This window comes from Taudactylus pleione, unplaced genomic scaffold (assembly GCF_031769625.1).
Source record: "Taudactylus pleione unplaced genomic scaffold, aTauple2 ptg002940l, whole genome shotgun sequence".
In the NCBI taxonomy this organism is placed as follows: Eukaryota; Metazoa; Chordata; class Amphibia; order Anura; family Myobatrachidae; genus Taudactylus; species Taudactylus pleione.
In genome coordinates this window covers 1-65000 of record NW_028287307.1, presented here as the reverse complement: position 1 = coordinate 65000, position 65000 = coordinate 1, and the positions used below count along the sequence as shown (strand labels likewise).

General features: G+C 50.8%; 1 protein-coding gene across 2 annotated transcripts; it reads right to left on the bottom strand.

Moving 5' to 3' along the window:
- Positions 1-7960: 7960 nt before the first annotated feature.
- Positions 7961-62684, bottom strand: LOC148431077 (uncharacterized). 2 transcript variants are annotated; one of them, XM_088466364.1, is made up of 9 exons: positions 62549-62684; positions 56581-56671; positions 56297-56438; positions 56068-56160; positions 39164-39233; positions 32564-32696; positions 32411-32485; positions 17264-17366; positions 7961-8161 (listed from the first exon to the last, which is right to left on the bottom strand). In XM_088466364.1, exons 1-9 carry the CDS (start codon positions 62667-62669, stop codon positions 8081-8083), a joined length of 909 nt encoding a protein of 302 aa, XP_088322490.1. In that variant the 5' UTR covers positions 62670-62684; the 3' UTR covers positions 7961-8080. The 2 variants fall into 2 exon arrangements, with proteins under 2 accessions (XP_088322490.1, XP_088322491.1); XM_088466365.1 differs by having other exon boundaries at positions 32411-32482.
- Positions 62685-65000: the final 2316 nt, after the last annotated feature.

Sequence of the window (65000 nt, the reverse complement as noted above, 5' to 3'; positions counted from 1 at the left end):
TCTGTGATACCTAATACTTGTGTCATTCTCAGAACGTTTGGCCATGGCTGTATATATACTGTATGTATGTCTGTATATATATATATATATATATAACACTGAAGCAGCAGACTCTGTGATACCTAATACTTGTGTCACTCTCAGAACGTTTGGCCATGGCTGTGTATATACTGTATGTATGTCTGTGTATATATATATATATATCACTGAAGCAGCAGACTCTGTGATACCTAATACTTGTGTCATTCTCAGAACGTTTGGCCATGGCTGTATATATATTGTATGTATGTCTGTGTATATATATATATATATATATATATATCACTGAAGCAGCAGACTCTGTGATACCTAATACTTGTGTCATTCTCAGAACGTTTGGCCATGGCTGTACAGCGGGTATTGGGGGGGGTACATTCTAGTTCTATTACTGTATAAATCACATATATAGTTTGATTCTGCGTGGTAGATGTATAAAAGAGGAGGAATGCAATGTATCAGTTCCTGTGAAATGGGAGTTGTATGTAGGTTTTGTGTAGTAGTATTTGAGGTATATATGGGCAGGGTTACAACCTGCTGTATTGTGTTCTCTTACTACATAAAGGGCTGATGTTACCCTGACAGTGTCTATCCTCTGACCATCATGAGAAAAGTAATCTTCTGTAACATCTTGTATGCTGTGGAGTTACTGTCTTTATAAAGACAAATGCTTTGAGCAAAAACATCTACTTGCTTCAAGACACCTGCACCTGTTTATATCCTGTGACCACCAAAATAGCACAAAACGCTATTCCGCTCTCCGGCTGTTCTGGATTGAGCCCAGTGTCTCCAAGCTGAAACCCTCTGCCAGTTAGTCCATGCAGACTGGTCCATGCTGAGGGACCAGTGGGGATTAGCAGTGTGCCCACACATACCCAGAAGTAGGCTATTACAGGTGCAGGATGGTAAGAGCAGTTCCAGGTGCTGGTGTAGGAGCTCAGTGGTGGCAGTGAGTTACCCACCCACTACGGAATTCCTAGGGGTGGTGGAGTAAGCACACTCAGGTTATATAGGGTAACCGTCCCATTTTCTTCTTCAGGTTCCATAGGGATCCACAGGGGATAATGTGATTGGAGTGATCCAGGCTCCAAACAGTTAAATCTTTCAGCTCCCAGGATGCCTCTGGTCCTCCTCCACATATACCCGGCCCCTGGCCACAGGCATTCAGTTTGTTTGTTTGGTGCGGCAGGATTCAGACCTTAGTAACAGGGACTCAGGCAGTCCTTAACTTTTATTTTGTTTTATTTTCTAATTTTCCAGTTAGCAGTGCTGAGCGTCTGAATTAAGTCGCATGCATGGCGACTCAGCCTACCTCTGCCAGGCCGCAATACCAGCGATTTCGGCGGGTCACGGCAGAGCTTGCTAGCAGCGATGCTGGGGACTGGACTGCAACCAGACACACGGAGATGTCAGGTAAGGCGATTCCTTGCTGATGGGGAATTGCGCACGGCAGTCCGTTTCTGGTAACGCACCGGAAGCCGCTGCAGTGAGGGCCCGGAGCGTCCGCTTCCTCACTAGACCACCGGGGCCTTATCGTCAGCAGACATTTCTGCTGCCTTGAGGCCAGTGTACCCGGCCGGTTGATGTAGTTTAGCAGAGGTAGGCTCTCCCCCGGCAGCTCCTCCCCGACCTAGTTCCTTCAGAGGTTTTCGCTTATCTGGGTCGCTCCTCCTACCCGCCTCGTGTATATGAGACTCTCAGTCCACTATCGGTGCGCTGTTGTAGCTGTTGATCTCAGGAGGTTTTGGGTCAGTCTCCCTGTATACCTCTCCCTTGGGCCAAGTATATAGTGCTCTATATCCTACCAAGCATCATATGTTGAGTAGTTGATTCAGAGCCCAGTGCAAATTAATGACATATGCATTGTACGTGACTGTGTGCGAGCTGCGGTGTTTATATACTAACCAGAACAGAAAATGCAGTTCACTGGAAACTGATATCCTGGTGCAAATACGGTGGAGGCTGTTCAATTAATTGCTATTACGCTGACATTGCTGCTAGTTCATATTGCCAGTTACCCCTCTGGTATAAAATTAGCATATACAAAAGAAAAGCTCTTGGACAAGAGCGAAACGCGTCGATCAAGGATACCATCAATTATTTCTTATTCTTTGCTGTATCTATAGACGGACCTTCCCTAACCTGTGCTTTACCGATTCTCATCGGGAGATACTTCCGGTGCAAGGCTCACAGCGCGAGGTACACAGCGAGACCCAATCCAGTGAGCGTAGCGTGCTGGACACACCTCCCCGCCCTCAGTGCTCAGAGGTGAGGAGGGAAGCCAGATGCACAGCAGCCGTAGCAAGGGTCGGAGACACCAAGCTGACACATACGTGGTGCAACTATTCTACTTGCGGTGAGCGGAGACGGAAGGGAAACGAGCACTGTAATACTGGACAATTGGTACAGTGTGCTACATCCCCCACATTGCCGAATATATACAGACAGGTGAGAGACACTGCAGACCTCTCACATAGCGGCATATTTAAGCACACTTGCTGTCACTCCAGGAAAACAGATTGCCTGTGGGAACTCCGTGACATTTGGAAAACCCAAGCCGACGAGCATACCATTCTAACCACCAAAGTAGTATTGAAAGACTATCGTGGAACGAGACATTGTATACTAAACTAATTGCTACAAACCAGCTGGTGAGCAAACAAGTATCAATCTTGTAACTATTACATCTATCACAGTGGTTAGATGCCAAGCTAATCACGAATTGTATTAATACAGCATTTAGAACAATCATTTTAACTGCTACATGTATTTATCAGAAAATTGTGAATAAATTTGTATAATTTTCTATTAAGGAAGCCTTTATCAATCCAACATATTAACAGTATATAATTGTGTATGTACTTTGACATTTGCGCAGTTCACTAGAGGGTTTTTGTAGGTGTTTATATACTGCCTTTTATTTCTGTCAGTTATAACCATCACTGTTTTTCTCCTCATCCCTCTGTGGCAGGTGTGTGGGGGTTTTCTTTATACTTCACATTTATTTGTTATTTGTGAAAGCGGTCACATTACATTGTTACCTTTCTAATAATGTCAATAAGTAAATGGAATCAGGAGGCGGAAGGACCCTGTGCTGGTTTCATGTAAAGCCTGATTGGCTGGCTTGTCCTCTCAGGACTTTATAAAGGATGGTTTGTGTGCAGTCTGTTATAAAGAGACACCTCACCAGTCCCTGTACCAGAGCCATCTTGGGTCTCTTGTCTGGGCTATGAAGCAGTTTGTGGATCGTATGGCTACTCCTTGTATGGGGTGTACACAGCATGCTATGTTTGCACCTCCAATACATCCTTCCTGGATGGATGCTTATGCCCACTCAAGTCAAAGAATGGCTCAGGCAGCTGTTGCAAGCAGACCGGTAGTTACTAAGGCACCTATGCGCAAGTTATCTTTTTATCGGTCTGTTCAGCATATGGATTCAGACGCATCATCAGAGGAATCAGATGATACACAGGGCTCCTCTCCACGGTCTAGCTCGGGGAAGGAGGATCATCCATCCTCAGTGGATGTTCCTTCTTTGGTGAAGGTGGTTAAATCAATCCTAGATATTCAGGATGATGAACCAGCTCCTAGTAAGAAGGCTCCAGTGTTTAATCACCAGAAGGTGGTAAAAGTGGAGCTCCCTAGATTCGAGCAGCTCACTGAACTCGGATAAACGGTTTTATATTACTAAAAGATTAGCATCGTTGTATCCTTTCCCAGCTTCTGTATGTACTAAGTGGGAAATCCCTCCTACTGTGGATGCTTACGTGAAGCACTTAGTCAGGAATGCTACGTTGCCTATTCTGTCAGCATCTTCTCTCAAAGATCCTACAGATAGGAAAATTCAAATGTGTCTTAAGGCAATATTCTCATCATCGGGAGCTGTTACTCGGTCAGCTATGGCTGGAGCCTGGGTAGCCAAAGCAGTTGAAGAATGGATGGGGGCCATTGGTAGACTCTCTACCAGATGCTACCAGAGAACAGATGATGTATATTTCCCACATATGGGAAGCGGCCTCCTATTTTGGAGGAGCTGCAGTAGATGCTGGAATTTTATCTTCTAAAGCATCAGCAGCTTCAGTAGTGGTGCCCAGGGTCCTTTGGTTAAGATCCTGGAAAGCTGATACAGGATCAAAGAAGGCTCTGGATACCTTACCTTTCTCTGGAAATATACTCTTTGGAGCAGAGTTGGATAAAGTAATAGCTACTCTGGCAGCTTCAAAATCAGCAGGTCTGCCATCTACGGCAACTATAAAGTCTAGGCAGCTTTGCTTTCGGTATGTCCGTCCTCAGAGCAAGGGAACAGTCTTCCTCTAGGCCGACTAGTTTTTGCAAGACAACAAGGCGACAAACTAAGAGGTCTGGCCCGGCAAGACATCTAGCTTCTAAACCGGATGACAAATCCTCTGCCTGATGGGGCGGGCCTCCTACTGGGGGATCCCAGGGTGGGAGGTCAACTTCTTCAGTTTGCGGATTATTGGGATCAAATAACAACAGATGCCTGGGTCCGAGAAGTGGTCTCTCAGGGGTATGCCCTCACTTTCAGGAGAAATCCCCGCCAGAAGTTGATTTGCACAGATCCTACATCAGATGCGGTAAAGGCCTTGGCCTTTCAGGAAGCAATTCACTCCCTGCTGCAGGTGGGGCTAATAGTCCCGGTTCCTGTGTCACATCATGGAAAGGGTCATTATTCCAATCTATTTCTGGTTCAGAAACCGAATGGGGCCTATCGCCCTACTGTATACTAAAATCTAAAAACCCTCAACAGGTTTATCCATATACCCAAGTTTCGTATGGAAATTCTATTTAATTATTTTGGGGAATTACATGGTTTCCCTGGACATTCAGGATGCATATCTGCATGTTTCCATTATACCATCCCACCAACAATTTTTACGGTTTGCTGTCCTTCAGCAACATTACCAATTTCAGGCTCTACCCTTTGGCCTATCTATGGCTTCCCGGGAATTTACCAAAATAATGGCAGTCATGACGGCCTCTCTCAGGCGTCAGGGAATCAGAATACTACCATATCTGGATGACCTTCTCATATTGGCAAGGACGCCGGTTGTTTTACACCACCATCTCCAACTGACCATAACCTGCCTACAGAAGCACAGCTAGATCATCAATTGGAAGAAATCGTCACTTTCTCCAACACAGCAGATGGTACATCTGGGGGCACTTCTGGATTCTCAGACACAAACGGTGTTTCTGCCAGAGGACAAGATTGCGGACCTATCATTGCGAGTATGCAAGCGAAGGGTATCCGTTCTATCAGCGATGCAGGTCCTGGGATCAATGGTATCCACCATCAACATGGTGGGGTATGCTCGGTTCCATTTCAGGCCTCTGCAAAAATTCACTCTCTCCAGGGGGAACAGACAGTTTTATCTAATAAGGTCCCAGAGGATCCTCCTCACTCCAGAGGTTCGTCTCTCTCTCTCGTGGTGGCTATAAAAGGATCATCTGGACAAAAATTGCCCATTCTGGATTCCAAATTGGGTGCTTCTCACTACGGACGCCAGTCTTCGTGGATAGGGGGCAGTGAAAGGTCATCACACCTTTCAGGGAAGATGGACAAATCAGGAAAGTCATCTGCCCATAAACAGTCTGGAGCTTTGAGCAGTATACCACAGGTTCTCAAACTCGGCCCTCAGGACCTCAAACAGTACATGTTTTGCAGGTCTCCTCGCAGAAACACAAGTGAAATAATTAGCTCCACCTGTGGATCTTTTAAAATGTGTCAGAGTAATGAATACACCTGTGCCCAGCTAGGTGACCTGGAAAACATGAACTGTGTAGGATCCCGAGGGCTGAGTTTGAGAATGACTGCAGTATACAAAGCACTCATTGTGGCACAGGACCTGCTCCATGGCAGGCCGGTCGAGATCCAGTCCGACAACGCGACCACAGTAGCCTATCTCAATCATCATGGAGGCACGCAAAGTCATGCAGCCATGGGGGAAGTGACAAACGTTCTGATCTAGGCAGACCGTCATCTTCCGGTAATCTCTGCAATTTTCATCCCGGGATTCCTCAATTGGGAGGCGGACTTCCTAAGTCGTCAGGACATACATCCAGAGAGTGGTATCTCCACCCGGGTGTTTTTCAACTCCTGGTGAATAAATGGGGCCTACCAGACAAACCTCATGGCATCACATCAGAACCATAAGGTCCCCAGGTACGGGTCCAGGTCCAGAGACCCATCAGTAGCATTCGTGGACGCACTGGCAGTAACATGGGACTTCAAGCTGGTGTATCTTTTTCCTCAGATTTTTCTCTTCCCGAGGGTCCTCAGGAAATTCTAGCAGGAAGGCGGAACAGTAATACAAGTGGCTCCTGCTTGGCCCAGACGTCATTGGTTCTCCGACATACGGAATCTATACATAGACAGTCCGTATCCTCTTCCTCTATGGCCGGATTTGTTAGCGCGGCGTCCCTGCCTGCATCCGGACTTGCCTCGCCTGTCCAAGGGTTTCCCCAGCTCTGTGATTCAAATGATGCTTAGGGCACAAAAGCCTGCCTCTGCCTGTATCTATTACAGAGTTTGGCATTCTAAGGTGTTTAGTGTTTCCCGGGTACTGGCTTTTCTTCAAGCTGGATTGGACCTTGGTCTCCGCCTGGCCACTTTGAGAGAGCAGGTTTCTGCACTGTCAGTCTGGTTCCAGAGAAAGATCGTTTCTTTACCAGATGTTAGAATTTTTTTCAGGGGGTTCTCAGGGTTCAGCCTCCTTTTTCCCCATAGGTAGCACCGTGGGATTTGTCTTTGGTTCTCAAGTGGCTACAAGCTCCCCCCATTTGAACCTCTGGACTCTGTAGATTTGAAATGGTTGACAGCAAAGACACTTTCTCCTCGCTATCTCTTTTGCACGCAAAGTCTCTGATTTGACAGCGCTTTCTTGTCGCTCCCCATTTTTTATTTTTCACCAGGATAGAGATGTTCTCTGCACAAGGGAGGGTTACCTTCCTAAGGTAGTGTCCCGTTTCCATGTGAATGAAGAGATTGTAGTTCCAGCTTTTCAGCCTTCAGACCTTTCTGTAGGTGAAGCCTCCCTGGATGTAGTTAGTGCTCTCCGTATCTATGTGGAGCGTTCAAACTTTTTTAGAAAATCAGACTCTTTTTGTGCTATATGGTTTTCACAAACGAGGATGGCCAGCTAACAAGCAGGCTCTGGCTAGATGGTTACGTATGACTATCTCTCAGTTGCACACACAGGCTGATCTCCCTGTTCCAATCATGGTGACTACTCGGTCTGTAGGGCCATCTTGGGCATTTAGTCGTGGTGCCTCTGCTGAGCAATTATGCAAGGCAGCCACACTTTTCTCAGGTTTACACCTTTAATACTTTTGCCTCTCAGGATGCTTCCTTTGGGTGACTAGTTCTCCTTTCGGCTCAGGAGATCTCCCACCCTAGGGGAACTGCTTTAGGACATCCCCATGGTATCCCTATGGAACCTGAAGAGGAGTTATGGTAGACTTACCATTGATAACTGTTTTTCTTCGAGGTCCATAGGGTCCACAGGGCACCCACCCTGACGCACCTGGCTTCATTGGGTAATTTTTCTTTCGGTCACAGATTCCCTCATCTTGTGTAAGTGTGTTTCTGGTGTATGATTGTTCTTCCTTCTCCTTTCTTTCTTTCTTTCTCCTGCCTTGGGCTTGTTTAAAAAACTGAAGCCCTGTGGCCAGGGTATATGTGAAGGAGGACCTGAGGCATCCTGGGAGCTGAAAACTTAAATGTTTGGTGCCAGAATCACTCCAACCACATTATCCCCATGGTATCCCTGTAGACCCTATGGACCTCGAAGAAAGAGAGTTATCAATGTTAAGTCTACCAGAACTCTTAATTTCTATCTGTGAAGAAAAACCTGTGATCGCCTGGTGGGGCAATGTCTTCCTATGACAATGACAAACACAGCCATGTCCACAAGATTTTTATTGGAAAATGCTCCATAAATTGACACAAATAACCAATAATACTAAAATTCAAAGACCTCAGCAAAACATTCAAAATGACTTATCAAGTCACAATCTGCCTGGCTCACATCACCCCTACGTTTCCATTCGTGTGTTCTGGGTTCCGTAGTTGTAAAACAAATGTGGTTCCTTCAATGATCAGCCCCTGTCAGGTCAGAGAGAGAACATGGAAATGAGGACAGTACAGGACATTTAGGTATACAGGATCAACAGGATATCTGTAAAAGGTCCACTCAATACATTAATGGACTATAAAATTAGATATATGGTAAGAACTTACCTTTGTTATCTCTCTTTCTTCGAAGTCCATAGGGTCCACAGGAGACCTTGGGGTTTAGGTGATGGCAAGAACATCCGGGCACCGCACAGTTAATTTTTTCTCCCAGGATGCACTGGGCCTCTCCCTTAACCCCGCCCATGGGCCAGAGGTACCTCAGTTCGTAACAAGCCAAAGGCCGAAGGAGGATAAAAGAGTGGGGAACACTCAAGAATCACATTCTCACATATAAGGAGACGGAAAATCGGTGACCAGAGCAAAGCCCATCTGAAGCAAGGAGCGTCAGGTTGGTTGCCCTGTGGTCCCTATGGACTTCAAAGAAAGAGATAAAGGTAAGTTCTTACCCTCTCTCTCATTTTCTTCTTCAGGGTCCATAGGCTCCACAGGGAGACCTTGAGAATGTCCAAAAGCAGTCCTTCAAGGGTGGGGATGCTCCTGAACTGACAGGAGAATCCGGCGCCTGAAGGAAGCATCCCGAGAAGCAAATGTATCAAATGCATAGAACTTTAAAAAGGTCTGGACAGAAGACCACGTGGCCCCTTACAAAGCTGAACAAATGTCCTAAAGCAGTCCGTCAAGGGTGGGGACGCCCCTGAACTGACAGGAGAATCCGGCACCCGAAGGAAGCATCCTGAGTAGCAAATGTATCAAATGCATAGAACTTTAAAAAGGTCTGGACAGAAGACCATGTGGCCGCCTTACAAAGCTGAACAGCAGAGGCGCTATGTTGAGCTGCCCACGATGGACCCATAGACCGAGTAGAATGAGCAGTAACAGAAGGTGGTACAGGAAGGCCCTCTTCAATGTAAGCCTCAGATATCGTCATACGAATCCACCTAGCCAATGTCTGCTTATTGGCTGACCATCCCTTCTTGTGAAAACCGTAGAGGACAAACAAGGAGTCTGATTTCCAAAGGGAACTGGTACGGTCCACATAAGTCCTGAGAGCATGTACCACATCCAATGAGGCCTCACCTGCCGAGAGGTCTGGGGATTGAAAGGCCGGAATAATAATTTCCTTATTAATGTGGAAAGTAGAGACCACCTTAGGAAGAAACATGGGCGAGTCTGAATAACCGCCCTGTCCTGGTGAAAAATCAGAAATGGGGAACGACAGGAAAGAGCTCCTAAATCTGACACCCGTCTGGCCGAAGCAACGGCCAGAAGAAAAATAGTCTTAGCCGTCAACCACTTTAGAGCAACTGAGGCCAGTGGTTCAAATTGAGGGCTCTGGAGAGCCTAAAGGACAACAGCCAAATCCCAAGGAGCCACAGGAGGGACAAAGGGAGGCTGAATCCGCAGGACACCCTGCAGGAAAGTACGAATGTACAGTAAAGGAGCAATCCTACGTTGAAACCAAACTGATAGCCTCACTGAAGGTACATGTTTCGGCTCTAAGCGGAGACCAAGATCCAAACCCGCTTGAAAAAAAGCCAAAACTCTAGGCATCTTAAATACCAGAGGGTCATAACCCCTGGGACGACACCACTGAAAATAAGTATGCCACACTCGGTGATATATACGAGCAGAGGCTGGTTTACGGGTTCTGAGCATGGTACGGACCACAGAGCTGGAAAAACCTTTGGACCTTAAGAGGGAAGTCTGAAGAGCCACGCCGGCAAAGACATATGACCCATGTCCGTGTAAAGGCAAGGACCCTGAGACAACAGGTCCAGACATTGAGGCAACAGCAACAGAGTGCGATGGAGAGACTCCGAAGACCTGAGTACCAATGTCTTCTGGGCCACGCTGGAGTCACCAGCAGGACCATTCCCCCCTCTTGCTTGAACTTTCAAATGACCCGAGGAAGAAGGGAGACTGGAGGAAACAGGTACGCAAACTGGAAGGTCCACTTTACTGACAGAGCATCGACCAGGAGGGTCCCGGCGTCTCTTGTCCTGGACGGTAACTTGGCAGCTTGTGGTTCAGTCTGGAGGCCATGAGGTCCACTTCTGGAAGGCCCCACTTGTCCCACTAGGAGTTGAAACACCTCTTGGTGTAGAGACCATTCCCCTGGATACACGTCGTGATGGCTGAGGAAGTCTGCTTCCCAATTGAGGACCCCCGGAATGAACACTGCCGATATGGCTGGGAGATGGCCTTCCGCCCATGTTAGAATGCGTGATACCTCTGTCATCACCGCCTGACTTAGAGTTCTTGATGTAAGCCACTGTTGTGGCGTTGTCTGACTGAACTTGCATGGGTTTTCCGTGAAGTACGAGTTTGGCTTGCTATAGGGCCCTGAAGACCGCCCGAAACTCCAATATGTTGATTGGTAGAGCAGACTCCTCTGCTGTCCACCATGCCTGAAATAAGTGTGGACCTGTCACTGCGCCCCAACCCCGGAGACTGGCATCCATTGTCAGGAGGACCATTCTGGAATCCAAAAGGGGCGCCCGTTGGTGAGGTGACATATCTGAAGCCACCAGGCAAGGGATAGACGCATCGCTGGAGAGAGCACCATCATTTGTGCCTTTATCCAATGGGGTAATCCATTCCACCTGGAGAGGATCAACTTCTGCAGAGGCCTGGAATGAAACTGGGCATATTCCTCCATGTTGAATGTCGATACCATGGACCCCAGTACTTGCATTGCTGAGTGGATTGACACTCGGCGACTGTGGAGGCATCTGCGTACTCGCGTCTGCAAAGTGGAGATCTTTTCTGCAGTCAGAAAGATTCTCTGCTGTTGCGAATCCAACAGAGCTCCCAGATGGAGCATCCTCTGAGATTGAGTCAGGGAGAACTTTGTCCAATTGATCAACCATCCGTGAGCCTGAAGAACAGACACTGTCAGCCGTAGGTGGTGTTGAAGTACTTCTGGAGACCCTGCCAACAATGAGAGGTCGTCCAGGTAAGGCAACAGTCGAACCCCCTAATGCCGTAGCTGGGCTGTCATGACAGCCATAACCTTGGTAAACAATAGAGGAAGCTGTGGTGAGACCAAACGGCAGCACCCAAAACTGGAAATATTGTTGCTATATAGCAAAACGAAGGAAACGCTAGTGAGATGAAACAATTGGAATATGCAGGTATGCATCCTGAATATTCAGCGATACCATAAAATCCCCAGGTTCCATAGCCAGTGTAATTGAGCGTAGGGTTTCCATCCTGAACCAAGGTACCCTGAATCTGTTCAGGCACTTGAGATTGAGTATAGGCCGATATGATCCGTTTGGTTTCTGGACCAGAAAGAGATTGGAGTAATAACTGGTTCCTGTCAGGGCTCAGCCGGGGATCGGCTCCCGCTTACTGCGCCGCCGGCTTCCCCTGTCATCCTGGGTGGTCGGGCAGCTTGCGCGACGGCGGGGGAGAAGCTGAGTATTCTCCCCGCATGCAGTGGCTTCCTGGTGGGCTGGTATCCGGCATCGCAAGTCCGGACATGGGCGCCGCCATGACAGTCGGCCCATGTGACTGTATCCTTCTCCCTGATAGGTCCGTGATCAGCTGATGCTGTGCACCTGTCTAAGGGTTCCCCTGGGTATAAAACTGTTCCACAGGTTCCAGGAAATTGCCTGAACAACGGTTGTCTCCTAGCGTGCTATAGTGAGTTCCCGGTCCAGGTTCATAACCTTCCTTGTAGCAGCAGTGTTATCATCTCTACCTGTGTGCCTTCCGTCTCTGTAACATCCGTGCAGCAGTGTATACCATCTCCACCTGTGTGCCTCCCGTCTCTGGTGAATACCCGTGCAGCAGTGTTACCACCTTTACCTGTGTGCCTATACGTCTCCAGTGAACATCCGTGCTACAACGTATACCACCTCTACCCGTGTGCCTTCTATCTCTGGTGACGTCTCAAGTAACCGTGAGTTGCTGCCCACTTGAAATCCTTATTGACATTTGATCCTCGTGTCAAGGTGTTTTTCTATACAGTGTTTTAAGGGACTGTTTGGTGCCTTACAGGCATATCCTCGCTGGGCCACGGGTGTAGTGTCTCTATCCCTGCAGGGCTTGGGTACCTGGTCAAAGGACCGCGACCTGCTCACGGGGTGCAGCTAAGCCCATATCCCAATTGGGGGTTTCACTGGCGAACACCATCCTGTGGGTTAGACTCCGCACCTTTGCCCAGGTCTCGCCAACACTCAAGACCTGTGGATGAGGAGAACGTACATCCAGGCTCCTCGTCTCCGCTTCTTTCCCCAACTTAGGCCCACCACGTCCTCTTCTCTAGTCTCAGACGTGACAGTTCCTCTCTGAGGTAACGGGACAGGGACAACTCCTGCTCGAAGCAAGGATTGTATGGCTTTCTGGATTTGTAATGCCTTGTCTTTGTCTGACAGAGGGCTCGTGCAGAAGAATTGCTGGGGAGGCCTTCTACGGAAGGCAAGGGGGTAACTGTGAGAGACCACTTTTCTCACCCAAGTGTCTGTTGTGGTCTGGCACCAGCACTGGGCGAATTGAAGAAGTCGACCTCCCACCTTGGGATCCCCCAAGGGGAGGCCCGTCACGTCAGGCTGGGGACTTGTCATGAGATTTGGCCGCAGGACGTCTTCTACTCCAAGCCTGCTTCTTGGGCTTGGTAGTCTTTTTTTTTTTTTTTTTAGGACTGACTGTCTAGGAAAAGACTGACCCATAGGCTTACCCTGGGGCCGAAAGGACGAGGTCTGAGATCCTGAGGAAGCAGATGCAAAAGGCAGACGCGCAGACTTAGCTGCTGCCAACGTACCCACAATCTTGTCCAGGTCTGGACCAAACAAGATCTTACCATTATAAGGCAAACACTCTAATCCTTTCTTAGAGTCCGCGTCTGCTCTCCAAGAAAGCAGCCATAAGGAATGGCGAGCGGACACCGCAGCAGCCAGAATCCTGGAGGATAAAAGGGTGCCGTCCAAAGCAGCCTCATGGATATATGTAGCCGAATCATGGAGGTTACCCAACCGAGTCACTTGATCAGTGCTAGCATCCGATGAAAAAGACTCCTCTTGACTTTAAACACACCTCTACCTTCCTATCAATGGTATCCTTTGAGGAAGAAATGGACGGCATAGGTAGAGTAGCACTTTTTATTTAAGCGCGTCACACGAGAGTCCACTGCCAGAGGTGATTCGAATTTAGTAAAATGTTCGTCAGGAAAAGTATAGGCATAAGCCCAGTGTCTCTGAGGCTGAAATAGCTTCCCAGGTGATTTCCACGCCAGTTCCATGTGCTCCACTAGCTGGTCAGATAAAGGCAATACAGCAGAAGTAGTCCTTATTTCTTTGACCAGAGCATGTTTGGACCGGGGAGCAGGAGGTTTTGACTCTCGCTGAGAGGGCTCAGAGTCATCCTCCTCTACCATGTCGAAGTCGAATAATTACATGCGACCGCAATTCAACTGTTATCGGACTATTTGGTCGTCTGCTGTCCGATTTATGTTGGTACAATTCACGACGCACCATTGCGTGCGCACGCACCCGGTGTGCGCACGTATCCACACATTTGCACAACACTAAATAGCGAATAAGATAGAACACTGACAAACACAATATTCATGCAGGGTTTAGTTAGTAATGAGAAACAGCTTCTGTATACATGTCTGAGAAAAGTAATTAAAAAAAAAAAATACACCAGGATACTGTGAGTGTTTTACATATACATTGGGAAGCCCCGCATACAGACAAGTGTGGCTGTGGCAATTGAAATATAACCCAGACACTGATATGCACAATTGAATTTGTCTGAATGAGAAGTTAGAAACAATGGAATAGAAGTACTGACAAGTGTTTTCTAAATAGGCAGAGGAAAACCTTTGAATTAGCTATCAGACGAAATGGCAACGGCAGTCAGCTGGTGGTCTCCACCCTGCTTGAAAGTGAACCTCACTGCTTGTAACACCTTGCACTGTAGTTTTAAAATATGCTAGAAAGGGTAATATATATATTAAATCCATCATAAATACACTGAATTGCATAACACACACACATAGACTTACATGCATAAACACTGCACATTACGCACAGTTGCGCTGTTTATCATCAGGACTCTACACAAACGCATATTAGCAACTTTACGCAAGATTCTCTTACACTTACACATACATACATTTCCTAAAAGGTTCCTTAGTATAAAGGCTAATATTAGAAGGTTTATTCGTTATTGTATAATGTTATAAAACGCATGTATTTGATATCTATAGTTTAGTATGTTGTAGCCACATCGTGTTTGGTGCTATTCTAAACCACATTTTATCTGCAGATCTCTGGTTCCATCGGCAAGGAGATCGCAACATGCGTCTGCAAGTTATGGATTATAGAAAATTAGGTGTTAGAATGCATTCTGTATGTAGTGTCTATTGATTAGTTAAAACACACACAAAGAGCCATTGGAGGGCTGAACTACCATTGTACAAACTGACCTATGACAGAAGAACCAAGAGGAAGAACCAATGGGATTATGCCAACTCGTTCCTATTGTATTGCCTGCTCTCTGTAAGGGTATATATTCAGGCGCTCTATATTCAGTAGTCATCATATTCTTTCTGTTGACGGAGGCTTCACCTTTGATGCCGGAAATCTGGATCCAGAGCGCCTGCATAATGTATTGACTGTACCTTGTTTATGTATAATCTTTTGCGCTAATTGTATTTTAGATCAAGGCGTGTAACTATCTGCTTTTTGGTGAATAATATCTTTTTGTGCTTTGGAACCACAATCAAAGTCTGGAAAGCATTTATTTCTTGTGCGATTTATAACGCTAAATAGTGACATTTTGGATATAAAAGTTATTAGGAATTGATAACCACCTCCCCGGTATCAGTGTCATCATCATCATATTGTGTAGATTGTGATGACGGAATGGGCCGTTTGCCCGGTCTAAGGGGTTTATCCCCCGCAGCATAGCCTGGAGGGTAACAGAGGTATCTGTCAGGTTCTGCACTGTAATAGACAGTGCATCCATCCATGGCGGTGGCACAGATTGAACCGGCACGGGGGAAATCTGTAAGGGCTGGCCCCATGAGGACAAAATAGCCCTGCTGTGTGAACCCCATCTGGGGAAACACAGGGGGTGCTGCCCATCGCCCTGCCATGGTCCCAAGGAGGCTCTTGTGTAGTACTTGGGACTACAGAGGGGGCTGGAGGATTATGACATCTGAAACATAATCCTTCGATGGCCAAGGCACCCACACCTAGTTCCACAGTACAAGATTTACATGACTTGAGCAGGACTGGAGTGGAATCGTGAACATCATCCCCACTGTCAGACATAGCCATGATGGAAGTGTACACTTGTTTGCGAAAAACCACACAATAAACATATACATATATATATATATATATATATATATATACACACACACACAAATACACACACACACATATATATATATATATATATATATATATACACACACACACACACACACACACACGTGAGGTATAATAACCACCCTGACAACACTTGCAATTGTAAAGGTTCAGAAAAAGAAAGGTATCGTTATAATGGCTGACAGTTGAAAAATACAGTCAGACAGCGCTAGCATACGGTCACATACAATGCAGAAATAACACCTGCACAATGGCACTACACATCAACTACCCAGACTAGGTGTCTGATAGGCTATAGCGCCACACACGCTGACCAGGAGGAGAGGTATGTAGGGGGACCCAGGCTCCATGTTCCCTGAGAGATCTGCGACTTAGCCAGGGAGAAAATGGCCGCCAGAGACCTCAGAAGGGGTCGTCCTGTGGGAGAAGTGCTGCTGCAGCTCAGCCACGCAGTGGAAAGGCGCGCTGTGCAGCAGGGAGGAGCCGGCTGTAAACAGGGAAGGCTGCCTCCCCTGGCCGGCGATTAACCTTTAGGATGCTGGTAAGTTTTTAGGTTTACTGCGCTCCAGCACAAATGCCCCCCAGGTTATTGTGGAAGCGCAGGTTCCCAGGCCTGGTTCTACTGCCTTCATCCCCCGGATCACTACCTGCGTCTCGGCACCGACGGGGTGTAGAGCGGCAGCATGGACGACCCACTGGACTGTCCGCGCTGTCCACTAGTAAAAACGACAGAAATCTTCAGGGGCTCTTAACACAGCCCCACTGCGCTACAGTGACCAGACTCCGGCCGGTCACCAAACGAACTGAGGTGTCTCTGGCCCAGGAGCGGAGTATAGGGAGACGCCCAGTACATTCTGGGAGAAAAAATTAACTGCGTAGTGCCCGGATGTCCTTGCCATCACCTAAACCCCAAGATCTCCCTGTGGAGCCTATGGACCCTGAAGAAGAAATACACTTTAATCAGCTGCAGGTAGCAGAGGGGAGCTGGGGCAGTGTGGTCAGAGGCGGCAGAGGGGAGCTGGGGCAGAGTGGTCAGAGGCGGCAGAGGGCACCGTGGTCAGAGGCGGCAGAGGGCACCGTGGTCAGAGGCGGCAGAGGGCACCGTGGTCAGAGGCGGCAGAGGGCACCGTGGTCAGAGGCGGCAGAGGGCACCGTGGTCAGAGGCGGCAGAGGGCACCGTGGTCAGAGGCGGCAGAGGGCAGAGGGGTCAGAGGCGGCAGAGGGCAGAGGGGTCAGAGGGGAGCTGGGGCAGAGGGGTCAGAGGGGAGCTGGGGCAGAGGCGGCAGAGGGGAGCTGGGGCAGAGGGGTCAGAGGGTAGCGGGGTGCTGGGGCAGAGGGGTGTTGGGGCAGAGGGGAGCTGGGGCAGAGGCGGCAGAGGGGAGCTGCGGCAGAGGGGTCAGAGGTGGCAGAGGGGAGCTGAGGCAGAGGGGTCAGAGGTGGCAGAGGGGAGCTGGGGCAGACGGGAGTTGGGGCAGAGGGGTCAGAGGTGGCAGAGGGGAGCTGGGGCAGAGGGGTCAGAGGTGGCAGAGGGGAGCTGGGGCAGAGGGGAGCTGGGGCAGAGGTGACAGACGGGAGCTGGGGCAAAGGGGTCAGAGGTGGCAGAGGGGAGCTGGGGCAGAGGGGTCAGAGGTGGCAGAGGGGAGCTGGGGCAGAGGGGAGCTGGGGCAGAGGGGTCGATGGTATTCTAGGGCTGGAAAAGATTATATGATTTTGCAGTTGTAGTTACCTGTAGTGCACGGAAAGCGAACTCTGCAGCGTCTTTACTGGTGTAGTTTATAAAAGCGCAGGTTCTGCTATAGAGAATACGCATTGAATGTATGGGACCAAACCTGTGAAAATGAAGAATTATTTAGTAAAAGGATAAGAAAGAAGAGATAATATGTCGATCGAAAACGATCAGACTGGAGACAGTATTTAGCAGAGGCCTGAGGGACAGAGGACAGAGAGACAGCAGAGGCCTGAGGGGCAGAGGACAGAGAGACAGCAGAGGCCTGAGGGACAGAGGACAGAGAGACAGCAGAGGCCTGAGGGACAGAGGACAGAGAGACAGCAGAGGCCTGAGGGACAGAGGACAGAGAGACAGCAGAGGCCTGAGGGACAGAGGACAGAGAGACAGCAGAGGCCTGAGGGACAGAGGACAGAGAGACAGCAGAGGCCTGAGGGACAGAGGACAGAGAGACAGCAGAGGCCTGAGGGGCAGAGGACAGAGAGACAGCAGAGGCCTGAGGGGCAGAGGACAGAGAGACAGCAGAGGCCTGAGGGGCAGAGGACAGAGAGACAGCAGAGGCCTGAGGGACAGAGGACAGAGAGACAGCAGAGGCCTGAGGGACAGAGGACAGAGAGACAGCAGAGGCCTGAGGGACAGAGGACAGAGAGACAGCAGAGGCCTGAGGGACAGAGGACACAGAGACAGCAGAGGCCTGAGGGACAGAGGACAGAGAGACAGCAGAGGCCTGAGGGGCAGAGGACAGAGAGACAGCAGAGGCCTGAGGGGCAGAGGACAGAGAGACAGCAGAGGCCTGAGGGACAGAGGACAGAGAGACAGCAGAGGCCTGAGGGACAGAGGACAGAGAGACAGCAGAGGCCTGAGGGACAGAGGACAGAGAGACAGCAGAGGCCTGAGGGACAGAGGACAGAGAGACAGCAGAGGCCTGAGGGACAGAGGACAGAGAGACAGCAGAGGCCTGAGGGACAGAGGACAGAGAGACAGCAGAGGCCTGAGGGACAGAGGACAGAGACAGCAGAGGCCTGAGGGGCAGAGGACAGAGAGACAGCAGAGGCCTGAGGGGCAGAGGACAGAGAGACAGCAGAGGCCTGAGGGGCAGAGGACAGAGAGACAGCAGAGGCCTGAGGGACAGAGGACAGAGAGACAGCAGAGGCCTGAGGGACAGAGGACAGAGAGACAGCAGAGGCCTGAGGGACAGAGGACAGAGAGACAGCAGAGGCCTGAGGGACAGAGGACAGAGAGACAGCAGAGGCCTGAGGGACAGAGGACACAGAGACAGCAGAGGCCTGAGGGACAGAGGACAGAGAGACAGCAGAGGCCTGAGGGGCAGAGGACAGAGAGACAGCAGAGGCCTGAGGGGCAGAGGACAGAGAGACAGCAGAGGCCTGAGGGGCAGAGGACAGAGAGACAGCAGAGGCCTGAGGGACAGAGGACAGAGAGACAGCAGAGGCCTGAGGGACAGAGGACAGAGAGACAGCAGAGGCCTGAGGGGCAGAGGACAGAGAGACAGCAGAGGCCTGAGGGGCAGAGGACAGAGAGACAGCAGAGGCCTGAGGGGCAGAGGACAGAGAGACAGAAGAGGCCTGAGGGGCAGAGGACAGAGAGACAGCAGAGGCCTGAGGGGCAGAGGACAGAGAGACAGCAGAGGCCTGAGGGGCAGAGGACAGAGAGACAGCAGAGGCCTGAGGGGCAGAGGACAGAGAGACAGAAGAGGCCTGAGGGGCAGAGGACAGAGAGACAGCAGAGGCCTGAGGGACAGAGGACAGAGAGACAGCAGAGGCCTGAGGGGCAGAGGACAGAGAGACAGCAGAGGCCTGAGGGGCAGAGGACAGAGAGACAGCAGAGGCCTGAGGGGCAGAGGACAGAGAGACAGAAGAGGCCTGAGGGACAGAGGACAGAGAGACAGCAGAGGCCTGAGGGGCAGAGGACAGAGAGACAGCAGAGGCCTGAGGGGCAGAGGACAGAGAGACAGCAGAGGCCTGAGGGGCAGAGGACAGAGAGACAGAAGAGGCCTGAGGGGCAGAGGACAGAGAGACAGCAGAGGCCTGAGGGGCAGAGGACAGAGAGACAGCAGAGGCCTGAGGGGCAGAGAGACAGCAGAGGCCTGAGGGACAGAGAGACAGCAGAGGCCTGAGGGACAGAGAGACAGCAGAGGCCTGAGGGACAGAGAGACAGCAGAGGCCTGAGGGACAGAGAGACAGCAGAGGCCTGAGGGACAGAGAGACAGCAGAGGCCAGAGGGACAGAGAGACAGCAGAGGCCTGAGGGACAGAGAGACAGCAGAGACCTGAGGGACAGAGAGACAGCAGAGGCCTGAGGGACAGAGAGACAGCAGAGGCCTGAGGGACAGAGAGACAGCAAAGGCCTGAGGGACAGAGAGACAGCAGAGGCCTGAGGGACAGAGAGACAGCAGAGGCCTGCGAGAGACTCAGATCCTCAATTACGTTTAAAAATTAACTTATTATGTCAACAATAAACTCTTTAGTTGACAACTTCTAGTATAGTATAAATAATGTATCAGTGAAATAAAGAACACAAAGAAATATCCACCTGATACAAATGATGTTAGGGGAATGTGAATATCATTCAGGGTAAATCCCATTTGTGTTACATGTGCTTTATGTATCAGCAAACACCGTGTATGAGATATGACGTAAGACTGATGAGAGATATGTTGCAGTGCAGGAATCGCTCGGGGAGAGGCTGTTGTAATCTTATCCTGGGATCTCAGACTTTGCCCTGTGTCCAGTGACACCAGTGGAATTTGGCTCTATGATGTTTGCAGGCAGATCTCAGGACACTGTGCATTGGCTTCTGGGGTTCCCCCCAGCGTCAGTGACATTACATAGTACTATTAGAAGGGGCGCCTGCACGGTTGGTGGACCCCTGATATCTGCAGATTCATGCAGGGAGCCTCAGCACACAGGAGCAGAGGCCGAGGGACCTACACTACCCGACATCACGGATCCCCGGGAGCACCACCGGGGCACATAGCTGACACCACCCAGGCCAGTAATACCCTTAGGACCCTCATAATAAGAGGAAGTCTGCAGGAGCAGTACTGTGAGAGGGCCATGATTGGGTTACATCAGACGAGGATAGGATGTGTAGTGTGTGATAATAGGGCTATCAGCAATTAACCGCGTACCATAGCCAAAGGTGACAGACTAAACACTACAAGCTAGCGGTACGTTACACATAGAAATATGAATAAGCACAGGACAGGAGAGCAGTACATGACACCATAGAGATAGGAATAAGCACAGGACAGTACATTACATGACACCATAGAGATAGGAATAAGCACAGGACAGTACATTACATGACACCATAGAGATAGGAATAAGCACAGGACAGTACATTACACCATAGAGATAGGAATAAGCACAGGACAGTACATTACACCATAGAGATATGAATAAGCACAGGACAGTACATTACACCATAGAGATAGGAATAAGCACAGGACAGTACATTACATGACACCATAGAGATAGGAATAAGCACAGGACAGTACATTACATGACACCATAGAGATAGGAATAAGCACAGGACAGTACATTACACCATAGAGATAGGAATAAGCACAGGACAGTACATTACACCATAGAGATATGAATAAGCACAGGACAGTACATTACATGACACCATAGAGATATGAATAAGCACAGGACAGTACGTTACACCATAGAGATAGGAATAAGCACAGGACAGTACATTACACCATAGAGATATGAATAAGCACAGGACAGTACATTACACCATAGAGATATGAATAAGCACAGGACAGTACATTACATTACACCATAGAGATAGGAATAAGCACAGGACAGTACATTACATTACACCATAGAGATATGAATAAGCACAGGACAGTACAATACATTACACCATAGAGATATGAGTAAGCACAGGACAGTACATTACACCATAGAGATATGAATAAGCACAGGACAGTACATTACATTACACCATAGAGATATGAATAAGCACAGGACAGTACAATACATTACACCATAGAGATATGAATAAGCACAGGACAGTACGTTACACCACAGAGATGAATAAGCACAGGACAGTACGTTACACCATAGAGATGAATAAGCACAGGACAGTACGTTACACCATAGAGATATGAATAAGCACAAAACAGTACATTACATTACACCATAGAGATATGAGTAAGCACAGGACAGTACATTACATTACACCATAGAGATATGAGTAAGCACAGGACAGTACGTTACACCATAGAGATGAATAAGCACAGGACAGTACGTTACACCATAGAGATAGGAATAAGCACAGGACAGTACATTACACCATAGAGATAGGAATAAGCACAGGACAGTACATTACACCATAGAGATGAATAAGCACAGGACAGTACATTACACCATAGAGATGAATAAGCACAGGACAGTACATTACATGACACCATAGAGATAGGAATAAGCACAGGACAGTACATTACATGACACCATAGAGATATGAATAAGCACAGGACAATACGTTACACCATAGAGATGAATAAGCACAGCACAGTACGTTACACCATAGAGATGAATAAGCACAGGACAGTACGTTACACCATAGAGATATGAATAAGCACAGGACAGTACATTACATTACACCATAGAGATATGAGTAAGCACAGGACAGTACATTACATTACACCATAGAGATATGAGTAAGCACAGGACAGTACGTTACACCATAGAGATGAATAAGCACAGGACAGTACGTTACACCATAGAGATAGGAATAAGCACAGGACAGTACATTACACCATAGAGATATGAATAAGCACAGGACAGTACATTACACCATAGAGATAGGAATAAGAACAGGACAGTACGTTACACCATAGAGATATGAATAAGCACAGGACAGTACATTACACCAGAGATATGAATAAGCACAGGACAGTACATTACATTACACCATAGAGATATGAGTAAGCACAGGACAGTACGTTACACCATAGAGATAGGAATAAGCACAGGACAGTACATTACATTACACCATAGAGATATGAATAAGCACAGGACAGTACATTACACCATAGAGATATGAATAAGCACAGGACAGTACGTTACACCATAGAGATAGGAATAAGCACAGGACAGTACATTACACCATAGAGATAGGAATAAGCACAGGACAGTACATTACATTACACCATAGAGATATGAATAAGCACAGGACAATACATTACATTACACCATAGAGATGAGTAAGCACAGGACAGTACGTTACACCATAGAGATGAATAAGCACAGGACAGGACAGTACATTACACAATAGAGATATGAATAAGAACAGGACAGTACGTTACACCATAGAGATGAATAAGCACAGGACAGTACGTTACACCATAGAGATGAATAAGCACAGGACAGTACGTTACACCATAGAGATATGAATAAGCACAAGACAGTACATTACATTACACCATAGAGATATGAGTAAGCACAGGACAGTACATTACATTACACCATAAAGATATGAGTAAGCACAGGACAGTACGTTACACCATAGAGATGAATAAGCACAGGACAGTACGTTGCACCATAGAGATAGGAATAAGTACAGGACAGTACATTACACCATAGAGATAGGAATAAGCACAGGACAGTACGTTACACCATAGAGATGAATAAGCACAGGACAGTACATTACACCATAGAGATGAATAAGCACAGGACAGTACATTACATGACACCATAGAGATAGGAATAAGCACAGGACAGTACATTACACCATAGAGATAGGAATAAGCACAGGACATTACATGACACCATAGAGATATGAATAAGCACAGGACAGTACGTTACACCATAGAGATAGGAATAAGCACAGGACAGTACATTACACCATAGAGATATGAATAAGCACAGGACAGTACATTACAGCATAGAGATATGAATAAGCACAGGACAGTACATTACACCATAGAGATATGAGTAAGCACAGGACAGTACATTACACCATAGAGATATGAGTAAGCACAGGACAGTACATTACACCATAGAGCTATGAATAAGCACAGGACAATACATTACATTACACCATAGAGATGAGTAAGCACAGGACAGTACATTACATTACACCATAGAGATATGAATAAGCACAGGACAATACATTACATTACACCATAGAGATGAGTAAGCACAGGACAGTACGTTACACCATAGAGATGAATAAGCACAGGACAGGACAGTACATTACACAATAGAGATATGAATAAGAACAGGACAGTACGTTACACCATAGAGATGAATAAGCACAGGACAGTACGTTACACCATAGAGATGAATAAGCACAGGACAGTACGTTACACCATAGAGATATGAATAAGCACAGGACAGTACATTACATTACACCATAGAGATATGAGTAAGCACAGGACAGTACATTACATTACACCATAGAGATATGAGTAAGCACAGGACAGTACGTTACACCATAGAGATGAATAAGCACAGGACAGTACGTTACACCATAGAGATAGGAATAAGTACAGGACAGTACGTTACACCATAGAGATAGGAATAAGCACAGGACAGTACGTTACACCATAGAGATGAATAAGCACAGGACAGTACATTACACCATAGAGATGAATAAGCACAGGACAGTACATTACATGACACCATAGAGATAGGAATAAGCACAGGACAGTACATTACACCATAGAGATAGGAATAAGCACAGGACATTACATGACACCATAGAGATATGAATAAGCACAGGACAGTACGTTACACCATAGAGATAGGAATAAGCACAGGACAGTACATTACACCATAGAGATATGAATAAGCACAGGACAGTACATTACAGCATAGAGATATGAATAAGCACAGGACAGTACATTACACCATAGAGATATGAGTAAGCACAGGACAGTACATTACACCATAGAGCTATGAATAAGCACAGGACAGTACGTTACACCATAGAGATATGAATAAGCACAGGACAGTACGTTACACCATAGAGATAAATAAGCACAGGACAGTACATTACATTACACCATAGAGATATGAGTAAGCACAGGACAGTACATTACACCATAGAGATAGGAATAAGCACAGGACAGTACATTACATTACACCATAGAGATATGAATAAGCACAGGACAGTACATTACACCATAGAGATATGAATAAGCACAGGACAGTACGTTACACCATAGAGATAGGAATAAGCACAGGACAGTACATTACACCATAGAGATAGGAATAAGCACAGGACAGTACATTACACCATAGAGATATGAATAAGCACAGGACAGTACATTACATTACACCATAGAGATGAGTAAGCACAGGACAGTACGTTACACCATAGAGATGAATAAGCACAGGACAGGACAGTACATTACACCATAGAGATAAGAATAAGCACAGGACAGTACGTTACACCATAGAGATGAATAAGCACAGGACAGTACGTTACACCATAGAGATGAAGAAGCACAGGACAGTACGTTACACCATAGAGATATGAATAAGCACAGGACAGTACATTACATTACACCATAGAGATATGAGTAAGCACAGGACAGTACATTACATTACACCATAGAGATATGAGTAAGCACAGGACAGTACGTTACACCATAGAGATGAATAAGCACAGGACAGTACGTTACACCATAGAGATAGGAATAAGCACAGGACAGTACATTACACCATAGAGATAGGAATAAGCACAGGACAGTACATTACACCATAGAGATGAATAAGCACAGGACAGTACATTACACCATATAGATGAATAAGCACAGGACAGTACATTACATGACACCATAGAGATAGGAATAAGCACAGGACAGTACATTACATGACACCATAGAGATAGGAATAAGCACAGGACAGTACATTACACCATAGAGATAGGAATAAGCACAGGACAGTACATGACACCATAGAGATAGGAATAAGCACAGGACAGTACATTACATGACACCATAGAGATATGAATAAGCACAGGACAGTACGTCACACCATAGAGATAGGAATAAGCACAGGACAGTACATTACACCATAGAGATATGAATAAGCACAGGACAGTACATTACACCATAGAGATATGAATAAGCACAGGACAGTACATTACATTACACCATAGAGATAGGAATAAGCACAGGACAGTACATTACATGACACCATAGAGATAGGAATAAGCACAGGACAGTACATTACACCATAGAGATAGGAATAAGCACAGGACAGTACATTACATTACACCATAGAGATATGAGTAAGCACAGGACAGTACATTACACCATAGAGATATGAATAAGCACAGGACAGTACATTACATTACACCATAGAGATATGAGTAAGCACAGGACAGTACATTATACCATAGAGATATGAATAAGCACAGGACAGTACGTTACACCATAGAGATGAATAAGCACAGGACAGTACATTACACCATAGAGATATGAATAAGCACAGGACAGTACATTACACCATAGAGATAGGAATAAGCACAGGACAGTACGTTACACCATAGAGATATGAATAAGCACAGGACAGTACATTACACCAGAGATATGAATAAGCACAGGACAGTACATTACATTACACCATAGAGATATGAGTAAGCACAGGACAGTACGTTACACCATAGAGATATGAGTAAGCACAGGACAGTACATTACGCCATAGAGATATGAATAAGCACAGGACAGTACTTTACACCATAGAGATATGAATAAGCACAGGACAGTACGTTACACCATAGAGATAAATAAGAACAGGACAGTACATTACATTACACCATAGAGATTGAGTAAGCACAGGACAGTACATTACACCATAGAGATAGGAATAAGCACAGGACAGTACATTACACCATAGAGATATGAATAAGCACAGGACAGTACGTTACACCATAGAGATGAATAAGCACAGGACAGGACAGTACATTACACCATAGAGATATGAATAAGCACAGGACAGTACGTTACACCATAGAGATGAATAAGCACAGGACAGTACGTTACACCATAGAGATGAATAAGCACAGGACAGTACGTTACACCATAGAGATATGAATAAGCACAGGACAGTACATTACACCATAGAGATATGAGTAAGCACAGGACAGTACATTACATTACACCATAGAGATATGAGTAAGCACAGGACAGTACGTTACACCATAGAGATGAATAAGCACAGGACAGTACGTTACACCATAGAGATAGGAATAAGCACAGGACAGTACATTACACCATAGAGATAGGAATAAGCACAGGACAGTACATTACACCATAGAGATGAATAAGCACAGGACAGTACATTACACCATAAGAGATGAATAAGCACAGGACAGTACATTACACCATAGAGATGAATAAGCACAGGACAGTACATTACATTACACCATAGAGATATGAATAAGCACAGGACAGTACATGACACCATAGAGATGAATAAGCACAGGACAGTACATTACACTATAGAGATATGAATAAGCACAGGACAGTACATTACATTACACCATAGAGATATGAATAAGCACAGGACAGTACATGACACCATAGAGATGAATAAGCACAGGACAGTACATTACACTATAGAGATATGAATAAGCACAGGACAGTACATTACATTATAGAGATGAATAAGCACAGGACAGTACATTACATTACACCATAGAGATGAGTAAGCACAGGACAGTACATTACATTACACCATAGAGATATGAATAAGCACAGGACAGTACATTACACCATAGAGATGAATAAGCACAGGACAGTACATTACACTATAGAGATATGAATAAGCACAGGACAGTACATTACATTACACCATAGAGATATGAATAAGCACAGGACAGTACATTACACCATAGAGATGAATAAGCACAGGACAGTACATTACACTATAGAGATATGAATAAGCACAGGACAGTACATTACATTACACCATAGAGATGAATAAGCACAGGTCAGCATCACGTCTATAAAACACCAGCAACTAAGTATAAAGAGCCGGAATAGGGCGTCACAGGATGATAAAAGGTATTACGATAACATGGCCTTCTTCCAAATGCTTCATCATCCCCCCACCATGCTCCATGGACACGTTCTCTCAGTGTCATGTAACAAGCCTCTCACTGCACACGGCCGAGAGACAACCAATGTGGCTAATAATGGCTGACGGGGTTGACCCTCGTGCCACTGCGCCATTTTCAAAAGGGACCAATAGGTGCTAAGCGTCATTTTTGAAATGTGTTGCCTCCGGCTCCCGGCACCCCAGGGAGTGCCGAACGCTGCAGGGCTACGAGTGCCGCACGCTGGGGGGCCGGGAAAGCTGGAAAGGGGATCAGGTGCACCACAGCCCGGACTAAGTTTGGCGGCAGTATGCAGTTTACCCCTGGTGTGTTGCACCAGGGAAGTGTAAGTTGCAGAACGGTCCCTGGCTGCAGGACAGAGTGTCAACTGATGGAGACCGGGGAGCCCCAGCACTGCAGGACAGAGTGCCAACTGATGGAGACGGGGAGCCCCAGCACTGCAGGACTGAGTGCCAACTGATGGAGACGGGGAGCCCCAGCACTGCAGGACTGAGTGCCAACTGATGGAGACCGGGAGCCCCAGCACTGCAGGACTGAGTGCCAACTGATGGAGACCGGGAGCCCCAGCACTGCAGGACTGAGTGCCAACTGATGGAGACGAGGAACCCCAGCACTGCAGGACTGAGTGCCAACTGATGGAGACGGGGAGCCCCAGCACTGCAGGACTGAGTGCCAACTGATGGAGACGGGGAGCCCCAGCACTGCAGGACTGAGTGCCAACTGATGGAGACCAGGGAGCCCCAGCACTGCAGGACTGAGTGCCAACTGATGGAGACGGGGAGCCCCAGCACTGCAGGACTGAGTGCCAACTGATGGAGACGGGGAGCCCCAGCACTGCAGGACTGAGTGCCAACTGATGGAGACGGGGAACCCCAGCACTGCAGGACTGAGTGCCAACTGAGGGAGACGGGGAACCCCAGCACTGCAGGACTGAGTGCCAACTGATGGAGACGGGGAGCCCCAGCACTGCAGGACTGAGTGCCAACTGATGGAGACGGGGAGCCCCCGCACTGCAGTACTGAGTGGCAACTGATGGAGACGGGGAGCCCCCGCACTGCAGTACTGAGTGCCAACTGATGGAGACCGGGAGCCCCAGCACTGCAGGACTGTGCCAACTGATGGAGACCGGGGAGCCCCAGCACTGCAGGACTGTGCCAACTGATGGAGACCAGGGAACCCCAGCACTGCAGGACTGAGTGCCAACTGATGGAAACCGGGGAGCCCCAGCACTGCAGGACTGAGTGCCAACTGATGGAGACGGGGAGCCCCAGCACTGCAGGACTGAATGCCAGCTGATGGAGACCGGGAGCCCCAGCACTGCAGGACTGAGTGCCAACTGATGGAGACCGGGGAGCCCCAGCACTGCAGGACTGAGTGCCAACTGATGGAAGACGGGGAGCCCCCACACTGCAGGACTGAGTGCTAACTGATGGAGACGGGGAGCCCCCGCACTGCAGGACTGAGTGCTAACTGATGGAGACGGGGAGCCCCCGCACTGCAGGACTGAGTGCCAACTGATGAAGACAGGGAGCCCCAGCACTGCAGGACTGAGTGCCAACTGATGGAGACCAGGGAGCCCCAGCACTGCAGGACTGAGTGCCAACTGATGGAGACGGGGAGCCCCAGCACTGCAGGACTGAGTGCCAACTGATGGAGACGGGGAGCCCCAGCACTGCAGGACTGAGTGCCAACTGATGGAGACCGGGAGCCCCAGCACTGCAGGACTGTGCCAACTGATGGAGACCGGGGAGCCCCAGCACTGCAGGACTGTGCCAACTGATGGAGACCAGGGAACCCCAGCACTGCAGGACTGAGTGCCAACTGATGGAGACCGGGGAGCCCCAGCACTGCAGGACTGAGTGCCAACTGATGGAGACGGGGAACCCCAGCACTGCAGGACTGAGTGCCAACTGATGGAGACGGGGAGCCCCAGCACTGCAGGACTGAGTGCCAACTGATGGAGACGGGGAGCCCCAGCACTGCAGGACTGAGTGCCAACTGATGGAGACGGGGAGCCCCAGCACTGCAGGACTGAGTGCCAACTGATGGAGACCGGGGAGCCCCAGCTCTGCAGGACTGAGTGCCAACTGATGGAGACGAGGAACCCCAGCACTGCAGGACTGAGTGCCAACTGATGGAGACGGGGAGCCCCAGCACTGCAGGACTGAGTGCCAACTGATGGAGACGGGGAGCCCCAGCACTGCAGGACTGAGTGCCAACTGATGGAGACCAGGGAGCCCCAGCACTGCAGGACTGAGTGCCAACTGATGGAGACGGGGAGCCCCAGCACTGCAGGACTGAGTGCCAACTGATGGAGACGGGGAGCCCCAGCACTGCAGGACTGAGTGCCAACTGATGGAGACGGGGAACCCCAGCACTGCAGGACTGTGCCAACTGATGGAGACCAGGGAACCCCAGCACTGCAGGACTGAGTGCCAACTGATGGAAACCGGGGAGCCCCAGCACTGCAGGACTGAGTGCCAACTGATGGAGACGGGGAGCCCCAGCACTGCAGGACTGAATGCCAGCTGATGGAGACCGGGAGCCCCAGCACTGCAGGACTGAGTGCCAACTGATGGAGACCGGGGAGCCCCAGCACTGCAGGACTGAGTGCCAACTGATGAAGACGGGGAGCCCCCACACTGCAGGACTGAGTGCTAACTGATGGAGACGGGGAGCCCCCGCACTGCAGGACTGAGTGCTAACTGATGGAGACGGGGAGCCCCCGCACTGCAGGACTGAGTGCCAACTGATGAAGACAGGGAGCCCCAGCACTGCAGGACTGAGTGCCAACTGATGGAGACCAGGGAGCCCCAGCACTGCAGGACTGAGTGCCAACTGATGGAGACGGGGAGCCCCAGCACTGCAGGACTGAGTGCCAACTGATGGAGACGGGGAGCCCCAGCACTGCAGGACTGAGTGCCAACTGATGGAGACCGGGAGCCCCAGCACTGCAGGACTGTGCCAACTGATGGAGACCGGGGAGCCCCAGCACTGCAGGACTGTGCCAACTGATGGAGACCAGGGAACCCCAGCACTGCAGGACTGAGTGCCAACTGATGGAGACCGGGGAGCCCCAGCACTGCAGGACTGAGTGCCAACTGATGGAGACGGGGAACCCCAGCACTGCAGGACTGAGTGCCAACTGATGGAGACGGGGAGCCCCAGCACTGCAGGACTGAGTGCCAACTGATGGAGACGGGGAGCCCCAGCACTGCAGGACTGAGTGCCAACTGATGGAGACCGGGGAGCCCCAGCTCTGCAGGACTGAGTGCCAACTGATGGGAGACGGGGAACCCCAACACTGCAGGACTGAGTGCCAACTGATGGGGACGGGGAACCCCAGCACTGCAGGACTGAGTGCCAACTGAGGGAGACTGGGAGCCCCAGCGTTGCAGGACTGAGTGCCAACTGATGGAGACCGGGGAGCCCCAGCACTGCAGGACTGAGTACCAACTGATGGAGACGGGGAGCCCCAGCACTGCAGGACTGAGTGCCAACTGATGGAGATGGGGAGCCCCCACACTGCAGGAATGAGTGCCAACTGATGGAGACGGGGAACCCCAGCGCTGCAGGACTGAGTGCCAACTGATGGGAGACGGGGAACCCCAGCACTGCAGGACTGAGGAAGAAAAGCCCAGCGCTGAGCAGTGTGTAACACAAAGAAATATATGATACAGGCGCACAGCCAGCCGAGGGGGGCGCACAGCCAGACGAGGGGGGCGCAGAAAGCTGGAAAGCACAACCAGCGAATTACACCCAAAAGCGCTCCCACTCGGGGGCTAGGAGTCTGTTACCTGCTTCTGAAGCCCAAATTCACCCTGAATGATCCCCCCCAAAACAGACTCGCCTGCACCTGGATGGCAGTTATCTGTCCAGGTGGTCTCAGGCACAGAGGAGTGACCACTCCCCACTAGGAGCAATCTGACATGTGTACATGCACAGCACATGCACTTAGCTTAATAGGTCAAGGGACACAGGACGAATTTACCCCCCACCCCCTGCCCTGTGGTATTTTGTGTGGAACAGTATAAAGAGAAGGTCCTGTGTGCCCTGAATCTGTGTCCCCTCTGGAACATGAAGTATTGTACTTCTGAAACATCTGAGTGCTGTGATTGCCCCAAACACCTTCAACAAGGGGGAATAGTCTTTTAAAGATATTCTGAGCAATACAGATCTTACCTTAAGATGCCGCCATCTGCTTGTATCCTGTGACCGCCAGAATAGCGCTAAATGCTATCCCTTTCTCTGGCTGTTCTGGATTGGGCACTGTTAAGTTGTCCCTGGAAATCGTGAATGAACTCGGGGTCACCGCCGAGGATGTGAATGGTAATTACTGGGCCAGATGGGAAATGAAGGATGTTTTGGGAAGGAGGCTCCTAACTTTGTATGTATATTGCAGATGGGGAAGCGTATATACGATCAGGAGCCAAAGAGCTGGTATCTATTACTCTATCTCCCAAAAGAAGGATAGATAGGCAGGATCCATGAGAGACCGCTCATCAGCACGGCTGTGGTCACTATGACATGAACGTACATGACTAGCGATGAGGCGGGATAAGAAGGTGGCGCCAGGAGTCAGTGGCACAAGTGGCATTTGATCAGCTGATCTGACGCTGTAAACATTTAGGGGGGAGATATTTCAGTGATCACAAAACAATTGCGTTCATTTCCCACTATTATCGTGTCCTCACCGGCACTGTACTATGCCGGAACGTATCGATTATTGCTGGGACGTTTCTGGCAGTGTGAACGTATTCTGCGCATGCGTTGGTGGCCACCATCTGAGACGGATCCTCTCCTGGACAATACGCTAACTTGTAGCCAATATCTAACACTTCCCAGAGCTTAGTACATGCGGCAGGACCTCTGGGTACTGAAGTGACGGTAACGGCCGCGGATCATGATCGTACAGAAGACGCTAAAGTGATAAGGATCATGGCAGAAAATGGACATTTCCACGCGGTCACTGAAGCTGGGGCTGCGTCGCGATGCACAGACACCTAAGGGTCACAGGGGTTAAAGCAGGAAGAGACTCAGCACTCACCGTTCAAACTGCGATCTCAAAATATTCTCTGTGATCTTGTTTGTGACGTTCCCAACCCACACAGGATAAAGCCTACTAATGGGGGAGAGAGGGCATTGGTTACTGTGCCATACCCACCACCTCACACTCCCCAATCATCCACAATGTAAGTACCTGTTACTTGTGCCAGGGGGCTGCTTGGCCAAGGGCAGGTTATGAGTGGGCATGGGGGCAGATTTCTTTCCATCAGCTCTTGTATAACCCACATTGCGAGGCACAAATAATTTATTACATCCACCTACAGAATCTAAAACAGATTAGAGAAATATGTCACTAGAACCTCAAAATGTCACCACCCCTCTCAGAGTCCTGTACACTCATCCGAGCCCTCTCCTGCCCATTATCCCACCACAGTCCTGTACACTCATCTGAGCCCTCTCCTGCCCATTATCCCACCACAGTCCTGTACACTCATCTGAGCCCTCTCCTGCCCATTATCCCTCCACAGTCCTGTACACTCATCCGAACCCTCTCCTGTCCATTATCCCACCACAGTCCTGTACACTCATCCGAGCCCTCTCCTGCCCATTATCCCACCACAGTCCTGTACACTCATCCGAGCCCTCTCCTGCCCATTATCCCACCACAGTCCTGTACACTCATCTGAGCCCTCTCCTGCCCATTATCCCTCCACAGTCCTGTACACTCATCCGAGCCCTCTCCTGCTCATTATCCCTCCACAGTCCTGTACACTCATCCGAACCCTCTCCTGCCCATTATCCCTCCACAGTCCTGTACACTCATCCGAGCCCTCTCCTGCTCATTATCCCTCCACAGTCCTGTACACTCATCCGAGCCCTCTCCTGCTCATTATCCCTCCACAGTCCTGTACACTCATCCGAGCCCTCTCCTGCTCATTATCCCTCCACAGTCCTGTACACTCATCCAAGCCCTCTCCTGCCCATTATCCCACCACAGTCCTGTACACTCATCCAAGCCCTCTCCTGCCCATTACCCCACCACAGTCCTGTACACTCATCCGAGCCCTCTCCTGCTCATTATCCCTCCACAGTCCTGTACACTCATCCGAGCCCTCTCCTGCTCATTATCCCTCCACAGTCCTGTACACTCATCCGAGCCCTCTCCTGCCCATTATCCCACCACAGTCCTGTACACTCATCCGAGCCCTCTCCTGCTCATTATCCCTCCACAGTCCTGTACACTCATCCGAGCCCTCTCCTGCCCATTATCCCTCCACAGTCCTGTACACTCATCCGAGCCCTCTCCTGCCCATTATCGCACCACAGTCCTGTACACTCATCCGAGCCCTCTCCTGCCCATTATCCCACCACAGTCCTGTACACTCATCCGAGCCCTCTCCTGCTCATTATCCCACCACAGTCCTGTACACTCATCCGAGCCCTCTCCTGCTCATTATCCCTCCACAGTCCTGTACACTCATCCAAGCCCTCTCCTGCCCATTATCCCACCACAGTCCTGTACACTCATCCGAGCCCTCTCCTGCTCATTATCCCACCACAGTCCTGTACACTCATCCGAGCCCTCTCCTGCTCATTATCCCTCCACAGTCATGTACACTCATCCGAGCCCTCTCCTGCTCATTATCCCTCCACAGTCCTGTACACTCATCCAAGCCCTCTCCTGCCCATTATCCCTCCACAGTCCTGTACACTCATCCGAGCCCTCTCCTGCTCATTATCCCTCCACAGTCCTGTACACTCATCCGAGCCCTCTCCTGCTCATTATCCCTCCACAGTCCTGTACACTCATCCGAACCCTCTCCTGCCCATTATCCCTCCACAGTCCTGTACACTCATCCGAGCCCTCTCCTGCTCATTATCCCTCCACAGTCCTGTACACTCATCCGAGCCCTCTCCTGCTCATTATCCCTCCACAGTCCTGTACACTCATCCGAGCCCTCTCCTGCTCATTATCCCTCCACAGTCCTGTACACTCATCCGAGCCCTCTCCTGCTCATTATCCCTCCACAGTCCTGTACACTCATCCGAGCCCTCTCCTGCCCATTATCCCACCACAGTCCTGTACACTCATCCAAGCCCTCTCCTGCCCATTATCCCTCCACAGTCCTGTACACTCATCCGAGCCCTCTCCTGCCCATTATCCCTCCACAGTCCTGTACACTCATCCGAGCCCTCTCCTGCTCATTATCCCACCACAGTCCTGTACACTCATCCGAGCCCTCTCCTGCTCATTATCCCTCCACAGTCCTGTACACTCATCCGAGCCCTCTCCTGCTCATTATCCCTCCACAGTCCTGTACACTCATCCGAGCCCTCTCCTGCTCATTATCCCACCACAGTCCTGTACACTCATCCAAGCCCTCTCCTGCTCATTATCCCTCCACAGTCCTGTACACTCATCCAAGCCCTCTCCTGCCCATTATCCCTCCACAGTCCTGTACACTCATCCGAGCCCTCTCCTGCCCATTATCCCTCCACAGTCCTGTACACTCATCCGAGCCCTCTCCTGCTCATTATCCCACCACAGTCCTGTACACTCATCCGAGCCCTCTCCTGCTCATTATCCCTCCACAGTCCTGTACACTCATCCGAGCCCTCTCCTGCTCATTATCCCTCCACAGTCCTGTACACTCATCCGAGCCCTCTCCTGCTCATTATCCCACCACAGTCCTGTACACTCATCCAAGCCCTCTCCTGCCCATTATCCCACCACAGTCCTGTACACTCATCCAAGCCCTCTCCTGCTCATTATCCCTCCACAGTCCTGTACACTCATCCAAGCCCTCTCCTGCTCATTATCCCTCCACAGTCCTGTACACTCATCCAAGCCCTCTCCTGCTCATTATCCCTCCACAGTCCTGTACACTCATCCGAGCCCTCTCCTGCCCATTATCCTACCACAGTCCTGTACACTCATCCGAGCCCTCTCCTGCCCATTATCCCACCACAGTCCTGTACACTCATCCGAGCCCTCTCCTGCTCATTATCCCTCCACAGTCCTGTACACTCATCCAAGCCCTCTCCTGCCCATTATCCCACCACAGTCCTGTACACTCATCCAAGCCCTCTCCTGCTCATTATCCCTCCACAGTCCTGTACACTCATCCAAGCCCTCTCCTGCTCATTATCCCTCCACAGTCCTGTACACTCATCCGAGCCCTCTCCTGCTCATTATCCCACCACAGTCCTGTACACTCATCCGAGCCCTCTCCTGCCCATTATCCCTCCACAGTCCTGTACACTCATCCGAGCCCTCTCCTGCTCATTATCCCACCACAGTCCTGTACACTCATCCGAGCCCTCTCCTGCTCATTATCCCTCCACAGTCCTGTACACTCATCCGAGCCCTCTCCTGCTCATTATCCCTCCACAGTCCTGTACACTCATCCGAGCCCTCTCCTGCTCATTATCCCACCACAGTCCTGTACACTCATCCAAGCCCTCTCCTGCCCATTATCCCACCACAGTCCTGTACACTCATCCAAGCCCTCTCCTGCTCATTATCCCTCCACAGTCCTGTACACTCATCCAAGCCCTCTCCTGCCCATTATCCCTCCACAGTCCTGTACACTCATCCGAGCCCTCTCCTGCTCATTATCCCTCCACAGTCCTGTACACTCATCCGAGCCCTCTCCTGCTCATTATCCCTCCACAGTCCTGTACACTCATCCGAGCCCTCTCCTGCTCATTATCCCTCCACAGTCCTGTACACTCATCCGAGCCCTCTCCTGCTCATTATCCCTCCACAGTCCTGTACACTCATCCGAGCCCTCTCCTGCTCATTATCCCTCCACAGTCCTGTACACTCATCCGAGCCCTCTCCTGCTCATTATCCCTCCACAGTCCTGTACACTCATCCGAGCCCTCTCCTGCCCATTATCCCACCACAGTCCTGTACACTCATCCAAGCCCTCTCCTGCCCATTATCCCTCCACAGTCCTGTACACTCATCCGAGCCCTCTCCTGCCCATTATCCCTCCACAGTCCTGTACACTCATCCGAGCCCTCTCCTGCTCATTATCCCACCACAGTCCTGTACACTCATCCGAGCCCTCTCCTGCTCATTATCCCTCCACAGTCCTGTACACTCATCCGAGCCCTCTCCTGCTCATTATCCCTCCACAGTCCTGTACACTCATCCGAGCCCTCTCCTGCTCATTATCCCACCACAGTCCTGTACACTCATCCAAGCCCTCTCCTGCTCATTATCCCTCCACAGTCCTGTACACTCATCCAAGCCCTCTCCTGCCCATTATCCCTCCACAGTCCTGTACACTCATCCGAGCCCTCTCCTGCCCATTATCCCTCCACAGTCCTGTACACTCATCCGAGCCCTCTCCTGCCCATTATCCCACCACAGTCCTGTACACTCATCCGAGCCCTCTCCTGCTCATTATCCCTCCACAGTCCTGTACACTCATCCGAGCCCTCTCCTGCTCATTATCCCTCCACAGTCCTGTACACTCATCCGAGCCCTCTCCTGCTCATTATCCCACCACAGTCCTGTACACTCATCCAAGCCCTCTCCTGCCCATTATCCCACCACAGTCCTGTACACTCATCCAAGCCCTCTCCTGCTCATTATCCCTCCACAGTCCTGTACACTCATCCAAGCCCTCTCCTGCTCATTATCCCTCCACAGTCCTGTACACTCATCCAAGCCCTCTCCTGCTCATTATCCCTCCACAGTCCTGTACACTCATCCGAGCCCTCTCCTGCCCATTATCCTACCACAGTCCTGTACACTCATCCGAGCCCTCTCCTGCCCATTATCCCACCACAGTCCTGTACACTCATCCGAGCCCTCTCCTGCTCATTATCCCTCCACAGTCCTGTACACTCATCCAAGCCCTCTCCTGCCCATTATCCCACCACAGTCCTGTACACTCATCCAAGCCCTCTCCTGCTCATTATCCCTCCACAGTCCTGTACACTCATCCAAGCCCTCTCCTGCTCATTATCCCTCCACAGTCCTGTACACTCATCCGAGCCCTCTCCTGCTCATTATCCCACCACAGTCCTGTACACTCATCCGAGCCCTCTCCTGCCCATTATCCCTCCACAGTCCTGTACACTCATCCGAGCCCTCTCCTGCTCATTATCCCACCACAGTCCTGTACACTCATCCGAGCCCTCTCCTGCTCATTATCCCTCCACAGTCCTGTACACTCATCCGAGCCCTCTCCTGCTCATTATCCCTCCACAGTCCTGTACACTCATCCGAGCCCTCTCCTGCTCATTATCCCACCACAGTCCTGTACACTCATCCAAGCCCTCTCCTGCCCATTATCCCACCACAGTCCTGTACACTCATCCAAGCCCTCTCCTGCTCATTATCCCTCCACAGTCCTGTACACTCATCCAAGCCCTCTCCTGCTCATTATCCCTCCACAGTCCTGTACACTCATCCAAGCCCTCTCCTGCTCATTATCCCTCCACAGTCCTGTACACTCATCCGAGCCCTCTCCTGCCCATTATCCTACCACAGTCCTGTACACTCATCCGAGCCCTCTCCTGCCCATTATCCCACCACAGTCCTGTACACTCATCCGAGCCCTCTCCTGCTCATTATCCCTCCACAGTCCTGTACACTCATCCAAGCCCTCTCCTGCCCATTATCCCACCACAGTCCTGTACACTCATCCAAGCCCTCTCCTGCTCATTATCCCTCCACAGTCCTGTACACTCATCCAAGCCCTCTCCTGCTCATTATCCCTCCACAGTCCTGTACACTCATCCAAGCCCTCTCCTGCTCATTATCCCTCCACAGTCCTGTACACTCATCCAAGCCCTCTCCTGCTCATTATCCCTCCACAGTCCTGTACACTCATCCAAGCCCTCTCCTGCTCATTATCCCTCCACAGTCCTGTACACTCATCCAAGCCCTCTCCTGCCCATTATCCCTCCACAGTCCTGTACACTCATCCGAGCCCTCTCCTGCTCATTATCCCACCACAGTCCTGTACACTCATCCGAGCCCTCTCCTGCTCATTATCCCTCCACAGTCCTGTACACTCATCCGAGCCCTCTCCTGCTCATTATCCCTCCACAGTCCTGTACACTCATCCGAGCCCTCTCCTGCTCATTATCCCACCACAGTCCTGTACACTCATCCAAGCCCTCTCCTGCCCATTATCCCACCACAGTCCTGTACACTCATCCAAGCCCTCTCCTGCTCATTATCCCTCCACAGTCCTGTACACTCATCCAAGCCCTCTCCTGCTCATTATCCCTCCACAGTCCTGTACACTCATCCAAGCCCTCTCCTGCTCATTATCCCTCCACAGTCCTGTACACTCATCCGAGCCCTCTCCTGCCCATTATCCTACCACAGTCCTGTACACTCATCCGAGCCCTCTCCTGCCCATTATCCCACCACAGTCCTGTACACTCATCCGAGCCCTCTCCTGCTCATTATCCCTCCACAGTCCTGTACACTCATCCTAGCCCTCTCCTGCCCATTATCCCACCACAGTCCTGTACACTCATCCGAGCCCTCTCCTGCTCATTATCCCACCACAGTCCTGTACACTCATCCGAGCCCTCTCCTGCTCATTATCCCACCACAGTCCTGTACACTCATCCGAGCCCTCTCCTGCTCATTATCCCTCCACAGTCCTGTACACTCACCGGATAGAATGTTATAGAATTTGCAAATCAGAGTATAAGAAGTATTTCCCTTGCTAGAGAACAAATGATTGCAAATAATAATACAATTCAGGTATGAGACCTCACTACCCTGCTGTAAGGTAAAACATTTTCTTTTACTTACTGGGGTGCGTGTCTGGGGGGCTCAGCTGGGACATTTTCTGACTTTTTCCTTTTGTGCTTTTCATCAACTCCTGTAACATAACAATTACATAACATTATAGAGATCAGCAGGGACTGAGGTTTTAAAACACTTATATACTTTCCATATTGTACCATAAGGAAACCGATTAATTCTAAGAGGGGTCAAACAAGTATCAGGGGGAGGGAAGCAAATCGAGGTAACTCACTCAAGCCGAAGGGTTCACAATCTGATCCAATCCCCTCTAGCCCAGGAAGAGAGGAGAGGCTGCAATGGCACTGGAGCCGGTGGCAGCTCTAATAAATCTGGTTAGTCAAACCCTTCAGAGGGGAACAATACAATACATACAGTATTCTAAATTATGTGGTAGATGCAGGAAAGCTTCCATTGTCAGATCCAGATAACCAGCCAAGCCAAGAATAGCATCAATAGTATGAAGACCCCGGGCTGCGGGGAGCAAGACGACCCCAGGGGCTGCGGGGAGCAAGACGACCCCAGGGGCTGCGGGGAGCAAGACGACCCCAGGGGCTGCGGGGAGCAAGACGACCCCAGGGGCTGCGGGGAGCAAGACGACCCCAGGGGCTGCGGGGAGCAAGACGACCCCAGGGGCTGCGGGGAGCAAGACGACCCAAGGGGCTGCGGGGAGCAAGACGACCCAAGGGGCTGCGGGGAGCAAGACGACCCCAGGGGCTGCGGGGAGCAAGACGACCCCAGGGGCTGTGGGGAGCAAGACGACCCCAGGGGCTGTGGGGAGCAAGACGACCCCAGGGGCTGCGGGGAGCAAGACGACCCCAGGGGCTGCGGGGAGCAAGACGACCCCAGGGGCTGCGGGGAGCAAGACGACCCCAGGGGCTGCGGGGAGCAAGACGACCCCAGGGGCTGCGGGGAGCAAGACGACCCCAGGGGCTGCGGGGAGCAAGACGACCCCAGGGGCTGCGGGGAGCAAGACGACCCCAGGGGCTGCGGGGAGCAAGACGACCCCAGGGGCTGCGGGGAGCAAGACGACCCCAGGGGCTGAGGGGAGCAAGACGACCCCAGGGGCTGCGGGGAGCAAGACGACCCCAGGGGCTGTAGGGAGCAAGACGACCCCATGGGATCAGAGAAGAACCCCCATGTATGTATGAGTACCAAAGCTAGAATGGAGGGCTATCAATATAGAAAGCTTATATTGATAAAGACATGTCCCTAAGCAGTAGGTCCGCACCCTCACAGTCAGTTACGTATTCATGCCATTTAAGCCATTGCATCAGTGGTGAGGAAGCAGACGTAGAATACGGCACATCTACTGTTTCCATCAGGAAGGGAAACTGGACCCTATAAATGACCTTATAAATAGGAGGCAGAATAGGGGATTTCCATAGTTGCGCTATTGCTGCTTTGACTGCTATTAGAATGTGACCCAATATATAGAAGTCACTGCTGCACAGGTCTGAAGGGTAACATGGAGCAGGGCCAAGGAAGGGGACGGTTACAAGCGAACGTTCAAAACCTTGGAGGCCAAATTAAACACCTCATAAAGCCTGGAGGTGAGAACAACCCAAAAATATGTGAAATCTGTCTCCAGCACACATACAATTCCTCCAGCAATACTTAGCCTGAGCCGGCCACATAATGTGTAATCTGGCTGGGGTGAGGTCTAACCTATGGAGCATTTTATACTGTAACTCCAAATGGTTATAACATCTGAACAATTTATGGGCAGTTAGATAAATAGATTCCCATTGCTAGGGGGGTGTATGACTCCCGAAGATCTAATTCCCACTGAAGTTGGAGTTAACTGTTGAACCAACCCCAAGACAAAAGGGCATACCAAAAACCAATAAACCCCTCTGAGATGCCTCTCGTCATTTTAGCCAAAATATCTGATGAGGACAACTCCAAAGAGCCGCTCACTTTGACAGAACTAGCCACCCAATGCTGGATACGGAAACAGGTAAATAGTTCACCAGGTGTTAGATGGAATTGGGAATGTATTTGAGAGAACGGGATGAGCGAGTTAGTTCTCGAAATATCTGTAAAGGTCTCAATCCCTCGGGTGCACCAGGCCACTACAGGTAAATCTGGTATTAGACGAGAGGGTGCGACCGAGGATAAAGTTTTAGCTGGCAATTTAAGACATTTAGACTTGATCAACATAACGTCCCACATCTAAAACTGCCCTAGGTGTATTTTTTGATAAGGGGCGCATTTGTTTGGGAGTCCATATTAAATCTACCAAGGGGTAATCATCACGCAATGCCCTTTCTAAGTTAACCCATGGTTTAGTATTGGGGGACGTGACCAATTTGCGATACTAAGCACGCTGACTGATATACAGGAACTTGCAGCCCCCCGTGATTTTTAGGTCTAGTAAAACGATGGTAAGCTAATCGGGGTGTTTTGCCCTCCAAATATAGGACACCATCAACTTATGAGCCTGGATTAGGAATTGTTTTGGGACCAAGGAAGGGACAGTGCGGAATAAGTACATTCATTTCGCCAATATCATTTTAAATGCCGCGAGGCGGCGCAACCAAGAGACCTCAAAGAAAGATAAAAAGCCATTACTAAAAACCCTGGCCATAGGGATTGCTGTATAAAACCTTAATAGAATGCAAAATTAAACCCTGAAAACCAAAACGCAACAATGTCTCATACAGAAAGTGCCAGTGAAGGCGATGAAATGCCTGCTCAGCGTCTAGGGATAGGAGAAATAAATCCTTACGTCGCTTCAACATCAATTCAACTAGACCAAAAACTCTGCGAGTGTTATCCGATGCCGGTCTGCCGCCGACAAAGCCCACCTGGTGCGAATGGATCTACTGAGGGATCAGAGGGGACAAGCGAGTGGCTAGCATCGGAGTTGAGTAGAGCTATAGGACGGTAATTCGGATAGGTGGGGGGGAATTTTCCTGGTTTAGGTAAAGTAATAATTTGAGCGTCTAGCATTTCCGCAGGGAAAGAACCCCGACACGAGGCAAAATTAAACAGAGATGTAAGTATGTAACAGTGTTCGCAAAATGTTTATCAAATGAATTAGTAAAACCATCCGGACCAGAGGCCTTCCCCGTAGGCAACGCTTTAGTGACGGCAACAGTTTCTTGCTCTGTCCACGGAGCATTTATGGCAGCCAGGGAACCCCCCCCCCCCCAAAATTGAGGAAAAACAAAATCTTGTAAAAAAAGAAGATGGCTGCACCGTCGTTCTATCAGTATGTAAATTATATAGCCCAGTATAATATTTAGCAAAGGCATTGGCCATCTCAGCAGGGTTGAGCAGTTTCTTATTATTAGGGGTTGTAATATATTCTATTCTTTCTGGCCCGACGCTTACGCAGTTTACGTGCTAGAGACTTGCCTGCTGCCTTATTCCTTAGATTGTAACATTTATGTTAGAATTTAGTTTAAGCAGAATTCATACGGGTTAGAAAGAACTTTTGTAGCTGGTTTCGTATAGAAACCAGCTCCCTTCTAAGGAGACGGGAGGGACGAGTCCTATTTAAAGACTAAACTTGTTCTAAGCTTAGTTCCAATTCGGATTGTCGGAGCAAGTATTGCATCTTAAGCCGAGAGCTTGTTTGAATGGCCAACGCCATGGAGGACAGCTATAAACGCACACCAATGATTGGGAATGGAAGTGTCCTGGGGGATCATCAGTTGCCTGGTAGGAAGCCAGGGTGTCCGCTAAGGGTTGAGCCGCCTCGGGGGATGACAATAAGTGTTCAGGGGATCGCCGTGGTCTAGGGGGTAATTTAAGAGCGTCTCCGTCCCAAGTCCATGACACAGAGGCATGGTCAGACCAGACAATAGGTATAATTTGAGACTGGCGGGTATACTGAAGCGTACATTTATCTAGTAAGATCAAGTCAATACGTAAGTATTACGCACATGAGAGAAATACGTATAGTCCTTCATAGATGGAGAATGGACACGCCATACGTCATATAAATCATATTCCGCCATGAGTTTCCACAATACAGCGGATGCGTCAGTATTCAAACTTCGGGTTCCAGGAACAGGAGGTGATGACTTATCGAAACTAATATCTGGGACTAAATTAAAAATCACCCATTATAATTGTGTAACCTGCTGGACTGCCTCAAAAACCTGCCTGAGAAATGGAATCTGGTGCGTATTGGGGGCATATAGGGAGGCTATAGTGACCTCTCTACCATCCACCTGACCAACTAAAACCAAACAACAGCCGCTCTGGTCTTCCAGCTTGTTAGTAAGGACAAAGGGGATCGGTATGAAATGAATGACTGCCGGGAAAGAGAGCCCAATGGAGGTGAGTTAGCTACCTAACCATCCGTTAGGGGTGCCTAACCCTAACCTCCCCCTTAGTGCCCAACCCTAACCTTCCCCCTGGGGTGCCTAAACCTAACCCCCCCCTCCCCACACCCTGAACCTTACTCTCCTGGGGGGGGTTCCAAACCCTAACCTTCCCCCAGGGGTGTCTAACGCTAACCCCCCCTTCCCCTGGCCTAAACCTAACCCTCCCGGGAGGGTGCCTGACCCTAAATTCCCCCAGGATGCATTAAACCTAACTGGAAAAAGTGAAGCGCCGTGAATACTTTCCGGATGCACTGTACGTTCCATCCACCAGAAAACAATAAGGTAACTCAAAATGCCCATGCCATAATATTTTAAACAAAAAAAAAATTAAAAACAAACATGGAGTCGCTAAAACCACAATGCAACAAAAACAATAACAAAGTGGAATTGTGGAGTCAGTTTAGCACGGGACAACTTTAAGCTAGAAAAGATAGTGAGATAACACTTATGGGATTCACCTCTGTATAATAATGGTATTCTATCAATCTAACATACTAATCACATAAACAGACACTGACTACCAGCTACAATAGAGACAGAATGAGACAAAAAAACAAAACATATTTCTACTTCAGGGTCCACAGGGTGACCTTGGGGTATAGCTGGATCCTGGATCCTCGGGCACCACGGAGTTAAAGCTTTCAGCTGCTCCCAGGATGCACTTGGGTCCAACCTCCCCTATACCCCGCCCCCGAGCCACAGGCACCTCAGTTTTAGATGGTGCCCGGCCGGAGTCGGGTCACCCTGCGGGGTGGGCTGCAGGAGCAGCCCCCTAAAGCTTTTAATTTTTTATTTAACTTAGTTAAATTTATTTATTTTTTACTATAAGTTTTTTCTCTAGAGCAGCAGCGCTGGGCTGTCTGTACAGACGCCCACGCTGCCGCTCCTTCTCCCTGCTGGCGCCGCGATGCCAGCACTGAACTGGGGATCGCGGCGGGGGAAGCCAGAGTCTGTACTAGCCGAACTCTGGCTTCCCCCGGGACTGCTGCCGGAAGACGCCGGGGAGATCAGGTAAGCCGCGCACCGCTGATTAGCGGCGGTGCGCGGGTTGCTTTTAAATGCAGTCCCATGCCCCCGGTCTAGGGGACAGACCGGGGGCGCTAGCGGTGGCGGCGGGCCCCCCCTCCAGCGGAGGCATACCCCGCCAGACCACTAGACAACCAGGGTTAATATCACGGCAAGCGGGATGCCGGCAACCCGGGGGTTAATATGCTAGCCAGGGGAGGAAGCCTTCCCTGTCAGCGGCTCCTCCCCTCAGCTCAGCGCGCCTTTCAGCTCGGAGTCTGGCGTCGCTGAGCTGCAGATACTCGGCCACTCCTCCTCTGAGGTCTCCAGCGCCCATTTTCTCTGTGGCAGCGTGGATACTCTCAGGGAGCACGCGGACCGGTCCCCCTGTGTACCTCTCCCCTGCAGAAGGACAGTGTACACAGCGCTATAGCCCTCCCAGACACTGAATCTGGGAGGTTGATTGTAGTGGAAAGGTGCAGTGAGTATATCTTCCTGCATGGTATGTGACTATTGCTAGTGCTGCCTGTCTGTGTCTTTTTTCTACTTACTGTCAGCCTGTACCTATCCCTTTCCTTCTCCTACAAGCCCTACAGGTGTGCGGGGGAAGGGTGTTTCTACTGACCTCACCTATATAGATCACGTATTTGTGAGGTCCGTCACATACAGTTGTGTGCTACACGGTGCCATATTGTGGGCTGTTGTTCAGCACACTGGTGAGTGCGCACGTTTTCTTCCTAAGTCATGTCTGAGGAGGAGATTGAGCACTCCGGGGCTCCAGCATTGTTCTCCTGCAGGCGCTGTTCTGCAGGAGTGGATAGGGAGGATTTGTCACAGGACGGCCTGTGTGCGGACGGTGCCAGGCGGTTCCTGGTACGTCTAAACCTCCCATTTCGCAGGAGCCACCATGGGCGATGTTTTCCCAGGTGCTGGTGTCCATCGCGGACCATCTGTCGGTCCCGACTGCCGCCCCTACTAGGGCGTTGCCCCAGCCTGCCATCCCCCATTCCCCGGGTGTCCCACAATTATTGCAGACTCCCCCGGGGTCTCAGCCTGTTGGTCCCTATGCGGGGTTGCCAATGTATATTCAGTCCACCCCTGTGGCACAGCCGGCTGTGGTGCCGTTTCAGGCTCCTGTGACAGCTCCTCCACCCTGGGTGGATGCGCTTTCCCACACTGTCCAAGATTTGGCGGCAGCATCTTCGGCTTTTCAGTCGATGTTGCGCAGTGACGTGCCCTCCAGGGCTCAGTCATGGCACAGGCTGCGCATCTTTCGGATTCTGAGGGGTTCTCGGATGATGGTGAGGTACAGGATGACTCAGCCTCAGATGCCTCAGTCCAGGAGGTAGACACTAAGTCTTCCATCAATGTGCGGGCTCTGGTTAAGGCGGTGCGGGCTATTCTTCTGATTGAGGATGAGGCACCCGCTCCCAAGTCAAGGTATCCTAGTTTTAAAAAAGCTAAGGTTACTTCTACAGCGTTCCCCTTGTCTGATCAGTTGACTGATCACATGGCGGTGGCCTGGCAGACGCCCAGTAAGCGTTTCCTGCCACAGAAACGCTTGGCGTCCAATTATCCATTCCCGGAAGCGCATTGTAAGAAATGGGAAACTCCGCCTGCAGTCGATTCCCATGTAACACGCCTCATCAGGAGTGCTACTTTGCCATTGCCGTCTATATCCTCGCTGAAGGATCCTACGGACAGGAAGGTGGAGACTTGTCTAAAGTCTATTTATTCTCTCTCAGGGGCTGTAGCCCGGCCGTCCATGGCCATCTCCTGGGTGGCCAAGGCCATTGAGGGGTGGGCCAACGCCTTGGAGGACACGTTTACGGATGAATCTCCGGACGTCCAGGGGGCGTTGTTAGGACAGATGAGAGATGCCGCCTCCTACATTGGAGAAGCATCTTTGGATGCTAGCCTGTTGACCTCTAGGGTTTCGGCGGCAGCAGTGTCTGCTCGTAGATCCTTGTGGTTGCGGTCTTGGAGAGCAGACGCGGATTCAAAGAAAGGCTTGGAGGCCTTACCTTTTAATGGGGAATTACTATTTGGTCCGGACCTGGACAAAATAGTAGAAACCCTGGCAAAATCCAAGTCAGCCTTCCTCCCTTCAGCTACTACACCTGCTAAGGTCCGGAGCTCGGCGTTTCGTTCCTTTCGGGTTCAGGGCAAGGCAAAGGGTCAGTCCTTCCCGAGGCAGTCCGCACCCAAGACCGCCTCAAAGCCAAAGAAGCAAGCCTGGAGTGCTAGGCGCCCTTCTTCCAAGCCAGAAGATAAGCCTTCTGCGTGATGGGACGGGCCTCCCTCTGGGGGACCCCAGAGTGGGAGGCCGACTTCTTCAATTCGCCCAGTGCTGGCACAATACCACCACGGATGCCTGGGTGCGAGAAGTGGTCTCCCAGGGGTACGCCCTGTCTTTTCGGCACAGGCCGCCTTGCCAGTTTTTTTGCACAAGTCCTTCTCAGGACAAAACCAAGGCCTTGCAGGTTCAGGAAGCCATAGAGGCCTTGCTGACGGCGGGGGTCATTATACCCGTACCACAGTCTCAACGTGGGATGGGGTATTACTCTACGCTGTTTCTGGTGCAGAAACCCAATGGCTCTCATCGCCCCATCCTCAATTTGAAGTCCCTGAACAGGTTTCTCAGGGTTCCCAAATTCAGGATGGAAACTTTGCGTTCCATCATACTGGCGATGGAACCGGGGGATTATATGGTCTCCCTGGATATCCAGGACGCCTACCTCCATGTGCCTATAGCAACATCGCACCAACGGTTTCTGCGGTTTGCTATTCTCCACAACCACTACCAATTCAGGGCTCTACCCTTTGGTCTCTCCACGGCACCAAGGGTATTTACCAAGGTGATGGCGGTCATGGCGGCTCACCTTCGGAGCCAGGGGATACGGTTGCTACCGTATCTAGACGACCTCCTCTTGCTGGCAAGCTCCCCGGAGGTACTGATCCAGCATCTCCACCTAACGGTCGCTTGTCTACAGGCGCACGGCTGGTTGATCAACTGGAAGAAATCCTCCCTCATCCCATCACAACGGATGGTTCATTTGGGGGCCCTGCTGGACTCTCGTCAGCAACGGATTTTTCTGACTCCAGAGAAGGTCTCCTCCTTACAGCTGCGGATTCACAGTTGTCTGAGCAGTGGCAGAGTGTCGGTGCACTCAGCGATGAGAGTTTTGGGGTCCATGGTGTCGGCATTCAACATGGTGGAGTTTGCCCAGTTCCATTCCAGGCCCCTGCAGGGGCTGATTCTTTCAGAATGGAACGGATTGCCACACAGGATCCGCTCTCAGATGCTGGTGTTGTCCTCGGAGGTGCGTCTGTCCCTAGCCTGGTGGCTGCAGACAGCGCATCTCCTGGAGGGGCGCCCCTTTTGGATCCCGGAATGGGTTCTGCTCACGACAGATGCCAGTCTCCGGGGTTAGGGGGCGGTGACAGGCTCCTTGTCACTTCAGGGTCGTTGGTCGGCGGAGGAAGCGATTCTTCCCATCAACATCCTGGAACTGCGGGCAGTATACAGAGCCCTGCAGTCGTCCGGCACCGCTCTTCACGGAAGGGCCATTCAGGTGCAGTCAGACAACGCCACCACGGTGGCGTACATCAATCACCAGGGAGGGACTCGCAGTCGAGCTGCGATGTCGGAGGTGTCCCGCGTCCTGGCTTGGGCGGAGCGCTATCTTCCAGCTCTCTCGGCAGTTTTCATCCCAGAAGTCCTCAATTGGGAGGCAGACTTCCTCAGCCGTTACGATGTGCATCCCGGGGAATGGTCGCTTCATCCAGAGGTATTCCAACTACTCGTGGACAAGTGGGGGCTGCCAGAGCTGGACCTGATGGCGTCCCGTTACAATCACAAGCTGCCTGTGTACGGGTCAAGGACAAGGGATGCAGGCGCAAGTCTGATAGACGCGCTGTCGGTGAAATGGCTGTTTCAACTGGCTTACTTGTTCCCTCCGATATCTCTGCTGCCTCGGGTCCTGCGCAAGTTCAAACAGGACGGAGGCACACTGATCCTGGTGGCCCCAGCGTGGCCCAGAAGGCCGTGGTACTCCGATCTGCGAAGCCTGTCCATCGACGCTCCGTACCTCCTACCTCAACGGCGGGACCTGTTGTCTCGGGGGCCCTGTCTTCACCCGGATCTGGGTCGACTATCTTTGACGGCGTGGCTCTTGAGACAGCCGTCCTGAGGTCTCGGGGCTTTTCTAGCTCCGTTATTACCACCATGCTGAGGGCGCGCAAGCCTGCTTCCGCGAGGATCTATCACAGAGTGTGGCACACTTACTTTCAGTGGTGCGAGGCCAGAAACTATGATCCCCAGGTGTTCCGAGTTTCGCGTATTCTGGCTTTCCTTCAGTCCGGTTTGGACTTAGGATTACGTCTTTCTTCACTGAAGGTACACGTGTCTGGTCTGTCGGTGTGGTTCCAGCGCAGGATCGCTGCTATGCCGGACGTACACACCTTTTTCCAGGGTGTTTTGAGAATCCAGCCTCCCTTTGTGCCACCTGTGGCCCCGTGGGATTTGGCGGTGGTTCTTAGGGCCTTACAGGGTCCTCCTTTTGAGCCCTTGGAGTCAGTGGAGCTCAAGTGGCTAACTTTTAAAACTGTTTTCCTCTTGGCAATTGCTTCTGCCAGGAGGGTTTCAGATTTGGGGGCGCTTTCTTGTCGTCCCCCTTTTCTGATTTTTCATCAGGACAGAGCGGTGCTTCGCACTCGTCCTGATTTCCTGCCTAAGGTGGTTTCCAGGTTCCACATTAATCAGGAAATTGTTGTACCAGCCTTTCAGTCACCTGATCTTTCGGCTGGGGAGACTTCCTTAGACGTTGTAAGGGCACTCCAGGTTTATGTGGACCGGACTAGTTCTGTGAGGAAGTCGGATTCTTTGTTTATCCTCTTTGGTTTTCACAAGAGGGGTTGGCCTGCCAACAAACAGACTCTAGCCCGTTGGCTTCGTTCTGTTATTATTGAGGCTTATATGCAGGAGGGTTTACCTGTTCCAGCCTCTGTTAAGGCTCATTCCACTCGGTCCGTGGGCCCTTCTTGGGCTGCTAGCCGTGGCGCCTCTGCTGTTCAGCTCTGTAAGGCGGCCACCTGGTCTTCCATTCAGACCTTTTTGAGGTTCTATGCGTTTGACACCTTTGCCTTTCAGGATGCATCCTTTGGGCGCCGGGTTCTCCTATCAGCACAGGAGCGTCCCCGCCCTTAGTTGGACTACTTTGGGACATCCCCAAGGTCACCCTGTGGACCCCTATGGACCCTGAAGTAGAAAACAAGAGATATGGTAAGAACTTACCTTTGTTATCTCTGTTTCTACGAAGTCCATAGGGTCCACAGGGCACCCGCCCTGACGCACCTGGCTTCATATGGGCTCTGTGACTGGTCACCGGTTTTCCGTCTCCCATTTCTGTGAGTATGGTTCTTGTGTGTTCCAGACTTCCTTCTCTCTGTTTCGTCTCCTCCTCCGGCCTGGGCTGCTTACCAACTGAGGTGCCTGTGGCTCGGGGGCGGGGTATAGGGGAGGTTGGACCCAATGCATCCTGGGAGCAGCTGAAAGCTTTAACTCCGTGGTGCCCGAGGATCCAGGATCCAGCTATACCCCAAGGTCACCCTGTGGACCCTATGGACTTCGTAGAAACAGAGATAACAAAGGTAAGTTCTTACCATATCTCTTGTTATAAGAGACATTTGCTTTATTCATAATCTCTGGGCGAGTAGAGGTTACAGCATCGGGATATATCTAACAGGATCCATACAATAAATGTATATACAGAACATTCTCCCGTGGCCTTAGACCAGTCCTGGGACACGTGACGGTTAGACCTGGAGACACGAGCGGGGACTGTAATGTCCCGTTCTGCCAATAGCTGATCTCCAGCCTCTACAGGTGAAATAACATAAGAAGCTGACCAGGAGTTTCCCCGGGAAACCACAGCGATGGGTAATGTCATTGTCCCTTAGAGCCGTAGTGATGGAGTGAAACGAGCGTCTCTTAGACAGGGTAACAGCCGACAGGTCCGGGAAGATATGAAGACCCCAAAGGTGTCTGTACCGCCAGCTTGGCGTGTAACATGCAGAATTCGCTCTTTGAAGAGAAAAAGTGTACACGCATTAAGGTACCTGGAGGATAGTTACTGCTCCTGTACTCGGGTTAGGAAGGCGGTGGGTGGGTCCTATCGATTAGCAAGCCCTGTAGAGAAGCTGTGGACACCAGCTTGAGGAACAATTTAGAAACGTACTCCGGCAGTTACGCATTGGACACAGAATCCGGAAATGCCACAAATATTCAGATTATTTCTTCGTGATCTATCCTCCATATCCACCACTTTCTCTCTCATGGACGATACTTTGCCTTGGAGATCAGAATGAGCCGTGAGCCGGTCGTTATGGGCCGATACCAATTCCTGCATTTTCTCCTCCAGATGGTCTGTACGGCCACAAGATCAGTCTGTATAGATTGTATAGAAGTATCCACACCCTTCAGCACATCAGCCCGAAATGCTGCAAACATTCAAATCTAGGCGCAAACCGGCAGGGGAAACCGTCTCGTGCGGCAGACTTGGACATCGTCCCAGATGATGGAGAAGGCATCTGACACAATTTAGACACAGGAGTAGCTGGAAAGTAGATGGGTGTTTGGTAGTTTGTGTTGTCTTGTATTCTTAGATGGCATATTCAAAGATAGAAACTGGGTACAGCAAATTAATTGGAAGGTGGTGGCACAGCTCGTCGTGGCAATAGCGACTCAGGGAAGAAAGGTCACTGCATGGGCGGAGAAGGCATCATCCAGGGGGACACAACTTTCTTTAATCAGACATATTCACGTAATTGTGGCTGGGCACTGGTAAACAGATATGAGATTACCACTGTCACACGTTGGAACCAATGACGCTCACCAGGAAGCAAGTATGAGAGGCACAGAGCTCGGGACTATCACAGTAAGACATTACAGGATAACAGGAATCTGCAGGTATGAGAGGCACAGAGCTCGGGACTATCACAGTAAGATCTTACAGGATAACAGGGATCTGCAGGTATGAGAGGCAAAGAGCTCAGGACTATCACAGTAAGATCTTACAGGTTAACAGGAATCTGCAGGTATGAGAGGCACAGAGCTCAGGACTATCACAGTAAGATCTTACAGGATAACAGGAATCTGCAGGTATGAGAGGCACAGAGCTCAGGACTATCACAGTAAGATCTTACAGGATAACAGGGATCTGCAGGTATGAGAGGCACAGAGCTCAGGACTATCACAGTAAGATCTTACAGGATAACAGGAATCTGCAGGTATGAGAGGCACAGAGCTCAGGACTATCACAGTAAGATCTTACAGGATAACAGGAATCTGCAGGTATGAGAGGCACAGAGCTCAGGACTATCACAGTAAGATCTTACAGGATAACAGGGATCTGCAAGTATGAGAGGCACAGAGCTCAGGACTATCACAGTAATATCTTACAGGATAACAGGAATCTGCAGGTATGAGAGGCACAGAGCTCGGGACTATCACAGTAAGATCTTACAGGATAACAGGAATCTGCAGGTATGAGAGGCACAGAGCTCGGGACTATCACAGTAAGATCTTACAGGATAACAGGAATCTGCAGGTATGAGAGGCACAGAGCTCTGGACTATCACAGTAAGATCTTACAGGATAACAGGGATCTGCAGGTATGAGAGGCACAGAGCTCGGGACCATCACAGTAAGATCTTACAGGATAACAGGGATCTGCAGGTATGAGAGGCACAGAGCTCGGGACCATCACAGTAAGATCTTACAGGATAACAGGGATCTGCAGGTATGAGAGGCACAGAGCTCGGGACTATCACAGTAAGATCTTACAGGATAACAGGGATCTGCAGGTATGAGAGGCACAGAGCTCAGGACTATCACAGTAAGATCTTACAGGATAACAGGAATCTGCAGGTATGAGAGGCACAGAGCTCAGGACTATCACAGTAATATCTTACAGGATAACAGGAATCTGCAGGTATGAGAGGCACAGAGCTCGGGACTATCACAGTAAGATCTTACAGGGTAACAGGAATCTGCAGGTATGAGAGGCACAGAGCTCGGGACTATCACAGTAAGATCTTACAGGGTAACAGGAATCTGCAGGTATGAGAGGCACAGAGCTCAGGACTATCACAGTAAGATCTTACAGGATAACAGGAATCTGCAGGTATGAGAGGCACAGAGCTCAGGACTATCACAGTAAGATCTTACAGGATAACAGGGATCTGCAGGTATGAGAGGCACAGAGCTCGGGACCATCACAGTAAGATCTTACAGGATAACAGGAATCTGCAGGTATGAGGGTCACAGAGCTCGGGACCATCACAGTAAGATCTTACAGGATAACAGGAATCTGCAGGTATGAGAGGCACAGAGCTCGGGACTATCACAGTAAGATCTTACAGGATAACAGGAATCTGCAGGTATGAGAGGCACAGAGCTCGGGACTATCACAGTAAGATCTTACAGGATAACAGGGATCTGCAGGTATGAGAGGCACAGAGCTCGGGACTATAACAGTAATATCTTACAGGATAACAGGGATCTGCAGGTATGAGAGGCACAGAGCTCAGGACTATCACAGTAAGATCTTACAGGATAACAGGAATCTGCAGGTATGAGAGGCACAGAGCTCGGGACTATCACAGTAAGATCTTACAGGATAACAGGGATCTGCAGGTATGAGAGGCACAGAGCTCGGGACTATCACAGTAAGATCTTACAGGATAACAGGAATCTGCAGGTATGAGAGGCACAGAGCTCGGGACTATCACAGTAAGATCTTACAGGATAACAGGGATCTGCAGGTATGAGAGGCACAGAGCTCGGGACTATCACAGTAAGATCTTACAGGATAACAGGGATCTGCAGGTATGAGAGGCACAGAGCTTGGGACCATCACAGTAAGATCTTACAGGATAACAGGAATCTGCAGGTATGAGAGGCACAGAGCTCGGGACTATCACAGTAATATCTTACAGGATAACAGGGATCTGCAGGTATGAGAGGCACAGAGCTCAGGACTATCACAGTAAGATCTTACAGGATAACAGGATTCTGCAGGTATGAGAGGCACAGAGCTCAGGACTATCACAGTAAGATCTTACAGGATAACAGGATTCTGCAGGTATGAGAGGCACAGAGCTCAGGACTATCACAGTAATATCTTACAGGATAACAGGGATCTGCAGGTATGAGAGGCACAGAGCTCGGGACTATAACAGTAATATCTTACAGGATAACAGGGATCTGCAGGTATGAGAGGCACAGAGCTCGGGACTATAACAGTAAGATCTTACAGGATAACAGGAATCTGCAGGTATGAGAGGCACAGAGCTCAGGACTATCACAGTAAGATCTTACAGGATAACAGGAATCTGCAGGTATGAGAGGCACAGAGCTCGGGACTATCACAGTAATATCTTACAGGATAACAGGGATCTGCAGGTATGAGAGGCACAGAACTCAGGACTATAACAGTAAGATCTTACAGGATAACAGGAATCTGCAGGTATGAGAGGCACAGAGCTCGGGACTATAACAGTAATATCTTACAGGATAACAGGGATCTGCAGGTATGAGAAGCACAGAGCTCAGGACTATCACAGTAAGATCTTACAGGATAACAGGAATCTGCAGGTATGAGAGGCACAGAACTCAGGACTATCACAGTAAGATCTTACAGGATAACAGGATTCTGCAGGTATGAGAGGCACAGAGCTCGGGACTATCACAGTAAGATCTTACAGGATAACAGGAATCTGCAGGTATGAGAGGCACAGAGCTCGGGACTATCACAGTAAGATCTTACAGGATAACAGGAATCTGCAGGTATGAGAGGCACAGAGCTCGGGACTATCACAGTAAGATCTTACAGGATAACAGGAATCTGCAGGTATGAGAGGCACAGAGCTCGGGACTATCACAGTAAGATCTTACAGGATAACAGGAATCTGCAGGTATGAGAGGCACAGAGCTCGGGACTATCACAGTAAGATCTTACAGGATAACAGGGATCTGCAGGTATGAGAGGCACAGAGCTCGGGACTATCACAGTAAGATCTTACAGGATAACAGGAATCTGCAGGTATGAGAGGCACAGAGCTCGGGACTATCACAGTAAGATCTTACAGGATAACAGGGATCTGCAGGTATGAGAGGCACAGAGCTTGGGACCATCACAGTAAGATCTTACAGGATAACAGGGATCTGCAGGTATGAGAGGCACAGAGCTCGGGACTATCACAGTAATATCTTACAGGATAACAGGGATCTGCAGGTATGAGAGGCACAGAGCTCGGGACTATCACAGTAATATCTTACAGGATAACAGGAATCTGCAGGTATTGTGGGACATCACTGCTAGGGACTCACTGGCCATTAGTAGATACAGTAAGTGTAATAGTAATATTAGGGCAAAGACCTGTGATAGAATGTGCCTCCTAGTATCAAGATGGCGGCCGATACGCGGGTTCAGGGTATTTTGCCCGAAGGGTGTCTCCAGATCCTCAATTTATAGGCAGCCTGAATGTAAGGCTACGGTCCTCTGGTCTCCTACATTTAGCGCTGTGTGGGAGAGCAGAGATCAGCAGCGACCCCGCACTTTATTGCGGCAACCGGCGGCTGGAAATCAAGACCACGGCTTGCCACGAAGGTTAGGCTGGGGGATGGGAGCTCCTCAGCGTCGCACACAAAGCCCACGAGTGTCCAGGGACAATTAGGCGCTGGGTGAGGTACAGTGTGAATGGCAAAGCCCCTCAATAATGCCCGAAGAGGACTACACAACGGGAGCCGCACAGATGGCAACAGCCGGGACAACTCTCAGCTATTATAATAAACATTTTGGATGATGCTCTTTTCATTAAATGGTGGTGTGCTGGTCTCCTGTCGTACACCCTGACGGGATACCTCAAGGTGCTTTAGTTATATCTTACACACACCCACGGCATTACGCTGCTCGTGGCAAGGCGACGTGAATTATCGGAGTTAGAACGGGGCATGATAGTGGGGTGCTCGACGGATGGGATATTCCATTTCCGAGACTGTGCGGACATTCAACATTCCTTAATCTATGGTGTCACAGCTCCACCGGGGCAGGGACTGATGTGAATGGCCAAATATTCTTTGTAAGCGCTGCGGAATGTGTGCGCGCTATATACATAACTGGTAATAACTAATAATAATATAATCATTCCCAGCAGGATAATGCACAGTGTCATCGGTCCCAAGTTGTCCAGAATTGATCCAAGGAGCATTCTGGGTAGTTCAGACGAATGGTGCGGCCAGGCGCTCACCCGACCTGGAGAGTTCAGACGAATGGTGCGGCCCCGCGCTCACCCGACCTGGAGAGTTCAGACGAATGGTGCGGCCCCGCGCTCACCCGACCTGAACCCACTTTGAGCATTTGTGGTCCATTCGCATGGAAGATCCTGCACCTACCAATACCGGGATCTGTGGGAAGCCATCCAGACGGTGAATATTGGTGCTTGGGAAATAAAATGAGGTTAGTGGATGTACACGAGTGACAGATAAGTAAATGATAACCTGACCTGTTTGCAGAGTGATATCTCCGCCGCGGCCTCCACGTGAGTAACGTCACATAGTAACACCTGCTGAAAGGCTGCAATGGCCTCAGAGTATCTCTGCAGACACAGGGAGATGGTACAGAGAATAAGGACGCTGGTGAGTGGGGGGCGGACAGGATATAAAACATTTGGGGGAAGTAGGAGGGGGACATCACAAGGGAACGGCGACAATGACCATTATATCATTATTTACCTTCAGGCCTTTCAGGGCGCGGCCTTTCCGGAAATGGCCCTTTGTAAAGTGTGGCTCTAGCTCCAGCGCCATCTCTGCGTCCCGCAGCGCCTCCGGAAAGCTCCCTATACGTTCATAGCTATAAGAACGGTTACCCAGAAACCTGTGCACATGAAATACAGTATTATTAAAGACACGACGGTAACAGAACGCAGGCAGCCCAACAAAACAGGGGCCATGAGACCCGGGGGGGGGGGGGGTCTAGGCATTATTGTGATAATAAGACACCACGGGGTAACAATCACCTGTACTCCACCGGGTTTAACTTTATTGCTTCTGCAAAATATCTCAAAGATTCTTTAAAGAGTCCCTTGCTGGCCAAATTATTCCCAATATCTGAAAGAAAGCACAGGATAATTATTATCCATATACTATGTAGGGACACTGGGATAGGAGGGAGAGTGGGGGCAGGGCTGTATACACTGGGATAGGAGGGAGGGTGGGGGCAGGGCTGTATACAGAGGATAGGAGGGAGGGTGGGGGGCAGGGCTGTATACACTGGGATAGGAGGGAGGGTGGAGGCAGGGCTGTATACACTGGGATAGGAGGGAGGGTGGAGGCAGGGCTGTATACACTGGGATAGGAGGGAGGGTGGAGGCAGGGCTGTATACACTGGGATGGGAGGGAGGCTGGGGGCAGGGCTGTATACACTGAGATAGGAGGGAGGCTGGGGGCAGGGCGGTATACACTGGGATAGGAGGGAGGGGGAAGGGCTGTATACACTGGGATAGGAGGGAGGGTGGGGGCAGGGCTGTATACACTGGGATAGGAAGGAGGGTGGGGGCAGGGCTGTATACACTGGGATAGGAGGGAGGGTGGGGGTAGGGCTGTATACACTGGGATAGGAAGGTGGGGGCAGGGCTGTATACACTACGACGGGAGAGTGGGGGCATGGCTGTATACACTGGGATTGGTGGGAGCAGTGGTGGATACAGGAGGGATGGAGGAGGGTAGGGCTGAACACAGTGAGATTGGAGGGAGAGGCATGGCTGTATACAGAGGATAGGAGGGAGGGAGGGGACAGGGCTGTATACAGAGGATAGGAAGGAGGGTGGGGGCAGGGTTGTATACACTGGGACAGGAGGGAGAGTGGGGGCAGGTCTGTATACACTGGGATAGGAGGAAGAATTGGGGGCAGGGCTGTAAACACTAGGATAGGAAGGAGGGTGGGGGCAGGGCTCTATACACTGGGATAGGAGGGAGAGTGGGGGCAGGGCTGTATACACTGGGATAGGAGGGAGGGTGGGGGCAGGGCTGTATACACTGGGATAGGAGGGAGAGTGGGGGCAGGGCTGTATACACTGGGATAGGAGGGAGAGTGGGGGCAGGGCTGTATACACTGGGATAGGAGGGAGAGTGGGGGCAGGGCTGTATACACTGGGATAGGAAGGAGAGTGGGGGCAGGGCTGTATACACTGAGATTGGTGGGTACAGTGGTGGATAAGGGGATAGGAGGGAGGGCGGAGGGTAGGGCTGTACACAGGGAGATTGGAGAGAGGGGCATGGCTGTAAACAGAGGGAATGGAAGGAAGGGGGACAGGACTATATACACTGGGATTAGTGGCACAGTGTTGGATACAAAGGGATTGGAGGGAGAGTGGCGGCATAGGGTCCACAGGGAGACCTTTGGGTGTAGGTGGTGGTTGAGGACCGGGCACCACACCGTTAAAGCTTTCAGCTCCCAGGATGCACTGGTCCAACCCCCTATACCCCCGCCCCCGAGCCAGAGGCATCTCAGTTCGTGACAAGCCAATGGCCGGTGGAGAAGAGAGAAGGGAGAGTGGTACACACATGAATCACACTCTCACGTAGGAGGAGACGGGAAACCGGTGACCAGAAACATAGCTCATATGAAGCCAGGTGCGTCAGGACGGGTATCCTGTGGACCCTAAGGACTTAGAAAATGAGTTATGGTAAACCTTACCTTTTAACTTTCTTCATCTTCAGGGTCCAAAGGGCTCCACAGGGAGACCTTGGGGATGTCCCAAAGCAGTCCTTTAAGGGTGGGGACGCTCCTGTGCTGAGAGGATAAACTGGCGCCCAAAGGAAGCAACCTGAGAGGCGAAGATATCAAAAGGCATGGAACCTCAGAAATGTATGGACAGAGGACCACGTGTCCGCCTTACAAAGCTGTATAGCTAAGGCGCCACGGCGAGCTACCCACGAAGGACTCAAAGCTAATAGAATGAGCGGTAACAGAAGCCGGTACAGGAAGGCCTGCCTGCGTGTAAGCATGTGAGAGTCATGTGAAGCCATCTAGCCAATGTCTGTTTGTTGGCTGGCCATCCCTTCTTGTGAAATCCATAGGGTACAAATAAGGAGTCTGATCTCCGAAGTGAACTGGTAGGTCCACGTAGATCCTGAGGGCACGGACCACATCCAAGGAGGCCTCACCTGCCGATAGGTCTGGTGATTGAAAGGCCGGAACTACAATTTCCTCATTAAATGTGGAAACGAGTAACAACTTTCGCTGTGAGCCACTTGAGTTGCACAGATTCCAGGGATTCAAACGAAGGACTCTGGAGGGCACAGAAAACTACTGACTAATCCCATGGAGCCATTGGGGGACAAAGGGAGGTTGTATACAGAGGACACCTGGAGGAAGGTGTGGAGATCTGGTAGTAGAGCAAGTCTACGCTGGAACAAAATGGGAAGAGCAGAGACATGCACTTTCAGCGAGGCAAGGCGGAGTCCAAGGTCCAATCCTGCTTGAAGGAAAGCCAGGACTCTGGAAATCCTAAACACTTGAGGGTCATAGCTTCTGGAACGACACCATTGGAAATATGTATGCCACACTCTGGCTTACGCGCTCTGAGCATAGATTTGACCACATAGCTAAAGAATCATTTGGACCTTAGGAGGGATGTCTCAAGAGCCACGCCGTCAAAGGCAGACGATCCAGGTCCGGATAAAGGCAAGGACCTTGAGACAACCGGTCAGGACGCTGAGGCAGCAGGAACGGAGTGTCGATGGAGAGACTCCGAAGATCTGAGTACCAATGACGTCTGGGCCAATCTGGAGCCACCAGCAGGACAGTGCCTCCATCTTGTTTCAACTTCCGAAGAACTCAAAGAAGGGAGACTGAAGGGAATAGGTATGCAAACTGGAAGGTCCACTTCACTGACAATGCGTCGACAAAGGTTGCCTCGGCATCCCTTGTTCTGGACCCGTACACTGGCAGTTTGTGATTGTGTCGGGAGGCCATGAGGTCCACCTTTGGAAGGCCCCATTAGCTCACTTGGAGTTGAAAAACCTCTGGGTGAAGAGACCATTCCCCGGTATGCACGTCGTGACGGCTGAGGAAGTCTGCTTGCCAATTGAGAACTCCCGAAATGAACACTGCCGAGATGGCCAGAAGGTGACCCTCGGCCCATTTCAGAATGCGTGACACTTCTGTCATTGCTGCCCGACTTCTAGTGGTTCCTTGAAGGCTGATGTAAGCCACGGTTGTGGCATTGTCGGACTACCTGTAGAGGTTTTCCCTGAAGTATGTCCTGTGCCTGGATGAGGGCCCTGTAGACAGCTTGAAGCTCCAATAAGTTGATTGTCAGGGTTGAGTCGACCAGTGTCCAACAGCCCTGGAAGGAGCGTTGACCAGTCACTGCGCCCCGGAATCAAAGATCTACGTCAGACAAGATCTCCAATCTTCAACTACGAGTGCGCAGATTCCTCCACAGTCGCCAAGTGTCAGTCCACTCAGCAAGTTCTGGATCTATGGTAGCCACCTTCGATATGGTGGAATATGCTCAGTTCCACTCCAGGCCTTTGCAAAGGCTGATCCTCTCCAGGCAGAACGTGTTACCCCATTGGATCAAAGCTCAGATAATGGCACGTCTGTCCCGTTCTTGGCGGCTACAGACATCTCAGCTAACCAAGGGTCGCTCCTTTTGGATCCCGGACTGGGTACTCCTAACAGTCTCCGCGTCCGTTGTTAGGAGTACCCAGTCCGACGGGAGGCAACAGCCCCTGTAAGAGAGTACATTAGGCAAGTTTCCACTTTCCTATCTGTAGGACCCTTTAAGGAAGAAATGAAAGGCATAGGTAACGTAGCACTCTTAATTAAATGTGTAACGTGGGAATCCACCGCTGGAGGTGATTCCCATTTCTTACAATGAGCCTCAGGAAATGGGTAACATGAGGTCAGACGCCTCTGAGGTTGATTCCCCTTACCAGACGATTGCCAGGCAGCAGCCATGTGATCTACTAGCTGATCTGACAGAGGAAATTCTGCGGAACTCACCTTTATTCTTTTAAACAGAGGGTGCTTGGATTGAGGAGCTGGCTCGTCATCCTCTAAAACTAAGAAGGATCTGACAGCTCGCAACCAAAGCAGGAATATTAATTTTAGACAGAGTCTACACCTCCTGCAGAGGATAGTCGGGGTCCGAGACATCAGCCACCTCACCGTCGTCAGACGATATCTCAGACTCATAGCTGTGTGGACTGTGATGACATCACAGGACGCTTAGTTGGCTTTAGGGGTTTCTCACCCTGCAACATGGTCTGGAGGGCAGTAGAGGAAGCTGCCAGGCTCTGCACTGAAGTAGAGAGAACGTCTACCCATGGTGGAGGCACAGGAGGAGGCTGCATAGCTGGAATCTGTTGTGGTAATTCCTGTGGGGGCATAACAGTCTGTGGTGGTAACCCCATAGGGGGAAAAACAGCCAGAACCGCTAAGTGGCCCGCGATGGAGGCTAGGACCTGAGAAAAGGCAGCCCAGGGGGGCTCCTGTACAGGTGCCGGGAGGTTTGAGGTGCATGGAGGATTATAACACCTCACACACAATCCTTCCCTAACCCAATCCTCCTCACTTAAACCTGCAGCACATGATCTGCAACATAGCAGAATGGGTGCAGAAGTGTGCTCGTTATCCTTGTCCCCGTCAGACATATCTGCTGAGCAAAATAACACACAATATGGCACTGGGTATAATGCAACCACGAGTATGTAGGACACCAGTAGGAGAGCAATACACTGGTCCTGTCTGATGCCTGGGTAAGCTGCAGGAGCCCACAGCCTAAATATGGCACAGTGCACCACACAACTGTATGTGACAAACCTCACAAATGTTAAGTTCTATAGATGTGAGGTATAGGAACCGCCCTGACTACACCTGTATTAGGGCAGAATTAGAGGAAAGGGATAGATATATACTGATAATAGACACAGACAGGCAGCGCTAGCACAAGTCACATACAATGCAGAAATACAACTGCAAACTGGCACTACCATCAGCTACGCAGACTCAGTGTCTGATAGGCTATAGCATTACATACGCTGATACCAGGGAGAGGTATGTAGGGGGACCGGACCTTGCGTTACCCAGAGAGAGCTGCAACTGTGCCACTGAAAGAAAATGGCCGCCGGAGACCTCAGAGGGGCGTGGCCGGAGGAGAGCAGCTCCGAGAAGCGAGACCTCCGAGGAATGGCGCCCTGAGCTGAGGAGCCGCTATAATGGGGGAAGCTGACCTCTCCTTGCTGATTGTTAAATCACTGGGACGCTGGTTCCCACACCAATTGTCCCTGGTGGTCTAGTGGATCGTGGTGGCTGGACCCTGCGTCCACACTCAGCACCTCCGGTCTGTGCCCTGAGCCTGGAGGTAGGACTGCTAAAGCGCGGATCACCGCAAGCGATGACCCGTCTTACCTGTCCCCTAGCGTCCGGCTTGCAGACTGTGTCCTACTACGGGGCCGGCTAGCAAAGACCAAGGATGCACATCGAAATCCCCAGCCTGACCTGGCGTTGTGGCGCCGGAGGGGTGACGGAATGGCAGCGCAGACGTCCTATGGATAGTCTGCTGCTTAACAGAAAAAAGTAAAAGAACAAATCATAAAATAAAAAAGCTTTTAGGGCTGTCAGAGGAGCTGCCCGCGTCACGGTGACCCGACAAAACTGAGGTGCCTCTGGCTCGGGGTAAAGGGAGAGTGGGACCCAGTGCATCCTGGGAGCTGAAAACTAACTGCGTGGTGCATGGATTCCTCATCCACAACCTACACCCCAAGGTCTCTCTGTGGAGCCTATGGACCCTGAAGAAGAAACAATGTTTTATGAGCATGAAGAAATCATGACTGGTTTCTATCATTGAATACTTTTGGTGCAATGGCTACTGACCATCGCATCACAAGTTCTGATGGTGGAAGCCCAGCCACGATGTCCATCCCTAGCTGTATACAAGGCACTGTGGGTGGAGGGTGCGGTGGGCACATACTTACTGGCTTTATCCACACTGGCTTGTATGTTAGACCGGATCACATGACCACCCTGAAAAGAGACACACGGACTATAACGGGGACAAAGCACAGGAGAAGGCATTAATGTGTATTCATTTACCATTACATCTCTTCACCAGAGCCTATGGGGGGGCACAGTCATCAGTCTGGGGAGGGGGCTATGAGCGAGTCCGGAAGGGTCTCTTCCTCGGATATAGGGAAGCGCCTGTTACTAAGACGCCCTATCCGAGAGCTGTGAACGACATTGATGTGTATAGTCCAGATTCCTTCTCTGATGAAGGCTGAGGGCGATTATGGCGGCTGACCTCACACACAGACGTCTTAAAACGTGCAGTAAATGTATAATAATGAATCGTACACAGCGCTGGAGATAGCGGACCCCGAACTTTCACACTGTTAGAATGTGTTGTGTCATTCTCAATAAAGGCCATGGATGGAGCAGATGACGGAGGTACAGGCACTGGCCAACACTCTGACAGGGGGTGAGGGGAAGACAGTGAGGAGGAGGAGGAGAGAGGGCGGCAGGACAGTGAGGAGGAGGAGGAGAGAGGGCGGCAGGACAGTGAGGAGGAGGAGGAGAGAGGGCGGCAGGACAGTGAGGAGGAGGAGGAGGAGGAGGAGAGAGGGCGGCAGGACAGTGAGGAGGAGGAGGAGAGAGGGCGGCAGAACAGTGAGGAGGAGGAGAGAGGGCGGCAGGACAGTGAGGAGGAGGAGGAGAGAGGGCGGCAGGACAGGGAGGAGGAGGAGGAGAGAGGGCGGCAGGACAGTGAGGAGGAGGAGGAGGAGGAGGAGAGAGGGCGGCAGGACAGTGAGGAGGAGGAGGAGGAGAGAGGGCGGCAGGACAGTGAGGAGGAGGAGAGAGGGCGGCAGGACAGTGAGGAGGAGGAGAGAGGGCGGCAGGACAGTGAGGAGGAGGAGGAGGAGGAGAGAGGGCGGCAGGACAGTGAGGAGGAGGAGGAGGAGAGAGGGCGGCAGGACAGTGAGGAGGAGGAGAGAGTGCGGCAGGACAGTAAGGAGGAGGAGGAGGAGAGAGGGCGGCAGGACAGTAAGGAGGAGGAGGAGGAGAGAGGGCGGCAGGACAGTAAGGAGGAGGAGGAGGAGAGAGGGCGGCAGGACAGTGAGGAGGAGGAGGAGGAGAGAGGGCGGCAGGACAGGGAGGAGGGGGAGGAGGAGGAGGAGGAGAGAGGGCGGCAGGACAGTGAGGAGGAGGAGGAGGAGAGAGGGCGGCAGGACAGTGAGGAGGAGGAGGAGGAGAGAGGGCGGCAGGACAGTGAGGAGGAGGAGGAGGAGAGAGGGCGGCAGGACAGTGAGGAGGAGGAGGAGGAGAGAGGGCGGCAGGACAGTGAGGAGGAGGAGGAGGAGAGAGGGCGGCAGGACAGTGAGGAGGAGGAGGAGGAGGAGAGAGGGCGGCAGGACAGGGAGGAGGAGGAGGAGGAGGAGAGAGGGCGGCAGGACAGGGAGGAGGAGGAGGAGGAGGAGGAGAGAGGGCGGCAGGACAGTGAGGAGGAGGAGAGAGGGCGGCAGGACAGTCAGGAGGAGGAGAGAGGGCGGCAGGAAAGGGAGGAGGAGGAGGAGGAGGAGAGAGGGCGGCAGGACAGGGAGGAGGAGGAGGAGGAGGAGGAGGAGGAGGAGAGAGGGCGGCAGGACAGGGAGGAGGAGGAGGAGGAGAGAGGGGCGGCAGGACAGTGAGGAGGAGGAGGAGGAGGAGGAGAGAGGGCGGCAGGACAGTGAGGAGGAGGAGGAGAGAGGGCGGCAGGACAGTGAGGAGGAGGAGGAGGAGAGAGGGCAGTAGGACAGTGAGGAGGAGGAGGAGGAGGAGAGAGGGCGGCAGGACAGTGAGGAGGAGGAGGAGGAGGAGGAGAGAGGGCGGCAGGACAGTGAGGAGGAGGAGGAGGAGGAGGAGAGAGGGCGGCAGGACAGTGAGGAGAGGAGGAGGAGGAGAGAGGGCGGCAGGACAGTGAGGAGGAGGAGAGAGGGCGGCAGGACAGTGAGGAGGAGGAGGAGGAGGAGGAGAGAGGGCGACAGGACAGTGAGGAGGAGGAGGAGGAGGTGAGAGGGCGGCAGGACAGTGAGGAGGAGGAGAGAGGGCGGCAGGACAGTGAGGAGGAGGAGGAGAGAGGGCGGCAGGACAGTGAGGAGGAGGAGGAGGAGGAGGAGGAGAGAGGGCGGCAGGACAGTGAGGAGGAGGAGGAGGAGAGAGGGCGGCAGGACAGTGAGGAGGAGGAGGAGAGAGGGCGGCAGGACAGTGAGGAGGAGGAGAGAGGGCGGCAGGACAGTGAGGAGGAGGAGAGAAGGCGGCAGGACAGTGAGGAGGAGGAGAGAGGGCGGCAGGACAGGGAGGAGGAGGAGGAGGAGAGAGGGCGGCAGGACAGTGAGGAGGAGGAGGAGAGAGGGCGGCAGGACAGTGAGGAGGAGGAGGAGAGAGGGCGGCAGG

Coding starts and splice junctions, on each gene's coding strand:
- LOC148431077 (XM_088466364.1), bottom strand. CDS start 62,669: ATGGTAAATGAATACACATTAATGCCTTCTCCTGTGCTTTGTCCCCGT. Junction 32,486..32,563: donor CCCCCTGGCACAAGTAACAG/GTACTTACATTG, acceptor CTCCCCCATTAG/TAGGCTTTATCCTGTGTGGG. Junction 17,367..32,410: donor TTGAGATCGCAGTTTGAACG/GTGAGTGCTGAG, acceptor TCATTTTCACAG/GTTTGGTCCCATACATTCAA.